Below are 72,089 nucleotides of genomic sequence, written 5' to 3' on the forward strand. Positions count from 1 at the left end.
TTCGATTTTATTTTGTAGCAAATTGCTGTAAGAATGTAGCTTGCTTACCTTTTATTGTACTTGAATTTTAATCATGGTTTTAAGCATTGTAATTAAACATACCATTTCATTAGGTTCCGTAGAATTTGTCATTCCTTTGAAGAGCACAAGAAATTCCCACTTTGAGTTTTAAAATTAATATAACTTGTTTATTTGGAGTAGAAGAAATAGTTCAGTATTAATATTACAGAGATGAGAGGTTTCAAAAAAGTTTTAAGTTTAGATTTGCACAGATGTTAACAGCACCTTTTAACTTGAAAAAATGGGGAAATAGCTTTAACATTAATCATCGGATCTAATGGACATTTGCATAGCAACTGGATAAAGTACAGAAATTTGTGCCTTTCAGTATACAGATTCTTTGTTGGTGGTCATTTGAATAAGCCAGGCCACTTGAATTCCTGAGAGCCCGTTTAATTTTTGCGGAGTTCCAAATGTATCTTTAAAAACTCTTAATGTGCAATTAATTTCTAAAATCGAATAAGTAAAATGTCTGCTATTGAGGGGAATAGACATATAAGGAACTTTATATTGGACTGTTATATTTTTAATGTTCAATTTTTGTTATTGCCCATACTCTCAGACTGAGATATTCCATCACTCGCGAACAGGCACGGCAGATTGTCCGGCATTGCAGGGGCTGCTTAACTTTCCTGCCTGAACCTCACTTGGGAGTGAACCCCCATGGGTTATTCCCTGGCGAATTATGGCAAATGGATATCACCCACTACCCATCCTTTGGCAAATTAAAATATATTCATGTCTCCATAGACACCTTTAGTGGCTTCATTTTTGCATCTCTACAAACAGGGGAAGCCTCCAAAAATCTGTCATGTTCTTGCCTCTTTAACTGTTGTCCCAAAACCCAAAATGCTTAAAACTGACAATGGTTAAGGCTACACTAGCTCCACCTTTAAACAGTTCTGTGCTCAAATGGAAATTAAACACATTACTGACATACCTTATAACCCCCAGGGTCAAGGAATCGTTGAAAGAGCTCATTAAACTTTAAAAAATGTGCTCTCTAAATTACAATCAGGGGGAGAAATGTTATATCCTAAAGCAGGTAATTTTAAAACCCTTTTAAATCATGCAATGTTTGTGTTGAATTTTCTTACTTATGATATTGAGGGCAAATCTGCCGCTGACCGCCTCTGGCCTTCATCTACAGCCAATACTTATGCACAGGCTATGTGGAGAGACCCTTTGTCCAACAGATGTCAGGTCCCGACCCGGTCCTTACCTGGGGCAAAGGACATGCCCGCATTTAGGATTCACAGGCACAAAATGCCAGATGGCTCCCAGAGCGCCTGATAAAACTTCACAACCCACCCAGGGATCCCCCTGAGAAGATTTCTAACTGTGCTTTCTTTCAGAAAACAACATGAAGTCACCAGCCACTGAGATCCTCCTCTGCCTGATCATTGCTCAACATGTTGTCCATGGCTCTCCTTCCTATCAGGTTTTCAGCTACAGCTGGTTGGTGATCAGTGGGGCAGTTGATACTATTTGGAGCACATCAAAGATCACACATGAGGACTGGTGGCCCACACTCTGTCCAGACCTTTGTAAATTAGCTCTGGGAGCCCCGCCTAATTGGGACCTGGAAGACTATTATAATCAACAACAGGCCCCCAACAGGGACCCCTGGCCTCTGTTTGTGGGCATTGGCCAGGTAGCTGGAGGTTGTGGTTCCCATGATAGGAGAAGTAAGCTGAGGACTATTCCCTTTTATGTTTGCCCCGGCCCCCATAGAGATCGCTCTCTGAACTCCAAATGCAGGGACAAAAACGATTTTACTGTCGTTCTTGGGGCTGTGAGACCAGGGGAGGTACTTACTGGAACCTAAGGGTGTGGCGACACCTCCGAGGGACACGGCCCTAATTGCAATAATGTGGGCTATTGCTGTGAAAGAGCCAATGACGGGAATATTATGGCCCCATGACTTGGATAATCATACCTTTTATGGCTGCAGTGGTACCCAATGACGGGATTATTGTGGGTCCGCTCCCAGGGGGGGCAGGGGCAACCCACATAGCCTAAGACAGGGGCCCTGCCCTTTTTGGCTATTTAAGGTACCGAGCATGGAGGCAGGCCACATAGCCTAAGACAGGCCTTTCACCAGCCCTTGTGTTATACAATCTTTTGCTTCTAAAGAGAAAAGGGGGAGATGTTGGGAGCCAAGGGCTTTGGCCCAGGTGTCTCTCCCCCCTAAGTGGGCCTTACCCTTAGACAAATTGTTCTGAGAATCAGGCCGACCACAGGTGGGCATGATCCTTCCAAGAATCAGCCGACCATAGAATGTTCCAACATTGTGTATGTTCCAACATACATTGTGTATGTTCCTAACTGCAAAATGTTCCTGTTCATGGAACCAGCCATTCCCATGTTCCTTTCCCAGGCCCAGCCCTGCTTCTCTTTCTCATACTTTTTGCTATATAGGCTGTACCCCAAGAGCAATAAACTGAGACCTTGACAAGAATCTGCTTGGTCTCGCTCTTCTTCCTCGCCCGTTTCTCTTTCAGGCTGGGTCCCCCTCGACTCCCCGAATAACTGAGTCCTGGTGGACAGGACGCCCTCCCTTTGCCTTCTGGGCATGGTGTTTTAGGTCAACGCAATTGCCTGACTCCTTTCTTTGGGAACCACAGTCTTTCTTAAAAGTGTCCTGCTTTGCCTCAAGTACAGAAACTGTTGTACTTTCTTCTACCTAGGGATCTGTCCCTTGTAATCATCATCATCATTACCATTACAATTAATCATCATTATTATTCTCAACAAACATTTATTAATCAATTAATTAATGTTGATTAACCAGGTACTATGTGCTAAGTCCAAAGGATACAAAGAAAACCAAAAACTTGGTCCCAACCCTCCAGGGATTCATTTTCTTTTTGAGCAGACAATGTACGGTTATTTGTATATGAATATTTTTTGTATCTACAGAGGAGATAAAAAGAAAGAGGGCAGGGAAGAATGGTTTAGCAAAACTAACATACCAGCCTTAATTGATAAAATGTTCAATATTTTACACTTATTGTTCCCCATTTCTGCAGATAAGGGAGGAGATACATTTTTTCATCTCTTCTTTGAATATGAACTCAGTAAATATAAAGAATTCATATCCTACATATAATTTAGTCAACTTATTTATCAGAGTAATGATTGTAATATTATCATTAATTTGTTAATTCTATTTCAAGATTCCAGAATAGTTAAAAAGTATCAAACACATTTATACATCCTGGGAAAGTAGATGGGAGAATAAATTATTACTTTATTTCTCAGATGAGTAAACTGAGTCACAGAGAAAGCAAGCTACTTATCATGGATCATATGCTAAACAAATATTATAACTCAGCCGTTTTCATTCAAAATAACTCCAAGTGAAATTTTATCTTTCTCCCTAAACACACTCCTTCCCAATTATCTTCACTGGTACTCCCATTCTCCTAGTCCCCCAGGCTTGCCACAAAGGCATCATCCTCACCTTCTCATTATCTCTCCCTTTCCCTGCTCTAACGCATCTTTGCCAAGGCCTATCGATTTCACATGTTCAGCATCTCTCAAACTTGGCACTGCCACCATCTGATGCACGACCCTATCACCTCACACCTTTGCTATTTAAGTGTCTACTGGTAGATCTACCTGCTTCAGGTCTCTTATTATTCTATTTTATCCTCCAGATTTCAAAGTGATTGCCCTTAATGCAGGAATGAACTCATCCCTCTTCCTCTCACACTGCCTTCCTGTTACCTCTGGGGCCAAATACAAATCCTCTGGTTTCTGAGCCCTTGATGACCTATCCCCCTTTAACTTCTTACACATCACACCTTGCACCCCAACTGACTCTGATCCAGTGTTATTGACCTCTTTGCTGTTCCACAAATAAGACATATTGACACCAGATAATCTTTCTGGCTGTTCTGCTGCCTAGGATGCTCTCTTCCCCTGCCTTTTTCAAGTTCCAACTAAAATCATAGCTTGTATTGGAAGGCTTCCCCCTATCTCTTATTCTTAGAAGCTTGCTGCATTAATTAATTCCTATTTCTCCTGAATAAAGTTTAAATATATGTTTGTTTGTTTGTTGTTTCTCTTCTTGCCAATAGATTGTGAGCTCCTTGAGGGGACATTATATCCCTTGTATATCTAGTATTTAGCATGGTATTTATGCTAGTCACATAATAGATGCTTAATCAATCCTTACTGACTATGAGAAAAAGAGGAAAATGTTACTATTTTGGTATTTATGAATATCTTATTGCTGCCTTGACCTCTTTCAGACATATACCTAGAAGTGGTAGTTTTGAATTAAGGAGTATGTATCTTTTTTTTTTTTTGGCATGACTCCAAATTATTTTACAAATGAATTGAACCGATTTGTGGTTCTAACAAGCATGCATCAGTGTACTTATCTTCCTACAGGTCTTCTGTAATATAGATTATTACATTACTGTCAATAGTACTCCCATCCTTCCAGCCCCCACGCTTGCCTCATAGGCATCATTTAAGCATGATGTAGGAATAAAGAATAGGAGAGGCCACAAATTCCATGGAAGCCTCATGCTTTTATAGAAGGAACACTCTCCTTATTAAAATAATTGGCACATGCGGGGCACAACCCCCACCAAGGAACACTGAAAACCCTAAACTTGGTTCTATCTTATTAAATCAGGAAAGACTTTTTATTGAAGTTGGAATTGTTCCAGTTATGCAAGTATAGTCAGAGCATCAACTTGCTAAGATGAAGATAAACTGCATTTATCATTTGACCCAGAAATATCACTGTTAGGTCTATATAGAGATCAAAGAGAAAAGGGTTTATTTTAAATTGTGGGAGTATAAAAAATTTTGATTCCTAACACAAGTAGTGAGTTGATGTTACCCATTATCTTTCTATACTAAAAGGTATTGTAATACATGATTGGTGGTAGATTTTACACTGACATTGTTTTTGGAATAACCTAAATATTTTCTTTAAATATTGCTTTAAAATAGTGAGGAAACAGCCATTCTGGAGAGCAATTTGGAACTATGTCCCAAAAGTTATCAAACTGTGCATACCCTTTGACCCAGCATTGCTGTTATTGGGCTTATATCCCAAAGAAATACTAAAGAGCGGAAAGGGACCTGTGTGTGCCAAAATGTTTGTGGCAGCTCTTTTTGTTGTAGCTAGAAACTGGAAGTTGAATGGATGCCCATCAATTGGAGAATGGTTGGGTAAATTATGGTATATGAAGGTTATGGAATATTATTGCTCTGTAAGAAATGACCAGCAGGAGGAATACAGAGAGGCCTGGAGAGACTTAAATCAACTGTTGCTGAGTGAAATGAGCGGAACCAGAGGATCGCTATGCACTTCAACAACAATACTGTATGAGGATGTATTCTGATGGAAGTGGAAATCTTCAACATAAAGAAGATCCAACTCACTTCCAGTTGATCAATGATGGACAGAAATAACTACACCCAGAGAAGGAACACTGGGAAGTGAATGTAAATTGTTAGCACTACTGTCTATCTACCCAGGTTACTTATACCTTCAGAAGCTAATGATTAATGTGCAACAAGAAAATGGTATTTACACACATATATTGTGTCTAGGTTATATTGTAACACATGTAAAATGTATGGGATTGCCTGTCATCGGGGGGAGGGAGTGGAGGGAGGGAGGGGATAATCTGGAAAAATGAAAATAAATAAATAAATAAAATAGTGAGGAAACTTCTACTAACTGGCTGCTATTTTTCAACTCAGAGATGACAAGAGACAACACCCCCCTGCTTGGTAGAATTCTCTAAGCTTCAAGAACAGGAACACAGTTACAATTTACCGATGTCCCTTGAGACACTAAAGTAAGTTTGCTGCATGTTTTATCCTATGCCTTAATTAAAAGGGGAAAAAGTATACACATAATTGGCCTTTTTTAATAGTATATTGCTAAAGCAGGTTTCACATGATCCATAACAGAATTGGATGGACACTTTTTCTAAGTTTCTACTTATTTATAAAACTGGATATTTTTCTAATAATCTTTTTTTAATGTTCCTGGAAATATTATGTTAATGTTTCTTCTAATATATTATTTCATTTACAAGAATGTTTTCAGAAAGCACTTTTTAAACCACATGTTTAATATGCATTGTTTATATTATTAAAATATGTTTATCTTTACATATTATATAATAATATAAAATATTTTATTTTAATATAATTTATTTTCATATTAGTTTCATTTACATCATCCTCTTCTACCTAGGGATCTATCCCTTGTCATCATAATCATCATTCCCACTACAACCAATCATCATTATGTTTCTCAACAAACCTTTAGTAATCAGTTCAGTAATTATTTAACCAGGTATTAGTGTTAATTGCAGAGGACACAAAGAAAAGCAAAAACTTGGTCCCAACCCTCTGGGGGTTCATTTTCTCATGGAGGAGACAATATACAAAATTTTATTTATAGATGAATATGTTTTGTATCCAAAGAGGGGAAAAAAAGAGGGCCGGGAAGTATAGTTTAGCAAAACCAACATATCAGCTTTAATTGGCAAAATATGCAATATTATATACTCATTGTTCCCCATTTCTGCAAACAGGGAAGGAGATACATTTTTTCACAACTTGTTTCAATATGAACTTGGTAAATATAAATAATTCTATTTCTTTTAAATTTTCTTTCTTCCCTACTGAAGCATTTCTTTCTATTTATGTTGTTATAGTTACCATACATTTTTCTTTCATAATTCTGATATCCTCATTTTGTATTAGTTCACATGAGTAAATTGTCCAGAATTGTTTATATTGATCAGTTCTTTTTTTAAAATTATTTTTATAATTATAACTTTTTTTGACAGTACATATGCATGGGTAATTTTTTACAACATTATCCCTTGTACTCCCTTCTGTTCTGAATTTTTCCCCTCCTTCGCTCCACCCCCTCCCCTAGATGGCAGGCAGTCACATACATGTCAAATATATTACAGTATATCCTAGATACAGTCTATGTGTGCAGAACCGAATTTCTTGTTGCACAGGAAGAATTGGATTCAGAAGGTAAAAATAACCTGGGAAGAAAAACAAAAAATGCAAACAGGTTACACTCATTTCCCAGTGTTCCTTCTCTGGTTGTATCTACTTCTATCCATGATTGATCATTTGGAACTGAAGTAGATCTTCTCTTTGTTGAAGATAGCCACTTCCATCAGAATACGTCTTCATGCAGTATCGTTGTTGAAGTGTATAATGATCTCCTGGTTCTGCTCATTTCACTCAGCATTAGATCATGCAAGTCTTTCCAAGCGTCTCTGTATTTATCCTGCTGGTCATTTCTTACAAAACAATAATATTCCGTAACATTCATATAACACAATTTACCCAACCATTCTCCAATTGATGGGCATCCGTTCATCTTCCAGTTTCTAGCCACTACAAAAAGGGCTGCCACAAACATTTTGGCATATACGGGTCCCTTTCCCTTCTTTAGTATGAGCTAATTATCATTTTTAAAAAATATTTATTTATTTATTTATTTTTATAATTATTACATTTTCTTTGACAGTACATATGCATAGGTAATTTTTTTTTTTTTACAACATTATCCTTTGTACTCCCTTGTGTTCTGAGTTTTTCCCCTCCTTTCCTCTACCCTCTCCCCTAGATGGCAGGCATTCCCATACACATTAAATATCGTATAGTATATCCTAGGTATAATATATATGTGCAGAACCGAATTTTGTTGTTGTTGTTGTTGCAAAGGAAGGATTCTATTCGAAAGGTAAAAATAATCTGGGAAGAAAAACAAAACAAAACGAAACAAACAAACAAACAAAAAAAAACAATGCTCACAATTTACACTCATTTCCCTGTGTTCCTTTTCTTGGTGTATCTGATTCTGTCCATCATTGATCAATTAGAATTGGATTAGCTCTTCTCTATGTTGAAGATATCCACTTCCATCAGAATACATCCTCATACAGTATCATTGTTGAAGTGTACAATGATCCCCTGGTTCTGCTCGTTTCACTTAGCATCAATTGATGTAAGTCTCTCCAAGGCTCTCTGTATTCCTCCTATTGGTCATTTCTTACAGAACAATAATATTCCATAACCTTCATATACTATAATTTACCCAACCATTCTCCAACTGATGGACATCCATTCATCTTCCAGCTTCTAGCCACTATGAAAAGGGCTGCCACAAACATTTTGGCACATACAGGTCCCTCTCCCTTCTTTAGTATTTCCTTGGGGTATAAGCCCAGTAGTAGTATGGCTGGGTCAAAGGATATGCACATTTTGATAACTTTTGGGGCATAATTCCAGATTGCTCTCCAGAATGGTTGGAGTCTTTCACAACTCCACCAACAATGCATCAGTGTCCCAGTTTTCCCACAGCCCTTCCAACATTCATCGTTATTTGTTCCTGTCATCTTAGCCAATCTGACAGGTGTGAAATGATATCTCAGAGTTGTCTTAATTTGCATTTCTCTGATCAGTAGTGATTTGGAACACTCTTTCATATGAGTGGAAATACTTTTAATTTCATCATCTGAAAATTGTCTGTTCATATCCTTTGACCATTTATCAATTGGAGAATGGCTTGATTTCTTATAAATTAAAGTCAATTCTCTGTATATTTTGGAGATGAGGCCTTTATCAGAACCTTTAACTGTAAAAATGTTTTCCCAATTTGTTACTTCCTTTCTAATCTTGTTTGCATTAGTTTTGTTTGTGCAGAAACTTTTTAATTTGGTTTAATCAAAATTTTCTATTTTGTGATCAATAATGGTCTCTAGTTCTCCCTGGGACACAAACTCCTTCCTCCTCCACAAGTCCGAGAGGTAAACCATCCCATGTTCCTCCAATTTATTTATGATTTCGTTCTTTATGCCTAAATCTTGGACCCATTTTGATCTTATCTTAGTATGCGGTGTTAAATGTGGGTCCATGCCTAGTTTCTGCCATACTAATTTCCAGTTTTCCCAGCAGTTTTTGTCAAATAATGAATTCTTATCCCAAAATTTGGGATCTTTGGGTTTATCAAACACTAGAATGCTATTTTTATTCACTAGCTTGCCCTGTGAACTTAACCTATTCCACTGATCAACTAGTCTATTTCTTAGCCAATACCAAATGGTTTTGGTGACTGTTGCTTTATAATATAGCTTTAAATCAGGTATAGCTAGACGACCTTCATTAAATTTTTTTTTCATTACTTCCCTTGAAATTCTCGACCATTTTTTGTTCTACATGAATTGTGTTATTTTTTCTAGGTCATTAAAATATTTTGTTGGGACTCTGATTGGTATAGCACTAAATAAATAGATTAGTTTAGGGAGCACTGTCAGTTTAGGGAGTACTTTCAGTTTAGGGAGTACAGGCTGTGTAGGAGGATGACTCAAGATTCAGTTAGAATCCTTGTGCCAGGAAGCTTCTAAAGCAGGTAGCCCTCCATGGTGAACTTAGGGAAGGGCGTGGGCAAGCAAGTTGAGGAGACTTCAATGAATTTGTGATGTGTATTCCTGTTAAAAGGCATGTCCAAATCATTGAGATCACAGATCTATTTGGAAATGATAAAAACACAATCATAATGTATGCCTTGGAAAGATTTATTTTAATTTCATTGTAATGTTAGAAAACAAAAAAAATTGAAAGTTCAGCTGACTTCTTAATATTGATATATTGAGGTCAAGTTGATTGAAAAATTTCAGATAACGTCCTGTATATAAATATTTTGAAGTCCCTAATCTATTTTGAAGTGCATGATCTAGGAGGACATAATCAGTATTTTTATCTCATCCTGCTCACAGAAACTTGGATATTACATACTTTTATAATTTTAAAAGAACTCAGTGAAAATAATTTTATAACTTTTTTGATTTCATTTTAATATTGCAAGAAAGCCTTGTAGACTCTAGGCAAGCTTAGTTGTGTGTAGATGATATGTTTTAGAGTAATCAGTTTTGGTTTTTGGTGGTCCTTTTATGTCAAACTGAAAATGGGTCACTGAGCTGTACATCAGGATTTCTGTGGGCTACACATTGACTTAGTTACTGGTATCTGCTTTACTGCATTTCTTTATTTTGTAACGTTTCCCAGTTACTTTTTAATCTGGTCTAGGGAGTACTTGGGAGTGTAGTGTGTCCCCGAGATATGGATTTGACGTCTCTCGCCTAATCTCTGAACTCTGTTGGTCAGAGAATTTTGCTTTTAGATTATCCATTTGTTTGCATCATCCTTTCCTAATTCCCTGCCTCTCTTCAGTCTGAACCATATTGGTCTGTCAGGGAATCGAGGTTCAGGTTTTTCTTGTTCTTTTAATTTCCATTGTTGTCTTGTGTATGGTTCTATGTATCTTTGCATCATTTCATGCAGTTCTTCCCAAGTTATTCACAAAGTTAACTATTTCTTATAGGGCAATACTATCATGCTACATTTATATACTACAATTTGATGACTAAGCAGTCTCTTCTTGGCCACTACACAAAGTGCTGAATAGGAATAGATGTACTGACCACTTGGCTTTTCTACCTGTGTGTCACACTTTTTTCTCTCATGGCCTCAGTGCTGCAGCTAAACTGGGTTACTTGCTGTCTTGTATCTCTTTGCTTTTGTTCAGGCCCTTTTCTGTTCCTCGTGTGTCCATCTGGCTAAGTGGTAAGGTGAATAATAGAGTGGTGGGCCTGGAGTTAGGGGGATCCGAGTTCACTTCCAGCCTCGGAGAATCGCTAGTTGTGTGACCCTGGGCAAGTCACATATTCTCTGCCTGACTCAGCCACTATAGAATGGGTGCTAATAATAGCACCTACCTTGCAGGGTTATTGTGAGGATCAAGTGAGGTAATATTTACAAAGTATACTTAGCCTTTTACCCAAACTTTTGTTTCTAGTCTTGTTTCTTGTAAGCAGAGGCCTTCACTAAAGTCTTAATCTAATGCCTTGTTATAACATTATACAATAATCCTGACTTCTCAAAAGTTATTCCACTGAGACTTGGGCTCTAGCAGATTCTTACCAAGCCGAGAAGTCTAGGCCCAAGTGAAGGACTGTCACTGTGTGTTCTCGCAGGACCAAGCTAAGCCAATTTAGAGAAGTTTGTCAGCAGAAGCGATAAATTTGGGGACTACTAGTAACTCATTAAACCTTGAGGTAAGGGAGAGTTATATTTATGTTTATATTTCACGATGTGTGGGGTACGGGGACCCTAACCCAAAATTGACTACTGGCAGACTCCTCAAAGTGAAGGTAGCAAGTTTCATTAGAATCTCGGACAAGTGGCAAGTCCAGAATGAGCAGGGCTGCCTTACAGAAGCAGAGAGCTCCCTTAAATAAGCAAGTGCTAGCCAACCCTCCCAAAGAAACCCCCTGATGCAAAGCTTTTTATATGGTGGGTGGGGGGATAGTGGGCTGAAGAGAGATGAGGTAACTAGCAAAAAAAAATTCTTCCAGATCATGTGATTTCTAAGAAAGCAAAACAGAGGGCCAAGGCTTCCCTTACTGTTAACTCCCAGCTGCTTACCTCAGCAGGGGTCAACTGGTTTCTTACCTTCCCCAGGTCTTTGGACGTCTCTGGATCTGATTATCTCAATCAGAGAGCTACCTCTTTAGAGGTTCCTCTACAGAGCACCCAAGTCACTCAAGTATGCGGCAACAGGTCTTTATTCTAACTCTTTACATAGTGTTCCCTAACCTTCCCTCTAGCCTTCCTTCTGGAGTTCTTTCTTCCTCAGAGTTCCCTTGAATTCCCTTCTGGAGTTCCCTCCCACCTTTTGCATCCCCCTTTATAGTCCCCAGGTCATATGACTGAGAGTGCACAAGTTTGAGCATAATCAGCAAGAGCAAGGAGGCTTTTCCTCATCAATGAGGTTTACTCAATACCTAGAATGCCCTGTTATCAGGCTCAGGCAGAATAAGCCTCCAAGTGCCTCTTATACTCTGCCCTTGAGATCAAGGGTTTTGAATGTCTGTTCATATCCTTTGACCATTTATCAATTGGAGAATGGTTTGATTTCTTATAAATTAGGGTCAGTTCTCTATATATTTTGGAAATGAGACCTTTGCAAATGTTCACTTTCTGAATGTTTCTACTTCACTTAGTCCCTGAAATAACTAGGGTTCATTCGATTTGCAAGCCTTTGAAAAAAAAGAAAGAAATGCAGGGATTACTCTAGGAGGTTTCCAGGGCTCAGAATCATTACATTGCTTTAATTCAGGCTTACTTCCCAACACATCTTGACAGTTGGATTAAAAGTTTTGCTTCAAGTGAAAATATCATAGTTAATTTGAGAACATGAAGAACAGTAGAGGGCACATGAGTGAAACTCCAAGATGGATCACATTAGGACACCAGGAAGATTTACCAAGAGATGAGAGAAAAACGCTCAGGGATCATGAAGAAGATGTCAAAGATAAGCTTTACCTCAGGCTCCCCTCCACAGTGCAATGGAACTAGGCTGTCCATTAGATGATCTCTATACATAATTCTAGCCACCCTCTCAGCCTTTTCCATCTTTACATTGTTTGGTACCTAGTAATACTAAAATTATTCTAGATAAAGTAGACTTCTCTGAATTGGGCCTGCAAACCTAGTTTCCGTTTCTAGCAGTATTTCTATGAGAACATTGATTCTTTTCAAAAAAATCGATTTGTAACAATTAACACAAACCATTTTTAAGGTGAGGAACTATCTATGAATAGAATTTGACCAGTTTCTTATAAATTGCTTCCATCTCTGTTTTACCAAAAAAGGAAGGGAGAAGAAGGAGGAAATGGGTGCTAAGAGATTCATCTGAATACTTCACAATAAAAAGACATGGTAGCTGATGGATATTAGGAGATCTTGCCAGAAATAGAGATGAATTCCTATGAAAAAAAGATCTACAAGTAACAGAATTTAAAATGTCTTACTATAGAATCTCTAAAAGGTGAAACTAGTTAACCACAATTTCAGTTTCAGAAGTTAGTTGCTAAGAGATAAAGGTAGGGTAGGACTTGAGATATTGCAAAATAATCTACAAAATCTTTTTTTAAAAAAGCTTTTTACCCTCAAAACATATCCATGGATAATCTCTCAGCATTGACTCCTGCAGAGCTTCCCTTCTCACACTTTCCCCTCCTTTTCCCCACCTTTCCCCCAGATGGCAAGCAATCCTGTACATGTTAAACATGTCAAAATATATGTCCAATCAAATATGTCCTAACATATTTGCACAATTCTCTTCCTGCACAAAAAAAGAGATCAAAAGGGAAAGAAAATGAGTAAGAAAACAAAAAGAAAAAGAACAACAACCAAAAGTGAGGGTGCAAAATCTTGTTTCTGTGGCAAAACAAACATTTCTTAATAAACAGACAGAGTACATTGTTATAACTAGCATTGTTATTCATAGATGTTCAAGAACCATTGAGACTGATTCTACTTCTTCTTTCCTTGCAGAATTATTGGAAGTGTCCTTCCTGTGACAAAATAAATCCTCCACTTCCACCCCATTGCCACAGATGTTGGACTTTGTGAGAAAATTGGCTTCCAGAGGAGAAAGGTGAGATTTTGGATAAAGTCACACTAGAAAATCCCACACAAGGGGAAAAAGGGGGCTTTGATGTTCCAGATTATAAGAACAATAAAATCAATGACTCATGTGTTGAGGAAAGTGAAGAAAAGATACTACAGACATCAGACTCCCAAGAGAATGAGGATTATTCCCAGCCATCAGCATCTAAAAGTATCATGTGTAGTAGTCAGGAAGATGCTGGAGAATTTGAGAGAAAAGAAGCACAAAGCAAACATTCTTAAGAATGTTCACACATGGCTGTGAAATTTATTTAAAATTTTATTTTTGTGCTTTTTTTCTGAGAAAATGAGTATTTTAGTTATCTCTAGTTCAGTTTGCTTTTTGGAAAGAATTTTTTTATTCTTTTCCTTAAGGAAAAATAATTTGTTACTAGGTTTTCCCATTTTTGTATTATTTTTATTAGTATTCATTTGTATTACTTTTAGAGACAGCAGGGTATAGTGGATAGAATACTACTCTGGACAGATCTAGGTTCAGATAACACATTGGACACTTGAAACTAATTTGACTCAGGATGAATCACTCAATCGATCGATTCTTAAGATTTATTTTCTAAGTCAGATAATTTGAGAGTAAGTCATAAACACTTATATTGGATTTGGGGAAACTATAGCTCATTTACTGTGTGCGTCATTAAGAATTACTAGTTTGAACACTGACTATTTTTATTTGTTAAATAGTCCTCTTCTGGAGTTTGGGAGTGTCAGGATTTTTTAACAATTTGTATAAATGATTTAATAAATATTATTGAAGTTTAATATTGTTGGGGAAAATGAGTGTTTTTGAATTGCAAATAAGATACTCTTCAGATTTCTGATTCTTTGAAGTTTTATCTGGTCTGAGTTCCAAAAATATAGAAAATATCTGCTGATAAAAACCTGTTAGTTTATTTTCTACCTCAAGCTCCTTTGCTGTTGTGTATGTAAACACAATCTTTTGTGGAGCCCATTGGAATTCATTCTTTTTCCATTCCTTTGCACCAGGAAGAACCACTGTAGGCAGATCTTTTTAAGGCCTCCAGTGCAATTTAGCATTGACCTTTTGACTGAATACTAGCATATCCCAGACCTCACTTAAAGTTCGGTTTTGAGTTGGAAAGTGTTTTTTTTTTTTTTTTCCTACTAAGTTGAAAGTAATTCAGATATTTCTGAATGAATATATTATTTTGGTCTGGGAGTTGGAAAGTTTGTTTTTTTTTTCTACCAAGTTGAAAGTAATTCAGATATGACGAAATGAATATATTATTTTGGTTTCTTACAAGGCCTTGTGGAGGTGTCTTTGAGTTTTAATGTAAACTTAAATTGCAAGCTGCAGACATGAAAGCACATTCTTATAGAATCTCCCCCACCCCCAATTAAATATTTATTAGATTTATATTGTTGTTAAACCATTTGCCATATATTTGATTTCAATGTGTTAATATTAGGGGGTGTCAGTCTTGGTTATTTAAAATAGATAATTAATGTGAATTTCTACTTTTCCTTGCCGTTGAAGGTGAGCTTTGATCCACATTTACGATTTTGGATATGGGCACCTGCCATGTCAGTACATTATGATTTTTGTTTTGGGGAGCGGATTTATTTTCATAATTATTGCTGCTTAGTCTGGGAATTCGTTGAGCCACAAACTAATTTGCTGACTGGAAAGCTAATTCAGATTTGGAAACTTGTCATAAAAATTCATGTAGCTAATTGAAAGTTCATTATAAATGTGTTTGTGAAAGTTAATAAAAGAAAATAAATATACTAGAGCTAGTTTCTTCAATTTGAATTGAAGACTGTTAGTGAACCAGAGAGCTAAAGATGCAGATCATTTCCCTAGAATGTATGCTCCAGCCTGATGTGTGTGACAGGGCCATGGAGTACAACTAGGGCATGGCTGGGGGTGACTTAAAAGAATTGCAGATTTGGGGGCAGCTAGATGGCTCAGTGGATAGAGCCCCAGCCCTGAAGGCAGGAGGACCTGAGTTCTACTCTAGCCTCAGACACTTAACACTTCCTGGCCATGTGACCCTGGGCAAGTCCCTTAACCCCAATTGCCTCAGCCAAAACCAAACCAAACCAAACCAAGCCCTAGAGGTTCCACTTAATATAAAGCAAAATGTCCTGACCACTAAAACACAGACCTGACTGCTTTGAGTGCTAGTGAGTTTTTTCTTTACTGGAGGATAATGTAGATATAGCATGCTGGAGTTCTGTACCAGGACTGGAATATAAAGTAACTGAAAGGAGAGCAAAGACACAAAGCTATTTAGAACATAAAATATTACTGCTTTGAATAGCTGTGAAACCGATGCCTATAGATGTATATACACACAGTATGGGCAGAGGTCTTTTGTTTTTAGTCCTTTGTTAAAACATCAGCACATCTCTAGAAAAAAATGAATTGTGGGGAAATGGAATTGTACCGGATTTGAAGTTAAAACCTGCTTTGAAAATTTTAAATTATTTTTCCTCTCCTGGGGGGAAAAAAGTAAAACGAAACTTATATGCATAGTCAAGCAAATCTGATTCTTACACTGACCTAGTCCAATAAATAGGACTCAGGCTGCACCCCGAGTCTATCACCTTTCTGTCTGGAGTTAGGTTGCAGTTTCATCATGAATCTTCTGCAAGTGTGTTTGGTCATTCAAGTTCAAGTCTGAAAGACTTGTTTTGACAATGTCAAAAATACAGGTTTTTCCCTTGATTCTCGACCCTTTGTATTAGATCATAGAAATCTTTCTGAGTGTCTTTGAAATCATTTCTCTTATCCTACTTATATTTCTTATAGCACAATGGCAATTCCCTTATATGTTCATATACCGTAATTTGTTCAGCCATTCCCCACGTGGTCAGTATTCCCTTAGTTCCCATAAAGAAATTGTGTTTTTGTTTTGTCATTTTATTAAAAAGGAATTGTTATATTTTTGAACATTTGGATTCTTTATTTTAGCAGTATATTGCATATATACTGATAGATAACAGTATATATTGTTTTATAGATTGTTAGATTGCTAGATCAAAAAAGGATGCATAATTTAGTCCCCTTTGGTACTCAGTTTCAGAGTAATTCCCATTGTGACTGATGTGGAAAAAGTTCTGTACAATGGCACATTAATGTATCTGTTCCTTACAGCCTCTCCAACATTGGTCATTTTCTTACGTATTTATATTTTTAATTTGAAACAATGAACATTGCTTTCTTTAAAAGCTCCTTGATTGCTTCATCTGTACCTCTGGGTTAGACTACAGGATTTCTGGGATGCCTTCCAACTCTTTTCTTCTGTGATTGGTTGCAGAAGAAATTTAAGATCTGTGCTTCCTGAAGGAAGAGGGTGGACTTTTCATGCTGTCCTGTTACATTTTCAGTGTGGTCTTTTGGATGTATCCATTGAGAGGTTCTACCATTCCCTGACACTCAAGTTAAAGTTAACTCCATCTCCATTTCGATTTACTATCCCAGCAAAACTGATACACCTGTCAAAATGTGGGTAAAGGTTGAATCAAATACTGTCAGGGATCTTATGATTGCATACCACGTATATGCTAAATTATTGACTTTGTACCCGTCTTTGTGAAATTCTCCTTCTCTTTGTCAACTCATTCATGTTTATGTTCATTCATTTCAGTCATGTCTGACTCTGTATGACCTGTGGACCCTAGCACAACAGTACTGTCCACGGGACCCTAGCACAGCAGTACTGTCCACGGTGATTTCTTGGCAAAGATCCTGGAGTGGCTCACAGGTTCAGTGACTTTCCCAGGATCACACAGCTGGTAAGTACCTGAATATGGCCTAAGCCACCTAGCTCCCTCATTAAACTTGTCCATACAGCTGCTTCCAGACCAGGTTGAAACTTGCACCAGGAAGCTTCTGACTATGTTGTATTTCTTTTTTTTTTCTTTTTTTTTTTAATTTTTATTTTCAAAAAATATGCATGCATTATTTTTTAACATTGACAATTGCACAGCATTGTGTTCCAAATTTTCCCCTCTTGCCCCCACCCTCTCTCCTAGATAGTAAGCAATCTAACATATGCTATGCAATATTCAATATATGTAAACATATTTATACAATTATCTTTTTTTATAATATTATCCCTTGTATTCATTTTTCCAAATTATCCATCCCCTCCCTCCACTCCCTGCCCCCGATGACAGGCAATCCCATACATTTTACATGTGTTACAATATAACCTAGATACAATATATGTGTGTAAATACAATTTTCTTGTTGCACATTAAGTATTAGCTTCCGAAAGTATAAGTAACCCGGGTAGATAGACAGTAGTGCTAACAGTTTACATTCACTTCCCAGTGTTTCTTCTCTGGGTGTAGTTATTTCTGTCCATCATTGATCAACTGGAAGTGAGTTGGATCTTCTTTATGTTGAAGATTTCCGCTTCCATCAGAATACATCCTCATACAGTATTGTTGTTGAAGTGTACAGTGATCTTCTGGTTCTGTTCATTTCACTCAGCATCAGTTGATGTAAGTCTCTCCAAGCCTCTCTGTATTCCTCCTGCTGCTCATTTCTTACAGAGCAATAATATTCCATAACCTTCATATACCACAATTTACCCAACCATTCTCCAATTGATGGACATCCATTCAACTTCCAGTTTCTAGCTACAACAAAAAGAGCTGCCACAAACATTTTGGCACATATAGGTCTCTTTCCACTCTTTAGTATTTCTTTGGGATATAATCCCAATAGCAGCAATGCTGGGTCAAAGTGGATGCACAGTTTGATAACTTTTTGGGCATAGTTCCAGATTGCTCTCCAGAATGGTTGGATTCTTTCACAACTCCACCAGCAATGTATTAGTGTCCCAGTTTTCCCACATCCCCTCCAACATTCATCATTATTTGTTCCTGTCATCTTAGCCCATCTGACAGGTGTGTAATCATATCTCAGAGTTGTCTTAATTTGCATTTCTCTGATCAGTAGTGATTTGGAACACTCTTTCATATGAGTGGAAATAGTTTCAATTTTATCTTCTGAGAATTGTCTGTTCATATCCTTTGACCATTTATCAATTGGAGAATGGTTCGGTTTCTTATAAATTAGGGTTAGTTCTCTATATATTTTGGAAATGAGACCTTTGTCAGAACGTTTACTTTTAAAAATATTTTCCCAATTTGTTACTTCCTTTCTAATCTTGTTTACATTAGTATTGTTTGTACAGAAACTTTTTAGTTTGATGTAATCAAAATCTTCTATTTTGTGATCAATAATGATCTCTAGTTCTCCTCTGGTCATAAATTCCTTCCTCCTCCACAGGTCTGAGAGGTAGACTATTCTCTGTTTCTCTAATCTATTTATTATCTCATTCTTTATGTCTAAATCTTGGACCCATTTTGATCTTATCTTGGTATATGGTGTTAAATGTGGATCCATATCTAATTTCTGCCATACTAATTTCCAGTTTTCCCAACAGTTTTTTCCAATTAATGAATTTTTGTCCGTAATGTTGGTATCTTTGGGTTTGTCAAAGATTAGGTTGCTATAGATGTACCCTTTTTTGTCCTTTGTATCTAATCTGTTCCACTGATCTACCGGTCTATTTCTTAGCCAATACCAAATGGTTTTGGTGACTGCTGCTATATAATATAGCTTTAGATCAGGTACACTTGGACCACCTTCCTCTGACTTTTTTTTCATTAGTTCCCTTGCAATTCTCGACCTTTTATTCTTCCATATGAATTTTGTTGTTATTTTTCTACGTCATTAAAATAGTTTCTTGGGAGTCTGATTGGTATAGCACTAAATAAATAGATTAGTTTGGGGAGTGTTGTCATCTTTATTATATTCGCTCGGCCTATCCAAGAACACTGAATGTCTTTCCAATTATTTAAACCTGACTTTATTTTTGTGGCAAGTGTTTTATTATATCTTCTCTCAGGCAGATCCAAACGCTTTGGTAAGTCACATTATCTCGATCAAATGCCTAAGTATAGCTGACATGTTATTGGACACTGAAGAGAATCATATTGGTTTTTCTATTTTAGGGGAGTTGTAGATTATCAAGATAGACTGGTGTAAGTTTACATACATAGAGACAACCCAAAAAAACATACAGAGCTTGAGAGTAAGTGATTTTTGATGCATACCTTGAAGAACTTAACTATTACTTAAGATAGAGAATGAGGAAAAAGTCCATCGCCCAAGGAAATTGTCCCCTCTTGTCTAGTAAGTACTAGAAGGCTTCCTGAAAGAGATGGTATTTTTAGATTTTTTTTGAATGAATAGGTAAAGTCATTTTAGTGGGCTGAGGTTGAAGGGGGATATTTTAGATGTACTATGGCATTTGGAGACTTGGCAGGGAATAAACAATAGCTTTGCTTTGAGAAGGGATGTCTGAAAGTAGAAGTGACAAAGTGTATAAAGGGGAGGAAGCCATAAGAGAAAATTGCTTTGTACTCTGCCTGCCAGTTGGAGAAAGCAAATAGAATTAAGTTTAGAATGTGCTTTCTCTATTATGGGATATTTGTTTCCCACGCACCAACCCCGGGTCTGTCACTAAGCAAATTCCATTTTCTTTGGGGTTGGAGGTAAACTAAATATTAGTTAAGAAACAATAATCACCAGTCCTGAATTCAAATCTGAATTTGAAACAAGCAGGAAACCCAAAGATTTTACTGGAAACACAGTGAGATAATTCAACTCCACCAGTCATTTTATCCTCATTTTACCCTGCTAAGTCATTTAACCTTTCTGGGATGAATTGATTTCTAAGAACCCTTTCAATTTCAGAATATGCATTTTAGAGTAAGCCCTTCCTTTCCTTTCCCTCACATGTATGTTTTATTTGAAAGAAAAAACCCAACAACTTATTTTTAAAAGATGAATTGTGACATTTTAAAGAGTCATTAAGCCATTTTAAGTTGCAACTTTGCCAAAATTTGGCAGACATTTTGATACCATTATAACTAACATTATACAAACAAAACCAAGAATTAACTATTTTGTCTCTTAAATACTAATTCTTTTATTGATATTTTAATATAGAATGTACTTTTATGTTCTATTATGCGTGTTCTCAGTCAAGTTTGCAGATTTCTTCTTGTGGAAATCTGCTGACATATATAAATCCCATTTTATTTAAAAGTGCTTACTGCTCTTTCTCTATTCCTTTCTATTTTTTTTCCCACTTGGTTACCTATTTGGATATTAGAAATCCTAAAGGGAAGAATAAATAGAATTATCCTATTTTGCATCCCTACAAAATTTTAAAGAGTTTATCTGTTATTTTTAAAAATTTGGTTAACTTAAAAAAAAACTTCCAAAATCTTAGATCATTTGAAACAAATTGCATCAATTTGACCGTTGTGTCACTGTCATTATGTCTTACTCTTTGCAACCCTATAGACCTATGCATGCCAGGCCTTGTATCTTCCACTGTCTCTCAAAGTCTGTTCAAACTCTTGTTCATTGTTTCCATGACAATATCTATCCATCCCGTCCTATGCTGTCCCCTTTTCTTTTGGCCTTCAATCTTTCCTAACATTGGTGTCTTTCCCATTGAGTCCTATCTTCTTCTTATGTGACCATAGTATTTCAGCTTCAGCTTCATTATTTGCTTTCTAGTGAGTAGCCTGAACTAATTCCTTAAATCTTAACTGAATTGACCTTCTTGCCATCCAAGGGACTCTCAAAAATCTTCTGCATCACCCCAATTAAAAAGAGTCAGTTCTACAGCACTCAACTGAAGGAAGAGGAAGGAGGAGGAAGCTCCCGGTCCAGGTGCAGATTCCCCTGCAGCCTCCCTGCTCAATCACCTGGACGCGCTTGCCGGGTTCTGGAGACGGAAGCCTTATCTGAGGGAGGTTTGACATGAGCCAAACTTCAGGGGGCAACAGATGCCCAGCAGCCCCTGCGGAAACCGCCTTTCTGGTGGTGCTGCTGTTGGATGGATACAGGAGGGGGTAGGATTGGAATTTTCCTGCAGCAATCCATGGTGGGGGTGGGGGTAGGTTGGGGGTGGGTGGGAGGGGTCTTACACTGGGCATAATGCAATTACAAAGAACGTCCAGTGCCTCAGGGCCCTTGTCTCCTGGGTGTACCAGTCAGGGGCCTTCCAATTATAATCAGCTAGAAGGAAGGTTCCTATGGCTCCAAGGTAAGCCCCCCACCCCCTTCTTTTCCTGAAAGCTTTGTCTTTTTACCACCTGGGACCCCTTGTGTGGATGGGATGCTATGTTAGGGCGGAGGGTTCTGTATGCTTTATTTGTGCCGCATGGTATGTGATGCTAATGAAGATGCAAGGCTGGAACTGCTTGGCTGGCCGTGTAATTGCCACTAGTGTCAGCGAGCTTCCTTCTTTGGGACCTCTGTATATATTAAAAAACAAAAAACAAAAAGCAGGTGTGTGTCAGGGGGAGGTGAAGGGAGGACTATCGGAATTGGTTAACTAGCCACCTAAAAAATGTTAAATCCCCTGAGGAAAGTCTTCAACCCTTCCCCCCTTTAAACAGGATTTATTGGAAGGACTTGGAGAAGAATCTCCATGGGTAGGCTGGGAAAAAATTGCTCTCTGAAGTCTTCAATCAGCACGTGTTTATTAAGCAGTCAACTAGTATTTATTAAGCACCTACAATATGTCTGCTTTGTGCTGGCTTCTAGAATAACCAGAGAAATGAAAGTCCCCAATTTAGGAGCTTTCTTGAGGGAGTGGAGAAGGGAAGAGCAATATGGAGATATATAAGATGGTGTGTGTGTGTGTGTGTGTGTGTGTGTGTGTGTGTGTGTGTGTGTGTGTGTGTGTGTGTGTGTGTGTGTGTGTGTGTGTGTGTATGAATGGGGTTATGGAACCATTGATGTGTAAATTGCTTATTTATAAGCATGTCTTTTCCCCAAATAAGACACAGTGCAGGGAAATAGGGTTTTATTTCTAATTCTGCATGTCAGTCAGAGACTTCATTATAATGTGCTAATTGATATGAGTGATTCTTCCACTTGTACAAATCCAAAGTTTTTCACATCTTCCCTTAAATCTTCCCAAGTCCTTTCACTTATTTGCCCAAGCATTTAGAATACAACCATTATATATAATCAGGCTGGAAACGGCAAGATAAGACATAATTGACTTGCATTAACAATTCTGTTGACCATTGCTCTGATCATAGAAAGTAGTTACAGGAGGAAAAAAATGCAAGAACATAACTATAGCATGAGTAGTTAAAACTCAACTACCAATCAATTGTCCCACTAACTGCCAGAGGGTGGAGCTTTGAGACTCCCAAAAAGCATTGATTAATTAACTATAAGCTCAAGAAAATTTTTATTCCCACCAACAGATTCAATTAATCAGACTTCTGATAAATTCTAAACAAATATTTATCATACCCTTATATTGATAGCAGAAAGGAATATTTGTCTCAATAAGTTCACAACTCAAACAATTATCATATCCAAGGAGATGTTTCATAAGTGAGCATTATTCATACAAATCAGTTTGCTTTTAAAATACCAAATATGTGGGAAAATATCCCAAATTGGATATTGTCCTTAACAGAAACCTTTTCAAAAGGACAAAGAAAAAAAAACCTATTATTTTTGAGGCTCTTTAAATAATCTCAGGATGACCCAATATAATCCTTAAAATGATGCAGGTAGTAGCCCCCCTTTAACTTGGAGGCCTTTCTCTGTTGGTGATTTTTAAATATATTAATGTACCAATTTGCCTGTCATTCACTCATTTTAAGAATGAACAAAAATGATGGATAAACCAAATGAAAACAAATTCTACCTAATCTGTCCACCTCCATCCTCCCTATTGGGTTAAATTGTATGTTAACGTGTATAAAAATGGTCATTGGGGAAAGTTGAGACAAGTTTTTTCATCCATTCATACCTCCATCCCTGTGACCAATAGTCTTGTTAATTATTGTTCTCTGGGCACTGGTTCCCAAACCCTGGCAGTGAATGGAATAGCTGAAGATGACTATCCCATGTTGAAAGTTCTTATTAAATGTTTCCTCCTTTTTTGCCACCCAGGACACCTTGAAGCTGTTATTTCATTGCTTCCTGGATTGGAGAGTAGCTTAAGTCTGGGGACTAAAAAAAGCAATTTGGGGCACTTCCCTTGGGGTAGTAAACTTGGGTTAGTAGGGACACATTTTTAGTTGGGTAAAGAATGATGAAGAATTTCAGGCCACAGGAATGGACTTCATGTTTGTAATGTGGTGTATTTCTCAAATACTAGAGAAAGACGGGTATCGTTTATTTTAAACAGTTGTTCAAGACTAAAGTGTTGCCTTTGAATTCCTGCGTGATGAAAAATTTTCTCCTAAGATTGAAAGCAAAAAAGTCTTTTGAGTATTTCTAGTATTAATTAATTTCAGGAGGACCCGAGTTCAAATGTGGCCTGAGACACTTAACACTTCCTGGCTGTATGACCCTGGGCAAGTCACTTAACCCCAATTGCCTCAGCAAAAAAAAAAAAAAAAAAAAGGTGAAAATAAAAAAAAATTAATTTAGATCTAGAAGTAGAAAGGCAGATGATGATCACATTTCTTGGCTAAGATGTTTTAAAAAAAAACATTAAAATTCTAACCTATTGCATTACATTGGTCTGGAGAACTTACTGAATAAATATAGCCACAGGAGCATGAGATTTAGAGATAATAAATTTTAAGGCATAATGCTAACCCAGCAGGAGCTCTTAACTTGGGGTTCTTGAACTTGTTTGGAAAAAAATATTTTTGTAACTGTATTTCAATATAATTGGACTCCTATGTAAATTCTGTGTATTCTATTTTATACACTGGAAAACATTCTGGGAAGGAGGTCCACAGACTTTACCAGACTTTCTTTCCCCAAAAGGTCCATGACACACAAAAAGTTCAGAATGCCTGACGTATAAAAAGGTGATGATTTGGAATCAGTTTGGGTTCAAATTCCTACCCTGCTATTTTTTATCAGTGATTTAAACTCTCTGGCCTCAGTTTGCTCATTTTACAGATAAGGGTACTGAGGCCCAGAATTTATGATTTGAATCCTGCTCCCCTGACTTTTCATCCATTCCTCTTTAAACTAGATCATTCAGATGAGCTTTGGGAAAGAATTTCACCAAGAAACCTTTGCTTTCCCCCCCAACTTTCATTGTTTTACTTTGTTCTTTAGAATCTCTTAAGAGATTAGAGTAGTGGAAATTTTTTTTAAATGGTTTCCCCCATCCCCCTACAGGACCAGGCATTCTCCATAACTATCATTTATCAGTGATAAATCATTGTATCAATAGGTATCGATAGATCCTATAGTGTTTCTTACATGAAAAACATCTGTATTCAAACAATTGCAGAAATTTCTAAGGATTGTACTTCCTCTCATCACCAAAGAAAATTATCACTTAGGAAGCCAGCCTACTGTAGAAATGAACCATACCTGACTCCTTTCCTGTGAAAGGTATACTTAGCACTGAGTCAAACAGCTGCAAACTCTGGCAACAAGTGAGTCTATGGGATTACCTTCATTTCACCTTCAATCATCAATGTTACATATTAAAGACCCCCAGAGAAAGACCTGGAGCATACTGGGTGGACCTTCTAGAGCAGAGGCTCTCAGTACTTCCTTACTGCTTAAAAATGATTGAGGACCCCTTTCCCTTTCCCTCTTCCCCGCAACTTTTGTTCATGTGTATTTTATCTATCTATATTTGATATTAAGAATTAAAATATCTTATTGTGACCTTGCTGAATTCCTGAAGGGCCTTTGGGAATCTGGGGGACTTTCTAGCACACTTAGAGAGCCATTGCCTTATAGAATATGTGCTATAGACCAGAATTGCAAGCTGAGAAGTCCTGGATGGAGGGAGTGCCCACATCCATAAAAGCATGGATCCATTAAAGAGGTTCTTTTGTAGTAATCTTGGATTTCCTCATGCTAGGAAGCAATGAGGAACTAAAACTGTGTGCCTTACTGACTGTTATGGGGGAGGTTATTCTTAAGGCTTTTTTTTAAAATAGAATTTTATTTTTTCAAATACATGCAAGTACATGTTTTCAACACTCTTTTTAAAAATTAATTTATTCATTAGTTAATAAGAAATTTTTTAAAAATTTAAATTAAAAATTTTAAAAAAAATTAGAAATAATTAGGCAATACACTGGATCGAATATGGGGAATTAAACAGTAATTGTTCCCTGAAATAAAAACCTCCACAGGTCTGGGAGGTAGACTATTCTCTGTTCCTCTAATCTATTTATTATCTCATTCTTTATGCCTAAATCATGGACCCATTTTGATCTTATCTTGGTATATGGTGTTAAGTGTGGATCCATATCTAATTTCTGCCATACTAATTTCCAGTTTTCCCAATAGTTTTTTCCAAATAATTAATTTTTATCCCTAATATTGGTATCTTTGGGTTTGTCAAAGATTAGATTGCTATAGATGGACCCTTTTTTGTCCTTTGTATCGAATCTGTTCCACTGATCTACCGGTCTATTTCTTAGCCAGTACCAAATGGTTTTGGTGACTGCTGCTATATAATATAGCTTTAGATCAGGTACACTTAGACCACCTTCCTCTGACTTTTTTTTATTAGTTCCCTTGCAATTTTTGACCTTTTATTCTTCCATATGAATTTGGTCATTGAAATAGTTTCTTGGGAGTCTGATTGATATAGCACTAAATAAATAGATTAGTTTGGGGAGTATTGTCATCTTTATTATATTCACTCGGCCTATCCAAGAGCACTGAATGTCTTTCCAATTATTTAAATCTGACTTTATTTTCGTGGCAAGTGTTTTTTAATTGTTCTCTTATAATTCCTGACTATTCTTTGGTAGATGCATTCCGAAATACTTTATACTCTCAACATATGTTCGGAATGGAATTTCTCTTTGTATCTCTTCCTGTTGCATTTTGTTGGTTATATATAAAAATGCTGAGGATTTATGTGGATTTATTTTGTATCCTGCCACTTTGCTAAAATTCTGAATTATATCTAGTAGCTTTTTAGCAGAGTCTTTGGGGTTCTCTAAGTATACCATCATGTCATCTGCAAAGAGTGATAGTTTGATTTCCTCATTTCCTACTCTAATTCCTTGAATCTCTTTCTCGGCCCTTATTGCCGAGGCTAGCGATTCTAGTACTATATTGAATAGTAATGGTGATAGTGGACAACCTTGTTTCACTCCTGATCTTACTGGGAAAGGTTGCAGTTTATTTCTATTGCATATTATGCTTACTGACGGTCTTAAATATATGCTCCTGATTATTCTAAGAAATAGTCCATTTATTCCTATACTCTCAAGAGTTTTTAGTAGGAATGGATGTTGGATTTTGTCAAATGCTTTTTCTGCATCTATTGAGATGATCATATGGTTTTTATTAAGTTGATTATTAATATGGTCAGTTATACTAATAGTTTTCCTAATATTAAACCAGCCCTGCATTCCTGGTATAAATCCTACTTGATCATAGTGTATTATACTGGGGATGATTTTCTGAAGTCTTTTTGCTAAGATATTAGCATCAATGTTCATTAAGGAAATTGGTCTATAATTTTCTTTCTCAGTTTTCGATCTACCTGGTTTAGGTATCAGTACCATGTCTGTGTCATAAAAGGAGTTTGGTAGGACTCCTTCATCCCCTATTTTTTCAGATACTTTATATAGCATTGGGGCTAATTGTTCTTTAAATGTTTGGTAGAATTCACATGTAAATCCATCAGGTCCTGGGGATTTTTTCCTGGGGAGTTGATTAATAGCTTGTTCTATTTCTTTTTCTAAAATGGGACTATTTAAGCAATTTATCTCCTTCTCTGTTAATCTAGGAAGCCTATATTTTTGGAGGAAATCATCCATTTCACTTAAGTTATCAAATTTATTGGCATAACGTTGAGCAAAGTAACTCCTTATCATTTCTCCAATTTCCTCTTCATTGGTGGAATGATCCCCCTTTTCATTTGTAAGACTAACAATTTTATTTTCCTCTTTCTTTTTTCTGATCAGATTTACCTAAGGTTTATCTATTTTATTGGCTTTTTCATAAAGCCAACTCTTGGTTTTATTTATTAATTCAATAGTTTTTTTACTTTCAATATTATTGATTTCTCTTTTTAATTTTTGTATTTCAAGTTTAATTTTTGGTTGGGGGTTTTTAATTGGGTCTTTTTCTAGCCTTTTAAGTTGCAAGCCTAATTCGTTAATCTTCTCTTTCTCTATTTACTTCAAATAAGCCTCTAAAGATATACAATTTCCCCTTATTACTGCTTTAGCTGCATCCCACAGATTTTGGTATGATGTCTCATCATTGTCATTATCTTGGGTGAAATTATTAATTGTTTCTATAATTTGCTGTTTTACCCAGTCATTCTTTAAGATGAGATTATTTTTTCTTGTAATTTTAGATGCATTGGTATTATTTGTACAAAAACGTTTAAATTTTCCATTTTACCTCAAGTTATCCATCTCACTTTGCCTTTATTTCTGGGTTTTGGTCATAAACTCCATATCCTTATATCTGAAAAGTAATTTTTCCATTATCAAACGATTAACTTAGAATATCAGCCTTTATGTCTTAAATCATGACCACAATTTGAACTTAACTTGTTTTACAGTGTGATAAGTTGATGTATATCTAATTTCTACTAGGCTACTTTTAAAGTTTCTCATCAGTTTTTTCTCATGATATATAGACTTACTAAGTCTCTTTTAGAAGTTGAATCTTTTAACTTTTTGATTGAGCAGCATTAAGATATTATTTTACATGAATTTACATGAATGTCATTCATGAAGTATTTACCTTATTCCAAGACTGAAATGGATTTGTGATCTTAATTCTAGAGTTCTTCCAGGGATGCAGATTACAACCCCTTCATATTTATTTACTCTATATAATTCTTGTCTATATATTTCCATACATTTACCATGGATGTCTACCTAGATGTGCTGGAGACTTTCTTTACTTTCACTTTACATGGTTAAAAAAAAACAGTTATTATTCATTTGTTTATCACTTGTTCTTTCTAGGTAACTAGTACTTCTTTCTCTGTATCATAAAATTCCTCATGCTATCTTTTACTCCTAATCTTTGAAGTGATTCACTGATTGCACCTAGCAGCCTTCATGTACTTTCATAATCATTGTGCAACTGTCCATTGTCTTCTGTGTGATACTTATTTTTAATTCTTCAGAGGCAATTGTATTTCCTGACTCCCGCTGTTATACAATGGACAAATTGAGAAAAAAGGTATATTATACCAGCTCAAAACTGAGTCAGAGGCTTATCTTTATCATAGATCATCTGAATAGCTAAATAAACCTGAAGTTTGATGCAATAAGTTGATGGTCAAGGAAAGTAAATATGTTACAATTTTCTGTGTTCAAAGAAGCAAGTAAAATGAGATGATTCAATGTGTTCCTAGAAGATATTGAAAATATGATTACATTTTAATATGCCAACCTCAGTTATCAATTGCATAGCATATGCCAGATACATCACTTAGTGCGGTGGATAACAATTAAAAAGCAAACAGGCCTATCCTCAAGGAACTTGGGTTTCATGGTGTTCATTTTTGTGAGAGAATGAAACAAGAAAACGTTGGCTTTTCTGTTATAATCATCTTCAACTATAGCTTACTTTGAAAACATATTTACTTAACTATATATGTTATCCAGATGTAATAGAAAACTTTATGAATTTTTTCATAAAATTTTATGAATTGCAAATATAATCCTTCCATGAGGAATGGAACCTACCTTTTGAATGACCAGTGCATATCGAAATTGGGGAGATAGGAAGACTTATTCTCAACAATAGGAATCACATAACCAACAATCCACTCTGAAGAACAGGAGTAAAGAATGTCATCAAAGTATTTTATGGCAGAAGGGGAATAAAAACTATTTATATTTCATAACAGCAAGGGACAAAATGGAGAGGATTCTACTGATACCTTCATCGTATCAAAAAATGTGGAAGCCTTCTCTCATGTTAGGTAGATCCAATTGGTGAACTTTTTGCAAGAGTTTCACAGAATGAGCAGGGATAAATGATTGGCTTCTCCATCTTTGGAGGGAACTACTAAATTTATGACATTAAACATTTACTTAGTTTTGAAAGAGAACCTTTGAAACATTTAGTTAAAACAAACCACATTGTAGTGTTTTTTTCCAATAGTAGAACTCTTCATCTATTATCATTGAAGAAGGATAAAAATAATTAAATCTGGGGCAGTCATACTTCTTTTGCCCTTAAATTCTAGGATATACAGCCAACAGAAGTGCCATTGACTAAAGGTAGCCAAAATCTCACCCACATCCAAGCAAACTACATATGGCAGGGCTACTTGGACTCAACACATTCTCATGTCTTTGAGGTATTAATTTACTCTAATATACTAAGATTTTAAACTTATGACATATTATTTCTATTATTTTTCTAATCCTTGGACACTCATTTTTTTGTGTTTTTTAGTTATACATATACACTCATTAAAAAACACATTACCTTATAAATCATAATAAATAAATGGGTATTCATTAACTAAATGAATAAGATTTTGTGTAATATTCATTACCCTTCTTAGTTTGGTTTTTAAGATATATAAAGAGCTATAAAGAATAGAAAATCTTAAATAATTTTGCATATACTTTAATTTCTGAAGAGGGAAAAATCTTTTTTTTTTTTTTTTTTTGCAAAAACATATCTTTTTTTCTTTATTTGAAAATTGGAACAATATTTGCTCTTGTCCAGGCCTAAAACACTCCAAGAGCTTTCAAAGATGATTGCTAATGTTTTATCAATCATATCTTCCCATTATTTTTTTTTTATTTTATAATTATAACATTTTTTTACAGTACATATGCATGGGTAATTTTTTACAACATTATCCCTTGCACTTACTTCTATTCAGATTTTTTTCCCTTCCTCCCCCAACCCCCTCCCCCAGATGGCAAGCAGTCTTATATATGTTAAATATATTACAGTATCATTTATATACAATATATGTGTTTAGAACCGAATTTTTTGTTGCACAGGAAGAATTGGATTCAGAAGGTAAAAATAACAGTTTACATTCATTTCCCAGTGTTCCTTTTCTGGATGTAGCTGGTTCTGTCCATCATTAATCAATTGGAATTGGATTAGCTCTTCTCTATGTTGAAGAAATCCACTTCCATCAGCATACATCCTCGTACAGTATCATTGTTGAGGTGTATAATGATCTTCTGGTTCTGCTCGTTTCACTCAGCATCAGTTGATGTAAGTCTCTCCAAGCCTCTCTGTATTTCTCCTGTTGGTCATTTCTTATAGAACAGTAATATTCCATAACATTCATATACCATAGTTTACCCAACCATTCTCCAATTGATGGACATCCATTCATCTTCCAGCTTCTAGCCACTACAAAAAGGGCTGCCACAAACATTTTGGCACATACAGGACCCTTTCCCTTCTCTAGTAGTTCCTTGGGGTATAAGCCCAGTAGTAGTATGGCTGGGTCAAAGGGTATGCACATTTTGATAACTTTTTGGGCATAATTCCAGATTGCTCTCCAGAATGGTTGGATTCTTTCACAACTCCACCAACAATGCATCAGTGTCCCAGTTTTCCCACAGCCCCTCCAACATTCATCGTTATTTGTTCCTGTCATCTTAGCCAATCTGACAGGTGTGTAATGATACCTCAGAGTTGTCTTAATTTGCATTTCTCTGATCAATAGTGATTTGGAACACTCTTTCATATGAGTGGAAATAGTTTTAATTTCATCATCTGAAAATTGTCTGTTCATATCCTTTGACCATTTATCAATTGGAGAATGGCTTGATTTCTTATAAATTAAAGTCAATTCTCTGTATATTTTGGAGATGAGGCCTTTATCAGAACCTTTAACTGTAAAAATTTTTTCCTAATTTGTTACTTCCCTTCTAATCTTGTTTGCATTAGTTTTGTTTGTGCAGAAACTTTTTAATTTGGTGTAATCAAAATGTTCTATTTTGTGATCAATAATGGTCTCTAGTTCTCCCTTGGACACAAACTCCTTCCTCCTCCACAAGTCTGAGAGGTAAACCATCCCATGTTCCTCCAATTTATTTATGATTTCGTTCTTTATGCCTAAATCTTGGACCCATTTTGATCTAATCTTAGTATGTGGTGTTAAATGTGGGTCCATGCCTAGTTTCTGCCATACTAATTTCCAGTTTTCCCAGCAGTTTTTGTCAAATAATGAATTCTTATCCCAAAATTTGGGATCTTTGGGTTTGTCAAAGATTAGATTGCTATTTTTATTCACTATCTTGTCCTGTGAACCTAACCTATGCCACTGATCAACTAGTCTATTTCTTAGCCAATACCAAATGGTTTTGGTGACTGTTGCTTTATAATATAGCTTTAGATCAGGTACACTTAGACCACCTTCCTCTGACTTTTTTTTCATTAGTTCCCTTGCAATTCTCAACCTTTTATTCTTCCATATGAATTTTGTTGTTATTTTTTCTAGGTCATTAAAATGCTGGAGACTTTCTTTACTTTCACTTTACATGGTTAAAAAAAATAGTCATTATTCATTTGTTTATCACTTGTTCTTTCTATGTAACTAGCACTTTTTTCTCTGTATCATAAAATTCCTTATGTTATCTTTTACTCCTAATCTTTGAAGGGAGTCACTGATTGCACCTAGCAGCCTTCATGTACTTTCATAATCATTGTGCACCTGTCCATTGTCTTCTGTGTGATACTTATTTTTAATTCTTCAGAGGCAATTGTATTTCCTGACTACCACTATTATACAATGGACAAATTGAGAAAAAAGGTATATTATACCAGCTCAAAACTGAGTCAGAGGCTTATCTTTATCGTAGGTCATCTGAATAGCTAAATAAACCTGAAGTTTGATGGAATAAGTTGATGGTCAAGGAAAGTAAATATGTTACAATTTTCTGTGTTCAAAGAAGCAAGTAAAATGAGATGATTCAGTGTGTTCCTAGAAGATATTGAAAATATGATTACATTTTAATATGCCAACCTCAATTATCAATTGCATAGCATATGCCAGATACATCACTTAGTGCGGTGGATAACAATAAAAAGCAAACAGGCCTGTCCTCAAAGAACTTGGGTTTCATGGTGTTCATTTTTGTGAGAAAATGAAACAAGAAAACGTTGTCTTTTCTGTTGTAATCATCTTCAACTATAGCTTATTTTGAAAACATATTTACTTAACTATATATGTTATCCAGAAGTAATAGAAAACTTATTATAGTAGAAGTTTGATGTTTTGCTTCCATTCAAAGAATTTTGGTTTGGGTTTACGGTTTTTAATTGAAAAGATTATCCTTCATGAACTAATTTATGTTGTTTCCTAACATATGAACTCAAATATATGATGCAAAATAGGCAGAGATATTCTAGAATCAATTTTAACTTGCTCTTGAGAGCCAGTTGTTAAATTTGGTATGAGTATTAAAGCCTCAGAAATCACCAGACACTACAAATCAAGGATTTATTTTTCCTGATTAGGCTTAAAGAAACAATGGAGGAAATATTAGTAATGCAGATTAAACTGAAAAATGTCTTGCATATATTTTTGCCCAGAGGGTTAATTTTAAAATAGGGGCATTACTTGCATACTCCTTCAAATATCATAGAAAGGTAATTAAGATTGAAAAAATCCCAACAATATTAAACTCTTGATTTGTTACTTAATCAGAAGCATAAGCATAATTTAACCAGAACCTCAAACATTTTGTTTATTGAATTATGTTCATGGTCAAGACTGAATATACTTGTATACTAAGTCAGCAAATGTTAAATTAAATGATATGGCTTTGATTTCTTTCTTCTCAGAAGACTATAATTCAAAAAGTAATATAAAATAAAAGTGATAATAGATATTTAGATTTTTTTTCAACTGGTATTTTTTTTCTCTTGAAAGCATGCGGCCCAATATTTTCCTTGGCATCAGTGAAGGGTCAGCTCAGTAGAGGAAACGGTACTATGAACTCACGGTAGACCACACGGAACCTTTTGTGACAGCTGAAGCAATGCATCTCGGAGTAGGTTGGGCTTCAACAGGTTAATCGCCCTATCCTGGGGGTGGTGAAGAATGGGATGGAAAATGTGTTAGAGATGATTTGTTCTCCTACAGATTTCATGGACTTCATCTATGGTCAGGTAAATATCGTATGCTTTCACAAAGTTTGAAAGCAAGTGTTTTTGCCCTTATGTTAATTTATGCAACTTGGAAATACACACATTCTGCCTCTCATTATATATAGTATGCAAACATCTGATATTTGAAGAATGTATTAACTTTAGTAAAAGCCAAAATCTGTTGACATGGAGGACAATAGAAAGATACTAATATTAAAACATTTTGTTTTAAATGTTACGGTGTATATGAATAATGTACATGTACATGTATATTTAAATAATTCCAATTTGTTTTAATTTGAGACTCTATTTTATCTTTTCAATGATGTACCCACATTTTGTATTTCCATCTTAAAGAGATATAGCCATATACTAATTTCTGGCTAGATAATCCAAGAATAAATTCAGAAATAGTGTAAAGATACTTCAGAACAACAAAGATGATTAATAGAAATTGAATTAACAGTGAATTTCATCAGCTAAACAGCTTACTGTCATTTTATTTTTAGGTAAAGCTTAAAAATTTATTTTTAACACAAATCACTTTATGAATCATGTTGGGAGAGAAAAATCAGAACAAAAAGGAAAAACCATGGGAGAAAAAAAAAAGGAAAAAGAAATGAGCATACTGTAGACTTACAGTTAGGAAAACAAGTTAAAAATCTTGTCTCACATACTTGTTGATTTTGTGCCTCTAGATAAGTTACTTAAGCTCTACCTTCATTATATTTCCTCATTTGTAAAAAGAAGATGATATTGTTTTTTGATGCAATAATATTGATAAAATAGCTTTAAAACGTTAAAATACAATATAAATTATGTCTATTATTTATTAATTTTTCACCATCATGAAATCATTTTGACCTTTAAAGCTTTATAATAATTTGAACTTTGAAGGTACTATTCCATTCAAACTTTTCTGTCATTATTTTCCTTATTATAGACCTACTTTTATACTGTTATTCTGGTTCCTTTCTGTTATTGTTTTGTCAAGATCTTGTAGGTTAATTGATAGAGGATGAAATGTATAAATTAATTTTTGTCACGAAAATGGGGTATGGGAGTGTAGAAACACTGAACCCCATATATATTGGAGTTTTAGGACTATCTTTACACAGGACACCAAATGTTGGGGAGAAAAAATTTGAATCCCCAAAGTATATTGAAATCTTCGGCTCGTATCACAGATTGTCTCAAAAGAATTTGTAGATTTAGATCTTCTCCAAATCAACAGGAAAAGATTCTATTACTATGCCATTGATAACTTACCATTGGGGGCTTTACTTCTAAGGCTCCTTGACAACCAAGAGGAAGGCCAGAAGCTCCAGGAGAGTCCTCCCTTCCCTACCTCTGCACAGAAAAGCCCAGCATGCATTTCCCAGCCTCCTGAGTTCTGAGGCCCTCCTTTTGCCTTCTGGGCATGGTGTTTTAGGTCAACCCAGTGGCCTGACTCCTTTCTTTGGAAACCACAATCTTTCTTAAAAGTGTCCTGCTTTGCCTCAAGTACAGAAACTGTTGTACTTTCTTAGCCCTTTTCTACCTAGGGATCTATCCCTTGTCATCATCATCATCATTACCACTACCGTTAATCATCATTATTATCCTCAACAAGCATTTATTAGACAGTTAAATAATGTTAATTAACCAGGTACTATGTGCTAAGTCCAAAGGATACAAAGAAAACCAAAAACTTGGTCCCAACCCTCCAGGGATTCATTTTCTTATGGAGGAGACAATGTACGAAAGATTATTTGTATATGAATATTTTTTGTATCGACAGAGGAGATAAAAAGAAAGAGGGCAGGGAAGAATAGTTTAGCAAAACTAACATACCAGCCTTAATTGATAAAATATTCACTATTTTACACTTATTGTTCGCCATTTCTGCAGATAAGGGAGGAGATACATTTTTTCATCTGTTCTTTGAATATGAACTTGGTAAATATAAAGAATTCTTATCCTACATATAATTTAGTCAACTTGTTTATCAGAGTAATGATTGTAATATTATCATTAATTTGTTAATTCTGTTTCAAGATTCCAGAATAGTTAAAAAGTGTCACATAAATTTATACATCCTGGGAAAGTAGATGGGAGAATAAATTATTTCTTTATTTCTCAGATGAGTAAATTGAGTCACAGAGAAAGCAAGCTACTTATTATGGATCATATGCTAAGCAAATATTATAACTCAGCCGTTTTCTTTTTTTTTAATTTTTATTTTATTTTATAATTATAACATTTTTTGACAGTACATATGCATGGGTAATTTTTTACAACATTATCCCTTGCACTTACTTCTATTCAGATTTTTTCCCTTCCTCCCCCAACCCCCTCCCCCAGATGGCAGGCAGTCTTATACATGTTGAATATATTACAGTATATTCTAGATACAATATATGTGTGTAGAACCGAATTTTTTGTTTCACAGGAAGAATTGGATTCAAAAGGTAAAAATAACAGTTTACACTAATTTCCCAGTGTTCCTTTTCTGGATGTAGCTGGTTCTGTCCATCATTGATCAATTGGAATTGGATTAGCTCTGCTCTATGTTGAAGAAATCCACTTCCATCAGCATACATCCTCGTACAGTATCACTATACAGTATAACTATGGTATATGAATGTTATGGAATATTATTGTTCCTATAACTCAGCCGTTTTCATTCAAAATATCTCCAAGTGAAATTTTATCTTTCTCCTTAAACACTCCCTTTCCCGATTATCTGCACTGGTACTCCCATTCTCCTAGTCCCCCAGGCTTGCCACAAAGGCATCATCCTCACCTTCTCATTATCTCTCCCTTTCCCTCCTCTAATGCATCTTTGCCAAGGCCTATCGATTTCACATGTTCAGCCTCTCTCAAACTTTGCACTGCCACCATCTGATGCACGACCCTATCACCTCACACCTTTGCTATTTAAGTGTCTACTGGCAGATCTACCTGCTTCAGGTCTCTTATTATTCTATTTTATCCTCCAGATTTCAAAGTGATTGTCCTTAATGCAGGAATGAACTCATCCCTCTTCCTCTCAGACTGCCTTCCTGTTATCTCTGGGGCCAAATACAAATCCTCTGGCATTCTGAGCCCTTGATGACCTATCTCCCCTTATCTTCTTACACATCACACCTTCCGCCCCAACTGACTCTGATCCAGTGTTATTGACCTCTTTGCTGTTCCACAAAGAAGACATATTGACACCAGATAATCTTTCTGGCTGTTCTGCTGCCTAGGATGCTCTCCTTCCCCTGCCTTTTTCAAGTTCCAACTAAAATCACAGCTTCTATTGGAAGGCTTCGCCCATATCTCTTATTCTTAGAAGCTTGCCCCATTAATTATTTCCTATTTCTCCTGAATAAAGTTTAAATGTATGTTTGTTTGTTTGTTATTTCTCTTCTTGCCAAGAGATTGTGAGCTCCTTGAGGGGACATTATATCCCCTGTATATCTAGTATTTAGTATGGTATTTATGCTAGTCACATAATAGATGCTTAATCAATCCTTATTGACTATGAGAAAAAGAGGAAAATGTTACTATTTTGGTACTTATGAATATCTTATTGCTGCCTTGACCTCTTTCAGACATCTACCTAGAAGTGGTATTTTTGAATTAAGGAGTATTTATCTTTTTTTTTTTTTTTGGCATGACTACAAATTATTTTACAAATGAATTGAACCGATTTGTGGCTCTAACAAGCATGCATCAGTGTACTTATCTTCCTACAGGTCTTCTGTAATATAGATTATTACATTACTGTCAATAGTACTCCCATCCTTCCAGCCCCCACGCTTGCCTCATAGGCATCATTTAAGCATGATTTAGGAATAAAGAATAGCAGAGGCCACAAATTCCATGGAAGCCTCATGCGTTTATATAAGGAACACTCTCCTTATTAAAATAATTGGCACATGCTGGGCACAACCCCCACCAAGGAACACTGAAAACCCTAAAATTGGTTCTATCTTATTAAATCAGGAAAGAATTTTTATTGAAGTTGGAATTATTCCAGTTATGCAAGTATAGTCAGAGCATCAACTTGCTAAGATGAAGATCTTCATGGTAAGACGGAAGAATGATAAAATGGTCTATCATAAATTAAAGCAACTTGATTCTGAATTCTTTAAAGAGATAATTGCTATTCACATGTGGAAAGGAAGAAAATAATAAAAAAGTAGCATACATAGTAATTTTATCAAAAAGTTTAATCAATGTAAATTAATTGCCACATCAAGGAAACCAAAGAGTCCTAGAAAGTGCCATGTTTAGCATACTTTTGACTGAGTTGTCAGATAGTGAGATGATGCCTACAACAGATACAAAGTGGAGTCATTTTGCTTCACATCAGATTGACAGTGAAGACAGAAAAGGAAAATGACAAACGCTGGAGAGGATATGTGAAAATGGGTACATTAATTTATTATCATTTTGAACTCTTCTTGCCATTCAGAAGAACACCTTGGGGCTATGCCCACCTGTGTGTAAAACTGCATTTATCATTTGACCCAGAAATATCACTATTAGGTCTGTATAGAGATCAAAGAGAAAAAGAAAAGGGCTTATATGTACCAAAAAATACCTATATCAGTTATTTTTGTCATAGCAAAGAATGGGAAACTGAAGGAATGCCTTTCAGGCTATGACAGAATAAGTTGTTGGGCATGAAACAGTCCTTTGACTAAATGGAAACTGAAGCCCAAAAGTCTGACAAGCTTATTTTAAAAGAATTTTGATTCCTAACGCAAGTAGTAAGTAGATGTTACCCACTATCTTTCTATACTAAAACATACTGTAGAACGGGATTGGTGGTAGTTCTGACACTAACATTATTTTTGGAACAACCTAAATTTTTTTCTCTAAATTTTATATATTTTCTTTAAATATTGCTTTAAAATAGTGAGGAAACTCCTACTAACTGGCTGCTATTTTTCAGGTCAGAGATGACAAGAGACAACACCCCCCTGCTTGGTAGAATTCTCTAAGCTTCAAGAACAGGAAGGCAATTACAATTTACAGATGCCCCTTGAGACACTAAAGTAAGTTTACTGCATGTTTTATCGTATGCCTTAATTAAAAGGGGAAAAAGTATAAACATAATTGCCCTTTTTTGATAGTTCATTGCTAATGCAGATTTCACATGATCCATAACAGAATGGATGGATAATTTTTATAAGTTTATACTTATTTACAAAACTAGATATTTTTCTAATAATCTTTTTTAATGTTCCTGGAAATATTATGTTAATGTTTCTTCTAATATATTATTTGATTTACAGGAATGTTGTCAGAAAGCACTTTTTAAACCACATGTTTTATATGAGTTTCATATATTATTAAAATATGTGTTTATATTTACTTATTTAATAATAATACAAATATATAGATAGTATACAAATAATATATTTTAATATAATTTATTTTCATAGTAATTTCATTTTTATCATCCTCTTCTACTAGGGATCTATCCCTTGTCATCATCATCATCATCATTACCACTATGACCAATCATCATTATTATTCTAAACAAACATTTAGTAATCAGTTAAACAATGTTAATTAACCAGGTACTATGTGCTAAGTGCAAAGGATACAAAGAAAACCAAAAACTTGGTCCCCCAATCCTCTGGGGATTCATTTTCTCATGGATGAGAGAATGTACAAAATGTTATTTGTAGATGAATATGTTTTGAATCGAAAGAGGGGAAAAAAGAACGAGGGTGGGGAAGAATACTTTAGCAAAACTAACATATCAGCCTTTATTGGCAAAATATGCAATGCTCTAAACTTATTGTTCCCCATTTCTGCAAATAGGGGAGGAGATGCATTTTTTTCATTTCTTCTTTGAATATGAACTTGGTAAATATAAAAAATTCTATTTCTTTTTAATTTTCCTTTTTCCCTGCAGAAGCATTTCTTTCTATTTAAGTTGTTAGAGTTACCATATATTTTTCTTTCATAATTCTGCTATGCTCATTTTGTATTAGTTCACATGAGTAAATTTCCCTGAATTTTTTATATGGATCACTTCTTATGACATTCTAACAATGCCATGATATTTATGTATCACAGTTTGTTTACCTAATCAGTGCCATCCATTAAGTGTCCTGACTTCTCACTACAACAAAAACTATGGTTATGAATATTTTGATAAGGATCTTTTTTTTTTCTATTTGAGGTCTCCTTATGGTAATAGTGAGAACTCTGGGTCCAAGGATATAAACGATTTTGATACTTTCTTAGCACAATTCCAAATTATTATCCAGAATGGATAGGCCAGTTTACAGTTCTGTGTATAATATGTCAATACGCTTATCTTTTAGTAGGGTTGGGTTTTTATTTCTCATTTCTCTTAAGAATGTGAAGCTATTTGAAAGTGTAATTTTCAGAAGTATTACAAAAATGACCTTGTGAAATTTTCCAAACTGCTTTGTGATATTAGATAACAGAATATTTAAAATTGAGAAAAAAAAGCAAAGAAAACTATCTTGGTAGATTTGTCAACATGTATATTAGTTTTTTTTCCTTTATCCATAACACTTTACAGGTATGTGACCTTACAATAGATGGCTTACATTATCTGTCTAGATTAATATCTTAATTTTTTTTTAAGATGAGGTAAGGAAGAAGTCTAAGCTTTTTTGTTTCATTAACCTGTGAAGTCAGTTCTGTGGAGGATGATTAATTTTAGATTTGTATTATTGCACCTTTATATGTTAAAAAATGTTTTCACTTCTCTTTCCTGCCCTGCATGCAGCTATATATGTCTTTTTCTTTCTCTTTTACCTTTCCCTCTTCTTCTTTATTGAATAGCTATTTTGTTTTCTTACTCTTTTTCTTTCGAATGCGTTTGTTGCTGCCTCCTACAATATTATGAACCTTGGTTCATAAATCATTAGCTATTCTATCTGATCTGATCCCTGAAATTGATTCATCACCTTCACTTCCTATTCCTGAGGGATGTGATTTAAGTCCTACTTTCGTGGTCGGATGGTTTATCTTTACTTTCTTCAATACAAGTCTGAATTTTGTGATCTGATCCACAGACAGTTCCAGGCCTTGTTTTAACTTGTTTTTAACATAGAGCCTCTCCATGTTTGGCTACAAAGTATGTAACCATTTTGGTTTCTATATTGACCATCTGGTTTAAATCCATGTCTAGGACTGCCTTTTGGGTTGTTGAAAAATGCTTATTGATTATGAGCTGTTGAGACAAAAGTTCATTAGTCTCTCCCAGGCTTCATTTTGTACTCCAAGGTTAAACTTGCCTTGTTATTCTACGGATGATAATTCTTTTTCAGATTTTCAAATGTTGAATAGTAATTATTGAAGAGTTTTTAATAAAAGCAACATTATTCACAGGTGTCTATGAATGTATTGTTGGTTGTAGTTTTTGCTCTCTCACTTGTAGTTAGAATAAGCTTTATCGTGACAATATTGCAAATGTGTTTTTATGTTTTATAATTTGGAGAGCTCCATTTGGCTTCCAGAAAAAGAAATTTCAATTTTGGAAATCTTTGAACAACTGAATGTTTAATGCTTTCTTTTTTCTTTTTAGGCACCTACAGCAATTCCTGATGAAGGTAAGATATTGAAATATTTTTACAAATGTCCCCTTCCTTTCTATTTTTCATTTTTTTTTTATAAAAACAAAAACATATTTATAGGAATCCATCCCATAACTAATTCTCCCTTTCTATAATTTATAGATAAATTAATTTTTTATTAAATTGAACTTATAAGAAACTTAAGAATCAGTAAATTGCTTTGCAATTTTTTCATATGAACCTAGCCTTATGTGACCTTTTTTAAGTTCTGGGTCCAATTCATTGTCCATCTGTATTATCTTTCTTAAATATACATATGATTAGACAAACTCTCCAGGATACTCAGTACAATAGACAGCATTCTTTTAAAAAATGTTTAGTATTTTATTTTTCCATAGTAACAAGGAAAAATAATTTTAATATTAATTTTTAAAACTTTGGAATTCCAAATTTTCTCCCTTTCTCCTCATCCCATTTCATTGAAAGATGGGCAATTTAATATAGGTGATGCATATTTACTCATGAAATCATCAATTCTTTCTTTGTGGATGGATAACATTTTTTATCATAAGCCTTTCAGAGTTGTCTTGAATGATTGTATTGCTGAGAATAGTTAAATCATCTTACAATACTGCTGTTCTTTTATACGTAGTGCATTTCACTTTGTATCAGCTCATGGAAATCTTTTTAGGTTTTTCTGAGACTGAGAGCATCCTTATGGTGCTTTCTTATAGCACAATAGTGTTCCATCACAATCACTTGCTACAGTTTGTTCATCCATTTCCTGCTTTTGAGGACCATCACTTCAGTTTCCAATTCTTTGCCACCAGAAAAAGCTGCTATAAATATTTTTGTTCATATAGGTCCTTTTCCTTTAAAAATTATTTTTGGATATAGACCTAATAGTGATGTTTCTAGGTCAAAGAATATGCATAGTTTTATATACCTTTGGACATAGTTCCAGATTGCTCTACAGAATGGTTTAACCAGTTCTCAACTCCATCAACCATTGATTAATTTCTCATTTTTTCATGTTCCCTCCAATGTTTATTTTCTTTTCTGAGTTATTAATCATTATAATAAGTAAAAGGTAATATTGCAGAATTGTTTTAATTTGCGTTTCTCCAATCAGTAGTGTGAACAGTTTTTCATATGGCTGTAGAAAACTTTGATTACTTCATTTGAAAAATGTTCATATCTTTTGATCATTTGCCAGTTGGGGAATGTATCTTATTTTCATTCATTTGATTGGTTATCTATATATTTGAGAAATGAGCTCTTTATCAGAAAAAAACTTGCTTCAAATTTTTTTCAGTTACTATTGCTAAATACTACAGTATTTCCTTCCATTCTGTTTCCCCCTTTTTATTCTATTTTCTCTCCTTTTACACTTTCTCTCATCAGACATGTTTTTTTTTTCCCTTCACCCTCCTCACCCCTCGTCTTGTTTCTCCTTGATCATCCTCATTCCATTCCCTTTGTCTTATCTGCATTCCCTCCTACTTTCCTGTAGGGTAAAATAGATTTCTATACCCAATTAAGTGTGAATGTTATTCCCTCTTGGAGACAGTTCTGATGAGAGTAATGTTCACTACTTCTTTCTTATTTCCCCCCCCATCTGCTTCTCCAGTATAAAACAAAACAAAACAACCCCCCCAACTTTTTCTTGGCTCTTTCATATGAGATATTTTACCCCATTCTACCTCTCCTTTTTGCTTTTTCTTAGTATATTTCTTTTTCTCTCCTTATTTTTATTGTTTTAGTTATTATCCTTTCAAATTCAACACATACATCTATTCTTTGTCTATATATACTCCTTCTAACTGCCCTAATAAAAAGAAAATTCAGGGCACCTAGGTGCCGCAGTGGATAGAGCTCAAGCCCTGAAGTTTGAGTTCAAATGTGACCTCAGACACTTAATACTTTCTAACTGTGTGACCCTGAGCAAGTCACTTAACTCCATTCGCCTCAGCAAAAAAAAAAATTAAATAAAGAGAAAATTTTATGAATTGCAAATATAATCCTTCCATGAGGAATGGAACCTGCCTTTTGAATGACCAGTGCATATCGAACTTGGGGAGATAGGAAGACTTATTCTCAACAATAGGAATCACATAACCAACAGTCCACTCTGAAGAACAGGAATATAGAATGTCATCAAAGTATTTTTTGACAGAAGGGGAATAAAAACTATATTTCATAACAGCAAGGGACAAAAGGGAGAGTATTCTACTGATACCTTCATCGTATCAAAAAATGTGGAAGCCTTCTCTCATGTTAGGTACATCCAATTGGTGAACGTTTTGCAAGAGTTTCACAGAATGAGCAGGGATAAATGATTGGCTTCTCCATCTTTGGAGGGAACTACTAAATTTATGACATTAAACATTTACTTAGTTTTGAAAGAGAACCTTTGAAACATTTAGTTAAAATCAACCACATTATAGTGTTTTTTTTCCAGTAGTAGAACTCTTCATCTATTATCATTGAAGAAGGATAAAAATAATTAAATCTGGGGCAGTCATACTTCTTTTGCCCTTAAATTCTAGGATATACAGCCAACAGAAGTCCCATTGACTAAAGGTAGCCAAAATCTCACCCACATCCAAGCAAACTACATAAGGCAGGGCTACTTGGACTCAACACATTCTCATGTCTTTGAGGTATTAATTTACTCCAATCTACTAAGATTTTAAACATATGACATATTTATCAAATAATATTTCTATTATTTTTCTAATCCTTTGACACTCTTTTTTTGTGTTTTTTAGTTATACATATACACTCATTAAAAAACACATTACCTTATGAATTATAATAAATAAATGGGTATTCGTTAACTAAATGAATAAGATTTTGTGTAATATTCATTACCCTTCTTAGTTTGGTTTTTAAGATATATAAAGAGCTATAAAGAATAGAAAATCTTAAATAATTTTGCATATAGTTTAATTTCTGAAGAGAGAAAAATCTTGATGTGGTGGTGATATTAACATTGGATAGATATGTGTGGAATACTACGTACCAAATTTATCTTTTGCTTCTTAGCTCCTTCCAAAATATCTTCTTATAGAGGAGTCATCTATGATAGAATGTCAGGTTTAGTGCAGATGGAATTATGAAGTATAGACCAGATTTGATCATAATATGCAAATAAGAAAAATATATTTGGAGTTAAAGGATTTTATGTATTTTGCAACATTGTGTAGATTTGTTTCTAATCATTTCAGGTTGGCTTTAGTCAGATGAAAAAAATACTGAGTTCTCAAGAATCCCAAATTGGGCGATATTTGGATTGTTGGTAGTCAGTAAATTGTAGAGTAAAAGAGAAATCCATATTTAACTTAGTTTGCCAAAATATTTTTCTAAAACTTTTTTTCCTTTATGCTTTTTAGATCAGTGTTTGAAAATTGTTGGGTTTTTAATTTAAAGTCAACACTACAAGTATTTCCTTTTCCTGAAATATGTATATTTGAGAGGGTAATATCCAAATCTTTAAATATTGATTTTCTTCATAAAATGATTAAAATTTAAATGGTTCTACAGTGAAGAACTGGAATTACTACAGTGGCTTACCTATTATGTCATTCAAAGAAATTATTTTGTGATTTAACTGATAAGGTAATATCTGGAATTTTCTTTGGCTTTTTTTTTTTTTTTTTTTTTTTTTACTGTGACATTAAAGGGATAATGGAGTTGTTGATAAATAATCTTGTGATTGAAAAAAGAAAACAAAATAGAAGTATTTCCTGAGGTTATTTGCTGAATAAGGCTTAAGGCAAAATGTGAACAAAAAATTATGGCTATATAAAACAGGTTCTTTTGAAAAGATTTTATGATGGTTAATACCTAAAAACAAGATGATGAATATGGATGAAATAGTTATTTTGACTTTAAAACCTTAACTTTTTTTTGGAGGGGCGGGATACTTCCCTCTCAATAAAATACTGCCAGTATATAGTATCAAACTAAAGGTAGACATGTAATAATTTATTAATGTCTGTCATTGAAAGATTCTTTTAGAAAATTAAGTACTAATAAGCATAATACAAATTAAAATCAATAGAAAAATTAGAATTTGGAACATTATAAAAGTTACAGTTTTGCAAATTTGTTTTTTTTTTGAAATGACAAAAGCTCCTCAAGATGACCTGTAGTGCTTAGAGAGCTTTACCACAAATATAGTATCTGTATTTTTAAAATAGACAATACACTTTGAACAAAGTTTTTTGAAAGGAAAATTTGTGGCTCCATGCTTAAATTGTTGTATTGGTGTTTTGACCACCAAAAAAATTAGATCTGAATTTTTTTTTATCTGTTAAGAGATATACATTGGCCTCTTATTTGACTAAAGTTTCATATTTAGAATAATTTCAAACCAGATACTGTATATAATTCTCTAAGAAATGTGTAATGTATTTATAAAACTATATTTCAGATGTTCAAAGATTAAAATTTACTTTATTATCTTTGAAAGATAGCTTGTTGTCCTAGAAAAAATTAATTACATATTGTGAACTCACTTTTTCAAGTGGGGTATTTTGTGGCTTCTATAAATTTAAGACTTTTTGTAATATTCAGAACTTTGAATATTTTCTATATTTGGTGTATTCTTTACCAATTTAAATAATTTGGTAAACTTTACAAAGTTTCAGAACTTAACTTCAGACTGATGATACTTGTGTTAACTTTTTTTTCCCCCCTGAGGCTGGGGTTAAGTGACTTGCCCAGGGTCACACAGCTAGGAAGTGTTAAGAATCTGAGACTAGATTTGAACTTGGGTCCTCCTGAATTCAAGGCTGGTGCTCTATCCACTGTGCCCCCAGCTGCCCCCTTGTGTTGACTTTCAAAAGCATTGCAGTATTGTTTCTTACATTATGTATGTTTGTTGTATATAGAGAACTGATTGTAAACATGAATAGTTGTATGAAATAAACATTTTTTACCACAGACAATTACCAAACCTTTTGTTCCAATCTTTCCCCTTCTCTCCCCCCAGATGGCAGCTTGACCCACACATGTTAAATATGTTAAAGTATAAGTTAAATACTATATATATGTGTGTGTGTGTGTGTGTGTGTGTGTGTGTGTGTGTGTGTGTGTGTGTGTGTATACACACACACACACACACATTTCCAAACAGTTGTTTTGCTGTATAAAAAGAATCGGACTTTGAAATAATGTAAAATTAGCTTGTGAAGGAAATCAAAAATGCAGGCGGACAAAAATAGAAGGATTGGGAATCCTATGTACTGGTTCATAGTCATCTCCCAGAGTTCTTTCGCTGGGTGTAGCTGGTTCAGTTCATTCCTGCTCTGTTGGAAGTGATTTGGTTCATCTCATTGTTGGAGAAGGCCTCGTCCATCAGTATTGATCACCATATAGTATTATTGTTGAAGTAGATAATGATCTCCTGATCCTGCTCATTTCCCTCAGCATCAGTTCCTGTAAGTCTCTCCAGGCCTTTCTGAAAATATCCTGTTGGTCATTTCTTACAGAACAATAATGCAATATATATACATATATATATTTAACAAGCGTCACTTTGTAGCTCCCATTTGGCATAGTGCATTTGTCCTTAATTTTCCTTCCTGTTGCCCTAAAATTTTAGGATAGATGATGGAAAAAGAAAGGAAGGGAATAAACATTTACTTGTACATACAACTTACCAGGTCCTGTGCTCAGTACTTTCTTTACAATATTATGTTACTTTATTCTCACCATCACCTTCCAAGTTCTGTGATATTATTATCTCCATTTAACCATTGAGGAAAATAAAGCAGAGGTTAACCCCTGTTAACAGGGGAACAGCTGGTTACTGTCTGAGGGCAGATGCAAACATGGGCAATGCTGATTCTGGCCGGAAGGACCTTTTGGGTATCTAGAACATCATTTAAGGACAACTTAAACTCAAGCAGTGGGAGGCTGTTTTGACTAGCTTTCCTCTCCTCTTTGCCTGCTAATTGCCATGGCAGGGCCAGACCAAATGATTTCATGAGATTTATACAGACTGAGGGCTGGATGCTCCCCACCCCCTCCTCTAGGTACAGGGCTCCCTCCACTGCACTGCCAGCTGCTTCTAATTTCTATATAATAGAAACTTTGTTCATCCTATGAAGGTGCACTAAGAGCACGTTTTCTTGCTTTTCTATTTAATAATATCAGATAGTTTTCAACATTGACCCTTGCAAAAGAATTGAGTCAGTCTGGATTGGGCCAAGGATTCCCACGGCTACCTTCGTGCTGGCTGGAGGCTTTGGATTCAGAGGGAGCTAGAGACTGAAGCTGGCTGGAGACATTCTGACAGGAAAAGATTCAAGACCTTGAAGGACACAATAGAGGATCTGGACTTTAACTCCCGGCTGCATTTTGGGTATTACCGGTACTGGAACTAAAACTAAGGCTGCCTCCCCAGAAGCTCCCCAAGAGATCTCCTCCCAGAGAACAATCGCAAATTAGAGACAACAGAACATTACACTGAATTATGATCTCATCACATCATAGACCTTAAAAGAGAGACTTTGAATGCCATGTACATCATCAGCCTCATTTTACAGATATGGAAACTGAGGCCTCCTTAGTTTCAGTGAATTAAGTCATAGAAGATCATTGGATGTAGTGTGGGAAAAGATCCCGGGATCACTATTTAGAGCTGGAAGGTTCTCTAGAGGTCTAGATGGACCCTTTTAAGGACTATTTTAAGGACTATTCTGTCTTTTGTGTCTCTTTTTCTCTATGTATCTTTTAAATTTTTTGTTTTTTGTTTCTTGCTCACTCTTCCACTCTCTAACTCCTCCCCTCTCTGAGTCTGTCTGTCTGTCTCTTTGTGCCTTTCTCCTCTCTCTCCCCTCTTTGTTTCTATGACTCTCATTTTCTCTTTTTGACTCCCAGGCTTCTCAGTCTTTCTGTCTTTCTCTGTCTCTCTCTGTGTGTCTCTGATTCTCTCTGTTTATTTCTTTTTCCTCTCTGTTGTTCACTCTCTGATTCTCTCTGGCTCCTTCTCCCTGGCTCTGTATGTTTTTCTTTTTCTGTCTTCATCTTTCTGACACACTCTCTCTCCCTAACTCCCCCTCTCTGTCTCTCTATTGCTCTCTATTTTTCTATTTCTTTCTGAATCTTCTTCCTTCCTTCCTTCCTTCCTTCCTTCCTTCCTTCCTTCCTTCCTTCCTTCCTTCCTTCCTTCCTTCCTTCCTTCCTTCCTTCCTTCCTTCCTTCCTTCCTTCCTTCCTTCCTTCCTTCCTTCCTTCCTTTCCTTCCTTCCTTTCCTTCCTTCCTTTCCTTCTCTCCTCTCCTCTTTTCTCCTCTCCTCTCCTATCTCCTCTCCTCTTTCTTTCCCTCCCTTTATGACAATTTCTTTCTCTGGATCCATCTGGCTTGCTATCTCCAACTCTGTCTCTGTCTCTTTTTCTCTCTTGCTCTCATTTCCATGGGTATTTCTTTCTTTCTCTCTAGCTCTTTCTCTCTGACACTCTTTTTTGTTCTCTCTCTGATTCTTGCTCCTTTTTTAACTTTCTCTTTCTCTCTTTTTCTCTCATCCTTTCTTTTTCTTTTACTGTCTCTCACATTTTCTCTATCTCTGTCTCTTTCCCTATTCGTTCCTCCCTCAACAAACCCTCAAAGGTTCTTGATTATGTCTGAATGCAAAGGCAGGGGTGAGGGTGGGGGATGAGGGTGAGAACAGCTTCTGGGAAATACCCAGCCACTGTTACTGTTCATAAGGGTGCCCCCTTTCCTATTCTCTGTCTCTCAAAAGTCCAGCATCGATAGAGGATTATACTCCACCCTCTGCCCTCACCTTTCACTTAAAACCCACACTAACAAGAATCTTGCTTGATGTAGTATGTCCTTATCTCAGAGTGGTCACACACAGTCTCTGGGAACCGATTTTCCCAAACTACTGTGTGCAGTTTGAACATCATAAGGATAATGTTTCCAACACACCATAGGTATATGTAGATATAGATGTGTGTGTGTGTGTGTGTGTGTGTGTGTGTGTGTGTGTGTGTTTGGGTCTCCATGTGCTACCACCTACAATTTATTTTTGTCACGTTAACATTGTACTTTTGAGGTTTAAAATTTTTTCAATATTTTAACATAAATTAATTATGTATTTTTTCATAAACTTCACATTTATGTATAACCATACACATTTATTTATAATCATGTGACTTTAAATGACCTTGTATCACCAGTAAATCACAACAGATAAATAAAACCAAACTAATCTTTATGAATATATGATACAATACAAAACAACCCAGTTGTGACAGAACACATGATATAGGTAAGTAGTGCTGTGGATAGTGTGCTAAGCCTAAAATCAGGAAAATGACCTCAGACATCTGAGGTTAGCACTCTCTCCATGCCCCTATTGGTGCCTCACATTATTTGTTTTTTAAGTCCATTCAGCACACATGTATTAAGTACCTATTGTGTAGGATAAAATTTGGGGAATACAAGCATAAGTCTTTATTTTTCTATTATATCCATTTGTTTGCTTATCCATTTGTTTGCATCATCCTTTCCTAATTCCCTGCCTCTCTTCAGACTGAACCATATTGGTTTGTCAGGGAATCGAGGTTCAGCTTTTTCTTGTTCTTTTAATTTCCGTTGTTGTTTTATGTATGGTTCTATGTATCTTTGCATCATTTCATGCAGTTCTTCCCAAGTTGTTCACAAAGTTAACTATTTCTTATAGGGCAATACTATCATGCTACATTTATATACTACAATTTGATGACTAAGCAGTCTCTTCTTGGCCACTACACAAAGTGCTGAACAGGAATAGATGTACTGACCACTTGGCTTTTCTACCAGTGTGTCACACTTTTTTTCTCTCATGGCCTCAGTGCTGCAGCTAAACTGGGTTACTTGCTGTCTTGTATCTCTTTGCTTTTGTTCAGGCCCTTTTCTGTTCCCCGTGTATCCATCTGGCTAAGTGGTAAGGTGAATAATAGAGTGGTGGGCCTGGAGTTAGGGGGATCCGAGTTCACTTCCAGCCTCGGACAATCGCTAGTTGTGTGACCCTGGGCAAGTCACATATTCTCTGCCTGACTCAGCCACTATAGAATGGGCGCTAATAATAGCACCTACCTTGCAGGGTTATTGTGAGGATCAAGTGAGGTAATATTTACAAAGTATACTTAGCCTTTTACCCAAACTTTTTTTTCTAGTCTTATTTCTTGTAAGCAGAGGCCTTCACTAAAGTCTTAATCTAATGCCTTGTTATAACATTATACAATGATCCTGACTTCTCAAAAGTTATTCCACTGAGACTTGGGCTCTAGCAGATTCTTACCAAGCCGAGAAGTCTAGGCCCAAGTGAAGGACTGTCACTTGATCATAGTGTATTATCCTGGGGATGATTTTCTGAAGTCTTTTTGCTAATATCTTATTTAAGATTTTAGCATCAATATTCATTAAGGAAATTGGTCTATAATTTTCTTTCTCAGTTTTCGCTCTTCCTGGTTTAGGTATCAGTACCATGTCTGTGTCATAAAAGGAGTTTGGTAGGACTCCTTCATCCCCTATTTTTTCAAATAATTTATATAACATTGGGGCTAATTGTTCTTTAAATGTTTGGTAGAATTCACATGTGAATCCATCTGGCCCTGGGGATTTTTTCCTGGGGAGTTGATTAATAGCTTGTTCTATTTCTTTTTCTGAAATGGGACTATTTAAGCAATTTATCTCCTTCTCTGTTAATCTAGGAAGCCTATATTTTTGGAGGAAGTCATCCATTTCACTTAAGTTATCAAATTTATTGGCATAAAGTTGGGCAAAGTAACTCCTTATTATTTCTCTAATTTCCTCTTCATTGGTGGAATGATCCCCCTTTTCATTTGTAAGACTATCAATTTGATTTTCCTCTTTCTTTTTTTTGATCAAATTTACCAAAGGTTTATCTATTTTATTGGCTTTTTCATAAAACCAACTCTTGGTTTTATTTATTAATTCAATAGTTTTTTTTACTTTCAATTTTATTGATTTCTCCTTTTAATTTTTGTATTTCGAGTTTAATTTTTGGTTGGGGGTTTATAATTTGGTCTTTTTCTAGCCTTTTAAGTTGTAAGCCCAATTCGTTAATCTTCTCTTTCTCAATTTTCTTCAAATAAGCCTCTAAAGATATAAAATTTCCCCTTATTACTGCTTTAGCTGCATCCCAAAGATTTTGATATGATGTCTCAAGATCATGTGATTTCTAAGAAAGCAAAACAGAGGGCTAAGGCTTCCCTTACTGTTAACTCCCAGCTGCTTACCTCAGCAGGGGTCAACTGGTTTCTTACCTTCCCCAGGTCTTTGGACATCTCTGGATCTGATTATCTCAATCAGAGAGCTACCTCTTTAGAGGTTGCTCTAAAAAACACCCAAGTCACTCAAGTATGCGGCAACAGGTCTTTATTCTAACTCTTTACATAGTGTTCCCTAACGTTCCCTCTAGTCTTCCTTCTGGAGTTCTTTCTTCCCCAGAGTTCCCTTGAATTCCCTTCTGGAGTTCCCTCCCACCTTCTGCATCCCCCTTTATAGTCCCCAGGTCATATAACTGAGAGTGCACAAGTTTGAGCATGATCAGCAAGAGCAAGGAGGCTTTTCCTCATCAATGAGGTTTACTCAATACCTAAAATGCCCTTTTACCAGGCTCAGGCAGAATAAGCCTCCAGGTGCCTCTTATACTCTGCCCTTGAGATCTGACCCTGCCTCTAATGTCTTACTTTAGTGCACAGTCTCTAAGAAACCACATGGCCTGGCCCACACAGCGAGATTATGCTACATGGGTGAAATCATAGATCTCTGAAGTATAAGAAACATTCAAGTTAAGCCTAGTGTTCAACAGGAAGAAAAGAGATTGCTGATTGTAGCTTATCCCGCTAGTGTAGATAGAGCTAAGCAGTTGATAAACTTAGACAAGCAACTGTTTAGCAGCCCCTGAACCTATTCTAAAATATTTTCTCTTCCAAATGTTCACTTTCTGAATGTTTCTACTTCACTTAGTCCCTGAAATAACTACGGTTCATTCGATTTGCAAGCCTTTGAAAAAAAAGAAAGAAATGCAGGGATGACTCTAGGAGGTTTCCAGGGCTCAGAATCATTACATTGCTTTAATTCAGGCTTTCTTCTAACACATCTTGACAGTTGGATTAAAAGTTTTGCTTCAAGTGAAAATATCATAGTTAATTTGGGAACATGAAGAACAGTAGAGGGCACATGAGTGAAACTCCAAGATGGATCACATTAGGACACCAGGAAGATTTACCAAGAGTTGAGAGAAAAACGCTCAGGGATCATGAAGAAGATGTCAAAGACAAGCTTTACCTCAGGCTCCCCTCCACAGTGCAATGGAACTAGGCTGTCCATTAGATGATCTCTATACATAATTCTAGCCACCCTCTCAGCCTTTTCCATCTTTACATTGTTTGGTACCTAGTAATACTAAAATTATTCTAGGTAAAGTAGACTTCTCTGAATTGGGCCTGCAAACCTAGTTTCCGTTCCTAGCAGTATTTCTATGAGAACATTGATTCTTTTCAAAAAAATCGATTTGTAACAAATAACACAAACCATTTGTAAGGTGAGGAACTATCTATGAATAGAATTTGACCAGTTTCTTATAAATTGCTTCCATCTCTGTTTTACCAAAAAAGGAAGGGAGAAGAAGGAGGAAATGGCTGCTAAGAGATTCATCTTAATACTTCACAATAAAAAGACATGGTAGCTGATGGATATTAGGAGATCTTGCCAGAAATAGAGATGAATTCCAATGAAAAAAAGATCTACAACTAACAGAATTTAAAATGTCTTACTATAGAATCTCTAAAAGGTGAAACTAGTTAACCACAATTTCAGTTTCAGAAGTTAGTTGCTAAGAGATAAAGGTAGGGTAGGATTTGAGATATTGCAAAAATAATCTACAAAATCTTTTTTTTTTTTTAAAAAGCTTTTTACCCTCAAAACATATGCATGGATCATCTCTCAACATTGACTCCTGCAGAGCTTCCCTTCTCACACTTTCCCCTCCTTTTCCCCACCCAGATGGCAAGCGATCCTGTACATGTTAAACATGTCAAAATATATGTCCAATCCAATATGTGCTAACGTATTTGCACAATTCTCTTCCTGCGCAAGAAAAATGAGATCAAAATAGAGAGAAAATGAGTCAGAAAACAAAAAGAAAACAAACAACAAAAAGTGAGGTGCAAAATCTTCTTTCTATGGCAAAACAAACATTTAATAAACAGACAGAATACATTGTTATAACTAGCATTGTTATTCATAGATGTTCAAGAACCATTGAGACTGATTCTACTTCTTCTTTCATTGCAGAATTATTGGAAGTGTCCTTCCTGTGACAAAATAAATTCTCCACTTCCACCCCATTGCCACAGATGTTGGACTTTGTGAGAAAATTGGCTTCCAGAGGAGAAAGGTGAGATTTTGGATAAAGGCACATTAGAAAATCCCACACAAGGGGAAAAAGGGGGCTTTGATGTTCCAGATTATAAGAACAATAAAATCAAGGACTCATGTGTTGAGGAAAGTGATGAAAAGATACTACAGACATCAGACTCCCAAGAGAATGAGGATTATTCCCAGGCATCAGCATCTAAAAGTATCATATGTAGTAGTCAGGAAGATGCTGGAGAATTTGAGAGAAAAGAAGCACAAAGCAAAGAAAAAGTATGGGATCTTTTCTTCCCTCTAGCACAGTAGAGCCCTGTGTCATCTGTCAGAACCAACCTCAAAATGGTTGCATTGTCCATGGAAGGACAGGACATCTTATGGCATGTTTTACATGTGCTAAGAAATCAAAAAGGAGAAATGAGCCTTGTCTAGTGTGCAGGCGGCCAATTCAAATGATTGTGTTAACTTATTTTCTCTAAATGTGTTGTACTAAAACTGGAACTGTAGAAACCTGTACATGAAACATTCTAAAGAATGTTCACACATGGCTGTGAAATTTATTTAAAATTTTATTTTTGTGCTTTTTTTCTGAGAAAATGAGTATTTTAGTTATCTCTAGTTCAGATTGCTTTTTGGAAAGAATTTTTTTATTCTTTTCCTTGAGGAAAAAAAAATGTGGTTACTAGGTTTTCCCATTTTTTGCATTATTTTTATTAGTATTCATTTGTATTACTTTTAGAGACAGCAGGGTATAGTGGATAGAATACTAGTCTGGACAGATCTAGGTTCAGATAACACATTGGACACTTGAAACTAATTTGACTTTGATTGACATTGATTGACACTCAATCAATGGATTCTTATGATTTATTTTCTAAGTCAGATAATTTGAGAGTAAGTCATAAACACTTATATTGGGTTTGGGGAAACTATAGCTCATTTATTGTGTGCGTCATTAAGAGCATGTTTAATAGCCATTGTTTATATTATTAAAATATGTTTATCTTTACATATTATATAATAATATAAATATATAGATAATTTAAAATATTGTATTGTAATATAATTTATTTTCATATTAGTTTCATTTACATCATCCTCTTCTACCTAGGGATCTATCCCTTGTCATCATAATCATCATTACCACTACTACCAATCATCATTATGTTTTTCAACAAACATTTAGTAATCAGTTTAGTAATTAATTAACCAGGTATTATGTGTTAATTTCAAAGGACACAAAGAAAAGCAAAAATTTGGTCCCAGTCCTCTGGGGGTTCATTTTCTCATGGAGGAGACAATGTACAAAATTTTATTTATAGATGAATATGTTTTGTATCGAAAGAGGGGAAAAAAAGAGGGCCCAGAATGATAGTTTAGCAAAACTAACATATCAGCTTTAATTGGCAAAATATGCAATATTATATACTCATTGTTCCCCATTTCTGCAAACAGGGATGGAGATACATTTTTTCACCTCTTCTTTTAATATGAACTTGGTAAATATAAATAATTCTATTTCTTTTTAATTTTCTTTCTTCCCTACAGAAGCATTTCTTTCTATTTATGTTGTTTTAGTTATCATACATTTTTCTTTCATAATTCTGCTATCCTCATTTTGTATTAGTTCACATGAGTAAATTGTCCTGAATTGTTTATATTGATCAGTTCTTTTTTTTAATTATTTTTATAATTATAACTTTTTTTTGATAGTGCATATGCATGGGTAATTTTTTACAACATTATCCCTTGCATTCCCTTCTGTTCCGAATTTTCCCCTCCTTCCCTCCACCCCCTCCCCTAGATGGCAGGCAGTCGCATACATGTCAAATATATTACAGTATATCCTAGATAGAATATATATGTGCAGAACCGAATTTTGTTGTTCTTGTTGTCTCAAGGTAAAAATAATCTGGGAAGAGAAACAAAACAAAACGAAACAAACAAACAAAACAAACAAACAAACAAAAAAAAAACCAATGCTCTCAGTTTACACTCATTTCCCATATATTTTATATATATATATATATATATACATATATATATATGTATATATATATATATATCCCATATATATTTTTTATATATATATCCCATATATATATATATATATATATATATATATATCAGTTTACACTCATTTCCCTTATATTTTAGTCTCTTGTGTATATCCACAGAGCTCCATGTCCACAATCAGTTTAAAAACTTAAGTATCCTAAGATATGAGCCTTTTAGTCCTCAAGTCCGACAAGACATAGATAATATCTGCTCCTGTTCGGAAGTCAGGAGGGGAGTGTCCTTTCTTTCTGTATATCTGAAAGCAGGCTCACCTCAAGTTTCTGTGTGCTTGATTGGAATGACTACTAAGGATAGTCATGCTTAGCCTCCAGTTGAATGTTTCAGTGTAAGATTAATCTAGGTTTGGAATTCCCATTTCAACAGGCCGGTTGAAGAGGGTGGGCACAAGTTTATTACTGCTTGGAACTTTCATTTAAATAAGACAGGAAAATAAAAAAGGAAACTCATAGCACAAAAGTAATTAATATACAACTGATAAACCCAGTGGCCACTATAACGACATACAACATACATCATGGCCACTCTGAGGAAAACATCAGAATTCCCCTGCTGAGAGAATTCATGGTCACAGCTATTCATAGTGGCAAGTGCCAGGCATTGGCAGGCAAGTTGTCTATTACTTGCTAGCTAAATTCTCAAAGTCCCTTTCCACTAAGAGGCTTTTCTCAGCTGAGAACAAAGAAGGCACTACACTAAGGACTCTCATGTGAGATGTGACTCTTGAGATGTGGCAACATCCCAGGTACAGGATGCTCCATCACATGAGACTCCCCTAAGAAGACTATTTGTTCATTCCTTTAGCAGGACTGTTTTTACTCAAGGAACTGGCCAGGTTTCCAGGGTAAACACTGGCCTGCAATAAAGGATACTCACTGATTAATACACAAGACAGGATGGCCTTCCAACTTCTTGGTGTTTTCTTGTGTTTTTCACATTGGATAACTTAAAGCACGTTCTCATGTTCTCAGCAGAAAGTTATATAAAAGACAGAGCTGAGACGCATTTAACCTTCCTTACATGCAGAGAAAGTACAAATACCTGACACTCTGTAAGTGGTACAGTACCCCACATGCTTCTCTTTCTGGATAACATTGTTCTGATTGTGTCAGAAATCAGAATGCCATGGGGTCTCCTAAATGAGATCAACAATAGCTCTCAAGATTTCGGCATAAAAAAATCCATTAAAACATTAAGGGCACGAAAAAGTCCATTTTTTTTTTGTTTTAATATGTCATTTGATTGAACTACTGTATCAATATAAGTAATTTAGATATTCTAGATGGATGCTGAACTGGGTCCAGAGGAGAAAAAATTAGACAATAGACTGGATAGAATATGGGGAATTAAACAGTAATTGTTCCCTGAAATAAAAACCTTAAGAATCAGGAAGACCTGGGTTCAAGTTGGGCCTCTGACACATGCCAGGTGTGTTATCAACACAAATCGCCTCTCATCTCAGGCAACTTGTTAGTTGTTGTTGTTGCTGCTGTTGTTTTTCAACTTCAATACTATTTTACTTTTCCAATTATATATAAAGATAGTTACCATCATTTATTAAAGTATTTCTTTTGTTCAAAGGCATCTCAGTAGGAGGTTATATTCAACTGCAACTAGAGAAGAGGGAAGGAAATTCTCTTTTTAAATCTCTTGGGTTATGTGGTTTGTTACAAAGATTCCCATCTCTCTTCCTCCCTCCAGACCTTCCCCTCTCTCAGTTTCCTACTTTTCTTGTAATTTTAGATACATTGGTATTATTTATACCTGATATAAATGCCATTTCTTCATAGCATATGATTTTTACAATGCTATTAGCAGTCTCCTTGCTTAAATTTCATTAAAATTTTTGCATCAATATACATTAAGGAAATTCACGTATAGTTTCCCCCTTCTGTTTTTACCCTCCTTGAATCAGGTATCAAGACCATATCGTGTCTCAAAATAAATTCAACCGAACTTCTTTATGTATTGTTTTTTCCAAATAGTTTATGTAATATTGGAATTCATATTCTTTAAGTATTTGGTATAATTCCGTTGTAAATACAACTGCTGTTGGGTCTTTTGAATGAGGAGTTCATGTGTGCATTATGTCATTTTTTAAAAGTAGGATTATATAAATACTTTATTTCTTTTTTTGGTTAATCTGGACACTTTATATTCTTGGAAATATTTATCTATTTCAGTTAATTCATGAATTATATTCGAATTGACCTAACATGGACAAGCAAAAGCTCTGTTTGACAAAAAGTCCCTCATGTGATTCCCTAGCCAATACTCATTAAATATTCAAGGGCAATCTTCTGGGCAGCCTCCATCTTATTTCTTTTATGTATTCTTTTTCCTCTTTTATTAATTCCTTTTGTTACTTTATATTTTTGTAAATACTAATCCATATCATTAGTATGATTATTTTTTTTGGCAAACAATTGGACAAAATGGGTAATAATTACCTTAATTTTATGTTAATTTGGTTGTACATTCACCCCTTTCAATTTTGATACTAGTAGTTTGATTTGATTTGCTATTTTTAAAATTAAACTACCCAATGGCTTATCTATTCCACCCCCCCAAAAAAAACTCAGTTCCTATTTTCATTTGATAGCTTGATATTTTGTTATAAACTTTATTACCATTATTTTTATTTTGGTATTTATTTATAAGGGTGTAAGTTTATTTTTTAGTAAGATACACATTATGTTGCTCTTCCTTTTTCTCTCTTTTATTGATATAAGCATTTACACATATCGCTTTTCTTCTGAGTATTATTTTGGCTGAATATCAAAAATTTTGGTGTTGTCTCACTGTTATCATTATCATGAAATTTTTCAAAGAAGCAAATAAAATGAGATGATTCAGTGTGTTCCTAGAAGATATTGAAAATATGATTACATTTCAATATGCCAACCTCAATTATCAATTGCATAGCATATGCCAGATACATCACTTAGTGCGGTAGATAACAATGAAAAAGCAAACAGGCCTGTCCTCAAGGAACTTGGGTTTCATGGTGTTCATTTTTGTGAGAGAATGAAATGAGAAAAAGTTGTCTTTTCTGTTATAATTATCTTCAGCTATAGCTTATTTTGAAAACATATTTACTTAACTGTATATGTTATCCAGAAGTAATAGAAAACTTATTATAGTAGAAATTTGATGTTTTGCTTCCATTCAAAGAATTTTGGTTTGGGTTTGCGGTTTTTAATTAACAAGATTATCCTTCATGAACTAATTTATGTTGTTTCCTAACATATGAACTGAAATATATGATGCAAAATAGGCAGAGATATTCTAGAATCAATTTTAACTTGCTCTTGAGAGCCAATTGTTAAATTTTGTATGAGTATCAAAGCCTCAGAAATCACCAGACGCTACAAATCAAGTATTTATTTTTCCTGATTAGGCTTAAAGAAACAATTGAGGAAATATTAGTTATTCAGATGAAACTTGAAAATGTCTTGCATATATTTTTGCCCAGAGGGTTAATTTTTTTAAATTTTTTATTATATATATTTTTATAATATTATCCCTTGTATTCATTTTTCCAAATTATCCCCCCCTCCCTCTACTCCCTCCCCCCCATGACAGCCAATCCCATATATTTTACATGTATTACAATATAACCTAGATACAATACATGTGTGTAAATACCATTTTCTTGTTGCACCATAAGCATTAGATTCCGAAGGTACATGTAATCTGGGCAGACAGATATTAGTGCTAACAATTTACATTCCTCTCCCAGTGTTTCTTCTCTGGGTGTAGCTACCTCTGTCCATCATTGATCAACTGGAAGTGAGTTGGATCTTCTTTATGTTGAAGATTTCCACTTCCATCAGAATACATCCTCATACAGTATTGTTGTTGAAGTGTACAGTGATCTTCTGGTTCTGCTCATTTCACTCAGCATCAGTTGATTTAAGTCTCTCCAAGCCTCTCTGTATTCCTCCTGCTGGTCATTTCTTACAGAGCAATAATATTCCATAACCTTCATATACCATAATTTACCCAACCATGCTCCAACTGATGGACATCCATTCATCTTCCAGTTTCTAGCCACTACGAAAAGAGCTGCCACAAACATTTTGGCACATATAGGTCTCTCTACGCTCTTTAGTATTTCTTTGGGATATAAGCCCAGTAGTAGCGCTGCTGGGTCAAAGGGTATGCACAGTTTGATAATTTTTTGGGTATAGTTGAAAATTGCTCTCCAGAATGGCTGGATTCTTTCACAACTCCACCAACAATGTATCAGTGTCCCAGTTTTCCCACAGCCCCTCCAACATTCAACATTATTTGTTCCTGTCATCTTAGCCAATCTGACAGGTTTGTAGTGGCATTTCAGAGGTGTCTTAATTTGCATTTCTCTGATCAGTAGTGATTTGGAACACTCTTTCATATGAGTGGAAATAGTTTCAATTTCATCATCTGAGAATTGTCTGTTCATATCCCTTGACCATTTATCAATTGGAGAATGGTTTGGTTTCCTATAAATCACGGTCAGTTCTCTATATATTTTGGAAATGAGACCTTTGTCAGAACCTTTGCTTTTAAAAATATTTTCCCAATTTGTTACTCCCCTTCTAATCTTGTTTGCATTAGTATTGTTTGTACAGAAACTTTTTAGTTTGATGTAATCAAAATCTTCTATTTTGTGATCAATAATGATCTCTAGTTCTCCTCTGGTCATAAATTCCTTCCTCCTCCACAGGTCTGAGAGGTAGACTATTCTCTGTTCCTCTAATCTATTTATTATCTCCCTCTTTATGCCTAAATCATGGACCCATTTTGATCTTATCTTGGTATATGGTGTTAAGTGTGGATCCATATCTAATTTCTGCCATACTAATTTCCAGTTTTCCCAAGAGTTTTTTCCGAATAATGAATTTTTATCCCTAATGTTGGTATCTTTGGGTTTGTCAAAGATTAGATTACTATAGATGTACCCTTTTTTGTCCTTTGTATCTAATCTGTTCCACTGATCTACCAGTCTATTTCTTAGCCAATACCAAATGGTTTTGGTGACTGCTGCTATATAATATAGCTTTAGATCAGGTACACTTAGACCACCTTCCTCTGACTTTTTTTTCATTAGTTCCCTTGCAATTCTTGACCTTTTATTCTTCCATATGAATTTTGTTGTTATTTTTTCTAGGTCATTAAAATAGTTTCTTGGGAGTCTGATTGGTATAGCACTAAATAAATAGATTAGTTTGGGGAGTATTGTCATCTTTATTATATTCGCTCGGCCTATCCGAGAGCACTGAATGTCTTTCCAATTATTTAGATCTGACTTTATTTTTGTGGCAAGTGTTTTGTAATTTTTCTCTTATAATTCCTGACTTTTCTTTGGTAGATGGATTACCAAATATTTTATACTCTCAACATTTGTTTGGAATGGAATTTCTCTTTGTATCTCTTCCTGTTGCATTTTGTTAGTGATAAATAAAAATGCTGAGGATTTATGTGGATTTATTTTGTATCCTGCCATTTGCTGAAATTTTGGATTATTTCTAGTAGCTTTTTAGCAGAATCTTTGGGGTTCTCTAAGTATACCATCATGTCATCTGCAAAAAGTGATAGTTTGATTTCCTCATTTCCTACTCTAATTCCTTGAATCTCTTTCTCCGCTCTTATTGCTGAGGCTAGCATTCATAGTAGTATATTGAATAATAATGGTGATAGTGGGCAACCTTGTTTCACTCCTGATCTTACTGGGAAAGGTTGCAGTTTATTTCTATTGCATATTATGCTTACTGAAGGTCTTAAATATATGCTCCTGATTATTCTTAGGAATAGTCCATTTATTCCTATACTTTCAAGAGTTTTTAGTAGGAATGGATGTTGGATTTTGTCAAATGCTTTTTTCTGCATCTATTGAGATGATCATATGGTTCTTATTAATTTGATTATTAATATGGTCAATTATACTAATAATTTTCCTAATATTAAACCAGCCCTGCATTCCTGGAATAAATCCTACTTGATCATAGTGTAATATCCTGGGGATGATTTACTGAAGTCTTTTTGCTAATATCTTATTTAAGATTTTAGCATGATTATTCATTAAGGAAATTGGTCTAAAATTTTCTTTCACAGTTTTCGATCGACCTGGTTTAGGTATCAGTACCATGTCTGTGTCATAAAAGGAGTTTGGTAGGACTCCTTCATCCCCTATTTTTTCAGATACTTTATATAGCATTGGGGCTAATTGTTCTTTAAATGTTTGCTAGAATTCACATGTAAATCCATCAGGTCCTGGGGATTTTTTCCTGGAGAGTTGATTCATAGCTTGTTCTATTTCTTTTTCTGAAATGGGACTATTTGAGCAATTTATCTCCTCTGTTAATCTAGGAAGCCTATATTTTTGGAGGAAGTCATCCATTTCACTTAAGTTATCAAATTTATTGGCATAAAGTTGGGCAAAGTAACTCCTTATTATTTCTCTAATTTCCTCTTCATTGGTGGAAAGATCCCCCTTTTCATTTGTAAGACTAACAATTTGATTTTCCTCTTTCTTTTTTCTGATCAGATTTACCTAAGGTTTATCTATTTTATTGGCTTTTTCATAAAACCAACTCTTGATTTTATTTATTAATTCAAGAGTTTTTTTACTTTCAATATTATTGATTTCTCTTTTTAATTTTTGTATTTCAAGTTTAATTTTTGGTTGGGGGTTTTTAATTTGGTTTTTTCCTAGCTTTTTAAGTTGCAAGCCCAGTTCGTTAATCTTCTCTTTCTCTATTTTCTTCAAATAAGCCTCTAAAGATATACAATTTCCCCTTATTACTGCTTTAGCTACATCCCACAGATTTTGGTATGATGTCTCAGCATTGTCATTATCTTGGGTGAAATTATTAATTGTTTCTATAATTTGTTGTTTCCCCCAGTCATTCTTTAAGATGAGATTATTTTTTCTTGTTATTTTAGATGCATTGGTATTATTTGTACAAAAAGTTTAAATTTTCCATTTTACCTCAAATTATCCATTTCACTTTGCCTTTATTTCTGGGTTTTGGTCATAAACTCCATATCCTTATATCTGAAAAGTAATTTTTCCATTATCAAACGATTAACTTAGGTTATCACCCTTTATGTCTAAATCATGACCACAACTTGAACTTAACTTGTTTTATAGTGTGAGAAGTTGATGTATATCTAATTTCTACTAGGCTACTTTTAAAGTTTCTCATCATTTTTTTCTAATGATATATAGATTTACTAAGTCTCTTTTAGAAGTTGAATCTTTTAACTTTTTGATTGAGCAGCATTAAGATATTATTTTACATGAATTTACATGAATGTCATTCATAAAGTATTTACCTTATTCCAAGACTGAAATGGATTTGTGATCTTAATTCTAGAGTTCTTCCAGGGATGCAGATTACAACCCCTTGATGTTTATTTACTCTATATAATTCTTGTCTATATATTTCCAGACATTTACCATGGATGTCTACCTAGATGTGCTGGAGACTTTCTTTATTTTCACTTTACATGGTTAAAAAAAAACAGTCATTATTCATTTGTTTATCACTTGTTCTTTCGATGTAACTAGTAATTTTTTTCTCTGTATCATAAAATTCCTCATGCTATCTTTTACTCCTAATCTTTGAAGTGATGAACTGATTGCACCTAGCACCCTTCATGTACTTTCATAATCATTGTGCACCTGTCCATTGTCTTCTGTGTGATACTTATTTTTAATTCTTCAGAGGCAATTGTATTTCCTGACTACCACTATTATACAATGGTCAAATTGAGAAAAAAGGTATATGATACCAGCTCAAAACTGAGTCAGAGGCTTATCTTTATCATAGGTCATCTGAATAGCTAAATAAACCTGAAGTTTGATGGAATAAGTTGATGGTCAAGGAAAGTAATTATGTTACAATTTTCTGTGTTCAAAGAAGCAAGTAAAATGAGATGATTCAGTGTGTTCCTAGAAGATATTGAAAATATGATTACATTTTAATATGCCAACCTCAATTATCAATTGCATAGCATATGCCAGATACATCACTTAGTGCGGTGGATAACAATTAAAAAGCAAACAGGCCTGTCCTCAAAGAACTTGGGTTTCATGGTGTTCATTTTTGTGAGAGAATGAAACAAGAAACAGTTGTCTTTTCTGTTGTAATCATCTTCAACTATAGCTTATTTTGAAAACATATTTACTTAACTGTATATGTTATACAGAAGTAATAGAAAACTTATTTTAGTAGAAATTTGTTTTGCTTCCATTCAAAGAATTTTGGTTTGGGTTTATGGTTTTTAATTAAAAAGATTATCCTTCATGAACTAATTTATGTTGTTTCCTAACATATGAACTCAAATATATGATGCAAAATAGGCAGAGATATTCTAGAATCAATTTTAACTTGCTCTTGAGAGCCAATTGTTAAATTTTGTATGAGTATTAAAGCCTCAGAAATCACGAGACGCTACAAATCAAGGATTTATTTATCCTGATTAGGCTTAAAGAAACAATGGAGGAAATATTAGTAATGCAGATTAAACTGAAAAATGTCTTGCATATATTTTTGCCCACAGGGTTAATTTTAAAATAGGGGCATTACTTGCATACTCCTGCAAATATCATAGAAAGGTAATTGAGATCAAAAAATCCCAACAACATTAAACTCTTGATTTGTTACTTAATCAGAAGTGTAAGCATAATTTAACCAGAATCTCAAACATTTTTTTAATTGAATTATGTTTATGGTCAAGACTGAATATGCTTGTATGCTAAGTCAGACAATGTTAAATTAAATGATATGGCTTTGATTTATTTCTTCTCAGAAGAGTATAATTCAAGAAAATTAATATAAAATAAAAGTGATAATAGATATTTAGATTTCTTTTAACTGATATTTTTTTTTCTCTTGAAAGCATGCGGCCCAATATTTTCCTTGGCATCAGTGAAGGGTCAACTCAGTAGAGGAAATGGTACTATGAACTCACGGTAGACCACACAGAACCTTTTGTGACAGCTGAAGCAATGCATCTTGAAGTAGGTTGGGCTTCAACAGGCTATTCACCCTATCCTGGGGGTAGTGAAGAATGGGGTGGAAAATGTGTTGGAGATGATTTGTTCTCCTACAGATTCCATGGACTTCATCTATGGTCAGATAAATATCATATGCTTTCACAAAGTTTCAAAGCAAGCTTTTTTGTCCTTATATTAATTTATGCAACTTGGAAATGCACACATTCTGCCTCTCGTTATATATAGTATGCAAACATCTGATATTTGAAGAATGTATTAACTTTAATAAAAGCCAAAATCTGTTGAGATGGAGGACAATAGAAAGATACTAAAATTAAAACATTTTATTTTAAATGTTATGGTGTATATGAATAATGTGCATGTACATGTATATTTAAATAATTCCAATTTGTTTTAATTTGAGACTCTAACTATTTTATCCTTTCAGTGATGTACCCACATTTTGTGATTTCCAACTTAAAGAGATATAGCTATATACTAATTTCTGGCTAGATAATCCAAGAATAACTTCAGAAATAATGTAACGATACTTCAGAACAACAAAGATGATTAATAGAAATTGAATTAACAGTGAATTTCATCAGCTAAACAGCTTACTGTTATTTTATTTTTAGGTAAAATTTAAAAATTTATTTTTAACACAAATCGCTTCATGAATCATGTTGGGAGAGAAAAATCAGAACAAAAAGGAAAAACCATGGGAGAAAAAAAACAGGAAAAAGAAATGAGCATACTGTAGACTTACAGTTAGGAAAACAAGTTAAAAAATCTTGTCTGACATACTTGTTGATTTTGTGCCTCTAGATAAGTTACTTAAGCTCTACCTTCCTTAAATTTCCTCATCTGTAAAAAGAAGATGATATTAATTGCTTTTTGATGCATTAATATTGATAAAAATAGCTTTACAAACCTTAAAATGCAATATAAATTCTGTCTATTATTTATTACTTTTTCACCATCATGAAATCATTTTGACCTTTAAAGCTTTATAATAATTTGAACTTCTAAGGTACTATTCCATTCATACTTTTCTGTCATTATTTTCCTTATTATAGACCTACTTTTATTCTGTTATTCTGGTTCATTTCTGTTATTGTTTTTTTTTTTTTTTAAACATATAAATTTTTATTTTGAAATAGAGATAATATAAAATTCAAAGTGAACAAATGTATAATTCTAACCCATAAATCTATACAAAAATAAATAATGAAACAAGAATCATATGTTACCAACCTGAGGATGACATGGCATAGTAGACAGAGAACTATACTCAGACTTTGAAAGACCTGCATTGGCATTCCACCTCTAACATACACTGGTTGTGAAACCCAGGGCAAGTCATTTAAATTCGCAGTGGCTTATACAACTCTTCAATAGTATAAATTGAAGAGAATAGTATAAATTGAATTACATTGGTAGAAGGTTTTTTACATAGAGGTTTCCCATACTAATGAAATCCCATATTCAGTCCCCATTCATAAAGAAAGTAGTTTAAGAAGGAAGTTAATATTACTAAGCAGCAGCAGTATTGTCAAAGACTTTGCACTTATGAATCTGTGAGAATATTTCTATGAGAAGAAAAGAGAATAAAATATTTTAAAATGTGACAAAAAACCCCACATGTAAATAACAGGCTTAGGATGGACCTCTCTCAATGGTTAACCTACATGATATAGTAACTCCTAAGTCACTATCTGCATCATTGCAATTTGTATGATCGTCAAAATGAATTCTAAGAGTATCTTTGGATGTTTTCTTAGTAAATATTAAAATTATAACATCTTTCTCAATAATGAGTTAGTTCTAAGCTCTCATATCAGTATATTAAATATTTTTTTTCTTTTTTTTTATTATATATATATATATATTTTTTTTTTATAATATTATCCCTTGTATTCATTTTTCCAAATTACCCCCCCTCCCTCTATTCCCTCCCCCCGACGACAGGCAATACCATACATTTTACATGTGTTACAATATAGTCTAGGTACAATACATGTGTGCGAATATCATTTTCTTGTTGCACAATAAACATAAGAATCCGAAGGTATATGCAACCTGGGCAGACAGATATTAGTGCTAACAATTTTCATTCCCCTCCCAGTGTTTCTTCTCTGGGTGTAGCTACCTCTGTCCATCATTGATCAACTGGAAGTGAGTTGGATCTTCTTTATGTTGAAGATTTCCACTACCATCAGAATACATCCTCATACAGTATTGTTGTTGAAGTGTACAGTGATCTTCTGGTTCTGCTCATTTCACTCAGCATCAGTTCCTGTAAGTCTCTCCAGGCCTCTCTGTATTCCTCCTGCTGGTCATTTCTTACCGAGCAATAATATTCCATAACCTTCATATACCACAATTTACCCAACCATTCTCCAACTGATGGACATCCATTCATCTTCCAGTTTCTAGCTACAACAAAAAGAGCTGCCACAAACATTTTGGCACATATATGTCTCTTTCCGCTCTTTAGTATTTCTTTGGGATATAATCCCAGTAGTAGCACTGCTGGGTCAAAGGGTATGCACAGTTTGATAACTTTTTGGGCATAATTCCAGATTGCTCTCCAGAATGGCTGGATTCTTTCACAACTCCACCAGCAATGTATTAGTGTCCCAATTTCCCCACATCCCCTCCAACATTTGTCATTATTTGTTCCTGTCATCTTAGCCAATCTGACAGGTGTGTAGTGGTATCTCAGAGTGGTCTTAATTTGCATTTCTCTGATCAGTAGTGATTTGGAACACTCTTTCATGTGAGTGGATATAGTTTCAATTTCTTCCTCTGAGAATTGTCTGTTCATATCCCTTGACCATTTATCAATTGGAGAATGGTTCAGTTTCTTATAAATTATGGTCAGTTCTCTATATATTTTGGAAATGAGCCCTTTGTCAGAACCTTTGTTTCTAAAAATATTTTCCCAATTTGTTACTTCCCTTCTAATCTTGTTTGCATTAGTATTATTTGTACAGAAACTTTTTAGTTTGATGTAATCAAAATCTTCTATTTTGTGATCAATAATGATCTCTAGTTCTCCTCTGGTCATGAATTCCTTCCTCCTCCACAGGTCTGAGAGGTAGATTATTCTCTGTTCCTCTAATCTATTTATTATCTCCCTCTTTATGCCTAAATCAGGGACCCATTTGGATCTTATCTTGGTATATGGTGTTAAGTGTGGATCCATATCTAATTTCTGCCATACTAATTTCCAGTTTTCCCAACAGTTTTTTTCCGAATAATGAATTTTTATCCCTAATGTCGGTATCTTTGGGTTTGTCAAAGATTAGATTGCTATAGATGTACCCTTTTTGTCCTTTGTATCTAATCTGTTCCACTGATCTACAGGTCTATTTCTTATCCCATACCAAATGGTTTTGGTGACTGCTGCTATATAATATAGCTTTAGATCAGGTACACTTAGACCACCTTCCTCTGACTTTTTTTTCATTAGTTCCCTTGCAATTCTTGACCTTTTATTCTTCCATATGAATTTTGTTGTTATTTTTTCTAGGTCATTAAAATAGTTTCTTGGGAGTCTGATTGGTATAGCACTAAATAAATAGATTAGTTTGGAGATCTGTTATTGTTTTGTCAAGACCTTGTAGGTTAATTGATAGAGGATGAAATATATAAATTAATTTTTGTCATGAAAATGGGGTATGGGAGTGTAGAAACACTGAACCCCATATATATTAGTTTTTTAGGACTATCTTTACACAGGACACCAAATGTTTGGGAGAAGAAATTTGAATCCCCAAAGTATATTGAAATCTCGGGCTGGTATCACAGATTGTCTCAAAAGAATTTGTAGATTTAGATCTTCTCCAAATCAACAGGAAAAGATTCTATTATTATGCCATTGATAACTTACTAAGGGGGGCTTTAATTCTAAGGCTCCTTGACAACTAAGAGGAAGGCCAGAAGCTCCAGGAGAGTCCTCCCTTCCCTACCTCTGCACAGAAAAGCCCAGCATGCATTTCCCAGACTCCTGAGTTCTGAGGCCCTCCTTTTGCCTTCTGGGCATGGTGTTTTAGGTCAACCCAGTTGCCTCACTCCTTTCTTTGGGAACCACAGTCTTTCTTAAAAGTGTCCTGCTTTGCCTCAAGTACAGAAACTGTTGTACTTTCTTAGCCCTTTTCTACCTAGAGATCTATCCCTTGTCATCATCATCATCATTACCACTATCATTAATCATCATCATTATTCTCAACAAGCATTTATTAATCAATTAATTAATGTTAATTAGCCAGGTACTATGTGCTAAGTGCAAAGATACAAAGAAAACCAAAAACTTGGTCCCAACCCTCCAGGGATTCATTTTCTTTTGGAGCAGACAATGTACGAAAGGTTATTTGTATATGAATATTTTTTGTATCGACAGAGGAGATAAAAAGAAAGAGGGCAGGGAAGAATAGTTTAGCAAAACTAACATACCAGCCTTAATTGATAAAATAGTCAATATTTTACACTTATTGTTCCCATTTCTTCAGATAAGGGAGGAGATACATTTTTTCATCTCTTCTTTGAATATGAACTTGGTAAATATAAAGAATTCATATCCTACATATACTTTAGTCAACTTATTTATCAGAGTAATGATTGTAATATTATCATTAATTTGTTAATTCTGTTTTGAGATTCCAGAATAGTTAAAAAGTATCAAACACATTTATACATCTTGGGAAAGTAGATGGGAGAATAAATTATTACTTTATTTCTCAGATAAGTAAATTGAGTCACAGAGAAAGCAAGCTACTTATTATGGATCATATGCTAAGCAAATATTATAACTCAGCCGTTTTCATTCAAAATATCTCCAAGAGAAATTTTATCTTTCTCCCTAAACACTCCCCTTTCCGATTATCTTCACTGGTACTCCCATTCTCCTAGTCCCCCAGGCTTGCCACAAAGGCATCATCCTCACCTTCTCATTATCTCTTCCTTTCCCTCCTCTAATGCATCTTTGCCAAGGCCTATCGATTTCACATGTTCAGCCTCTCTCAAACTTGGCACTGCCACCATCTGATGCACGACCCTATCACCTCACACCTTTGCTATTTAAGTGTCTCCTGGTAGATCTACCTGCTTCAGGTCTCTTATTATTCTATTTTATCCTCCAGATTTCAAAGTGATTGTCCTTAATGCAGGTCTGAACTCATCCCTCTTCCTCTCAGACTGCCTTCCTGTTACCTCTGGGGTCAAATACAAATCCTCTGGCATTCTGAGCCCTTGATGACCTATCCCCCATTATCTTCTTACACATCACACCTTGCACCCCAACTGACTCTGATCCAGTGTTATTGACCTCTTTGCTGTTCCACAAATAAGACATATTGACACCAGATAATCTTTCTGGCTGTTCTGCTGCCTAGGATGCTCTCCTTCCCCTGCCTTTTTCAAGTTCCAACTACAATCACAGCTTCTATTGGAAGGCTTCCCCCCTATCTCTTATTCTTAGAAGCTTGTTCCATTAATTATTTCCTATTTCTCTGAATAAAGTTTAAATGTATGTTTGTTTGTTTGTTATTTCTCTTCTTGCCAATAGATTGTGAGCTCCTTGAGGGGACATTGTATCCCTTGTATATCTAGTATTTAGTATGATATTCATGCTAGTCACATAATAGATGCTTAATCAATCCTTACTGACTATGAGAAAAAGAGGAAAATGTTACTATTTTGGTATTTATGAATATCTTATTGCTGCCTTGACCTCTTTCAGACATCTACCTAGAAGTGGTAGTTTTGAATTAAGGAGTATGTATCTTTTTTTTTTTTTGGCATGACTCCAAATTATTTTACAAATGAATTGAACCAATTTGTGGCTCTAACAAGCATGCATCAGTGTACTTATCTTCCTACAGGTCTTCTGTAATATAGATTATTACATTACTGTCAATAGTACTCCCATCCTTCCAGTCCTCCACGCTTGCCTCATAGGCATCATTTAAGCATGATGTAGGAACAAAGAATAGCAGAGGCCACAGATTCCATGGAAGCCTCATGCCTTTATAGAAGGAACACTCTCCTTATTAAAATAATTGGCACATGCTGGGCACAACCCCCACCAAGGAACACTGAAAACCCTAAACTTGGTTCTATCTTATTAAATCAGGAAAGAATTTTTATTGAAGTTGGAATTGTTCCAGTTATGCAAGTATAGTCAGAGCATCAACTTGCTAAGATGAAGATCTTCATGGTAAGAAGGAAGAATGATAAAAGGGTCTGTCATAAATTAAAGCAACTTGATTCTGAATTCTTTAAAGAGATAATTGCTATTCACATGTGGAAAGGAAGAAAATAATAAAAAAGTAGCATACATAGTAATTTTATCAAAAAGTTTAATCAATGTAAATTAATTGCCACATCAAGAAACCCAAAGAGTCCTAGAAAGTGCCATGTTTAGCATACATTTGACTGAGTTGTCAGATAGTGAGATGATGCCTACAGCAGATACAAGTGGAGTCATTTTGCTTCACATCAGATTGACAGAGAAGACAGAAAAGGAAAATGACAAACGCTGGAGAGGATATGTGAAAATGGGTTTTTCATTATCATTTTGAACTGTTCTTGCCATTCGGAAGAAGAACGTGGGACTGTGCCCACCTGTGTGTAAAACTGCTTTTATCATTTGACCCAGAAATATCACTATTAGGTCTGTGTAGAGATCAAAGAGAAAAAGAAAAGGGCTTATATGTACCAAAAATTACTTATATCAGTTATTTTTGTCTTAGCAAAGAATGGGAAACTGAAGGAATGCCTTTCAGGCTATGACAGAATAAGTTGTTGGGCATGAAACAGTCCTTTGACTAAATGGAAACTGAAGCCCAAAAGTCTGACAAGCTTATTTTAAAATAATTTTGATTCCTAACGCAAGTAGTAAGTAGAAGTTACCCACTATCTTTCTGTACTAAAACATACTGTAGAACTGGATTGGTGGTAGTTCTTACACTAACATTATTTTTGGAACAACCTAAATTTTTTTCTCTAAATTTTATATATTTTCTTTAAATATTGCTTTAAAATAGTGAGGAAACTTATACTAACTGGCTACTATTTTTCAGGTCAGAGATGACAAGAGACAACACCCCCCTGCTTGGTAGAATTCTCTAAGCTTCAAGAACAGGAAGGCAATTACAATTTACAGATGCCCCTTGAGACACTAAAGTAAGTTTACTGCATGTTTTATCCTATGCCTTAATTAAAAGGGGAAAAAGTATAAACAGAATTGCCCTTTTTTGATAATTCATTGCTAATGCAGATTTCACATGATCCATAACAGAATGGATGGATAATTTTTATAAGTTTATATTTATTTACAAAACTAGATATTTTTCTAATAATCTTTTTTAACGTTGCTGGAAATATTATG

At 34.9% G+C, this 72,089-nt stretch overlaps 1 long non-coding RNA gene and 1 pseudogene across 1 annotated transcript; both read left to right on the plus strand.

The window, feature by feature from the left end:
• Positions 1–5,780: 5,780 nt before the first annotated feature.
• LOC141548377 (uncharacterized) lies at positions 5,781–17,366 on the plus strand. Its single transcript, XR_012483922.1, has 3 exons — positions 5,781–5,891; positions 13,474–13,576; positions 17,220–17,366. It is a non-coding gene; the product is annotated as an uncharacterized LOC141548377 (long non-coding RNA).
• Positions 17,367–37,738: 20,372 nt separating this feature from the next.
• LOC141548596 (E3 ubiquitin-protein ligase Mdm2 pseudogene) lies at positions 37,739–54,113 on the plus strand (annotated as a pseudogene).
• Positions 54,114–72,089: the final 17,976 nt, after the last annotated feature.

This window comes from Sminthopsis crassicaudata, chromosome X (genome assembly GCF_048593235.1).
Source record: "Sminthopsis crassicaudata isolate SCR6 chromosome X, ASM4859323v1, whole genome shotgun sequence".
NCBI classification, from domain to species: Eukaryota; Metazoa; Chordata; class Mammalia; order Dasyuromorphia; family Dasyuridae; genus Sminthopsis; species Sminthopsis crassicaudata.